The sequence below is a fragment of the Scardinius erythrophthalmus genome, assembly GCF_964197995.2.
Source record: "Scardinius erythrophthalmus genome assembly, chromosome: 14".
Lineage (NCBI taxonomy): Eukaryota > Metazoa > Chordata > Actinopteri > Cypriniformes > Leuciscidae > Scardinius > Scardinius erythrophthalmus.
Window position 1 is genome coordinate 6,372,711 of NC_138234.1, and position 72,089 is coordinate 6,444,799.

Below are 72,089 nucleotides of genomic sequence, written 5' to 3' on the forward strand. Positions count from 1 at the left end.
ATGAAACCCACGAAATCAAAATCCTAGAAAATTAGAATATTACATTAAATCACACAGTAATTACACAGTGATACCATGGTCACTGAACCAGGTTTTGGTTATTCTGGCAGTGTGGGCAGGTGCAAATCCTGCTGGAAAATGAAGTCAGCATGAAGTGCTCTGGAAATGTCCTGGTAGATGCTGCGTTGACTCTGGATTTAATAAAGCACAGTGGACCAAAGTCCTCTATTCTGATGAGAGCAAATTTTGCATCTCATTTGGAAACCAAGGTCCCAGAGTCTGGAGGAAGAATGGAGAGGCACACAATCCAAGATGCTTGAAGTCCAGTGTGAAGTTTCCACAGTCTGTGTTGGTTTGGGGAGCCATGTCATCGGCTGGTGTTGGTCCACTGTGCTGTCCACTCAACGCAGCCGTCTACCAGGACATTTCCAGAGCACTTCATGCTTCCTTCATTTTCCAGCAGGATTTGCACCTGCCCACACTGCCAAAATAACCAAAACCTGGTTCAATGACCATGGTATCACTGTGTAATTACTGTGTGATTTCATGTAATATTCAAATTTTCTGGGATTTTGATTTTGTGGTTTTCACAAGCTGTAAGCCATAATCATCAAAATTATAACAATTAAAGGCTGGAAATATCTCACTTTGCATTTAATGAGTCTATATAATATATTAGTTTCAGCTGTTAAGTTGAATTCTTGAAATAAATAAACTTTTTGATGATATTCTAATTTTATGATCAGCACCTGTAGCCAACTAACTTTACATTACAATGCACTCGTTGTGCATTTTACCTAACAGTTAAATTTTTAATGTAAGTACAGTAAAGACGCCTAAAATAAAGTGAGACCGAATAAAATATTGAATACAAAAATAAATAAAACAAAATACCAGAACGATCTATTTTCCTTGTCTAACAAAAGGAGTAAGGATGATTTTCCTCATACCTAAACTGGCATTAGCAGATGGTTCGTTATAAAACGCATTTACATCGAGGTAAAATAATTTTCTAATGTTTATTTAAATAATAATAATAATAATAATAATCGAGTCGAGGAAATGGAACCAAAAGATTCTCAGTCGTTTCCGGTGACGTCAGAACGCTCGCGACGTTGTCATGTGAACAAGCTCGAGCGTCGCGTTCTCATCGAGGAAAGATTCCGTTGTAAACATGTTAGTACACTACCTTTCCGCGTACTGCACACTTTAGAGCGATTTATAATGCCTTCACGAGAGCACTGTTTGCTTGGTTTTGAGGCAGACGAGGCGTTCTGGTTGCATTTTAGGTGAACCTACTAACTAGTCGAGATGGGGAGTCGTGGAGGACTGAGGAGTTCAGCTCTGGATCGGGCTAAAGCTCATCTCTCTGGGCAGAGAATCTCAAACACCGCGATATCAGCGGACAAACGAGATGTGGTTAGTGTTCATTATTATACACACAGCTGCTCTAGAGAAATGAAACTTTATTTTACTTCGTTTTGTGTTGTTGGAAAAAAAATATTGGTAAACTTTCTCAAAGAATAATAACTTACCAAGTTACCCCTCTGAAACAACGTTACTTTCTTTCCTTTTCAGCAGTATTAGCCTAACGTTAACCAATATGCGATTAGTCATTGTTTTACCATAAATGTTGTAGGTAATGATGTTGTTCTTAAGTTTTGCTTATAATGCAGTGATATATTGATGTTTAATATTGTCGTAATACAGGTTAGGGCAATAATGGTGCATAATAATGATAGATTTGAGAAAGAAACAAACACTATCATATCATTGGGATAAGTGAAGATCCTCTGAAGGGTGGAATTGAACCTCAGCATAAATTGCCTGTTTTTGACTACATTTTTGGCATTGCGTTAATGTTACAATACGTCTCAGCATGAAATGTTCTTGTTTATTCAGGAAAACTCTGCAAAATTGATGTCACTGACCAGACAGACCCATGACCTCAGTGACATCCCACCATCACCGAGGGAAAACCAGGATCTTGCGAAGAGTTTCGTTATAGGTGGCGGGAGTCGATTTCTGAAGAAGACCTCTAAAAATGCCACCGAAGACAGACAGTCGTCTGCTCCTAGTGGAACTCCTGCAGAAATGGATGAATTTAAGTTCATTCCTCAACGTAGTTCACAAAGCACAGCTTTGAGTAGACTAGCGCTGATCGAGAACCAGAAAAGCATCAGAAACCAGAAAAGCAAAGGTGACGGGCCCAGTGACCATACACACCTCTCAGAACCACAGGAGACACGTTTATCTGTCCAGTCCAGCAGCGATCTGAGCATGACAGGGACTCGCTTTCTGAAGAAACCGCTGTCCGCACCTCAAGAGGAAAGGGTTCCTGAGAGAACCAATGGTCTAAATGAATATAAAGTACGGAGAGTCAGTTTAGACAGCGACGAACAGGACATGCGAAGACTTCTAGGAGATTCTTTTAGCCTATCAGAGAGTTCCTTGCAAACTGCAGCGAGGAAGACGAGTCCTCAACCAGCTAAAAAGGTACTGACCCAGTTAAAGTGTTAGTTGACCAAACATTTTACTCACCCTCATGTCCTTCCAAACATCTTTCGGCTTTTCTCTTTCTCCAGTTATACAAGAAGAGCAGTGAATCTTCGCCAACCCCTGAAAGACACAAAGTTCTCCACCATAGCGGTCTTTCTCCTTCCCCCAGCAGGCCTGAGTCGCGCGTGATCCGGTTCACTGAGCGGTCTGTGTCCTCTGAATCTGATCACAGTGAGATCCGGTCTTTGGATGATCTCTTTCCTGTAGACTCGGATGACACTCTGAGCGAGAGGAGTGCAGTATTGGATGGTAAAACACCTGTCGATTTAACATCTAGCAATCATCTAAACTATTCTTTAATAGAATTGTATGCCCAAAAATTTTATTCTCAACAAATTTCTTTTTACCCAGATTTCAAAATCAATGTAATGACACTGGATGATCTTGCCCCTATACCTTTTGCCACAGCTGAAATATCACAAGAAAAGGTTTGTTGAATGTCTAACATGCATTTTTTTTAAATCCCCCTTGTAGTCAATCCCTTTAAACTCATCTTTGATCACCAAAATGATTTTTTTTTAATATTCCTCATGCCTTAAATAGCTTGAATGTAACTCAACACAATTGTCTCATTTAGTGTACGCGGTTCAATGAATATGCAAATGAGCCCCGCCTCCACGTCACTGTGTGACATCAGAAACGCCAGCGATTTCAAACCGCGTTTTTGATTCACTGCAGTTTTAAGGAGAAAATACTCAGCAATGGTGTCGACTTATAAATTTGCACATGGTTCGTCTTAAAGCGTATTAAAAACACCACATATACATACAGTGCTATGCATAAGTTTAGACACCCATACTAAAGTTGACTAAAAAGAGGAATAAAAAATCATCTTTTGGAAACTGAACTTAATGCCTTAATTTAAAAAATTAGGAAAAATCCAACCTTTAAGGACACCAATTTTCTTTGTGAATGAATAATGTATCGTAAATAAATAAATGTTCTTCCTTAAAATACAGGGTGCATAAGTGAGTACACCCCTATGTTAAATTCCCATAGAGGCAGGCAGATTTTTTTTTTAAAGGCCAGTTACTTCATGGATCCAGGATACTATGCATCCTGATAAAGTTCCCTTGGCCTTTGGAATTAAAATAGCCCCACATCATCACATAGCCTTCACCATACCTAGAGATTGGCATGGTTTTATTTCAGTTAGCCTAAAAGCTGGTTTGATTTGCATTGAGAGATGATCTTATGGAAAGTACCCCATGCCAATCTCTAGGTATAGTGAAGGCTATGTGATGATGTGGGGCTATTTTAATTCCAAAGGCCAAGGGAACTTTATCAGGATGCATAGTATCCTAAAAATAAAAAAAAAATAAAAAATACTTAAAAATAAAAATCACTCTATGGGAATTTAACATAGGGGTGTCCACACTTATGCACCCTGTATTTTAAGGAAGAACATTTATTTATTTACGATACATTATTCATTCACAAAGAAAATTGGTGTCCTTAAAGGTTGGATTTTTCCTAATTTTTTAAATTAAGGCATTAAGTTCAATTTCCAAAAGATGATTTTTTATTCCTCTTTTTAGTCAACTTTAGCATGGGTGTCTAAACTTATGCATAGCACTGTATAAACAACATTAAAAGCTTGATTTTCAATTGTTTTAATTTATGTTTTCAAATTTAAACAAAATATATATTTTTAAATCACAGAAAGAAACAGAAGCCAGAAAGGAAGACAGGAACAAGAAGTCATCCAACATCTCAAAGCTCGCTTCGCCACCCACACCGGAAGAAGCCTCGGCAGCCTACGAAAGTGATTTTGAGAGCGAGATCCCATCAGAGACGCCATCAAGTGCCAGTGAGATCTCAGAACGTCTCACAGATGAAGCTAAAGATGCCTCATTGGTCAGCAAGCTCCAGTACAGCTCGTATAAATCCCAGGTTGACGACAATGATGATGATCGTACCTTATCACAATCATCACTGTCATCCAGTCGCCACTCAGACTCTTCCTCGAGGTCTAGCTCGTCCAGTGCGACTGTAACCCACGGCCCCAGTCCTGACCGTCACGAGGTAAAGGAGGTTGCGGTACAGACGCAGATGGATGGATTTGCCTACACGTGGTCTTCTGGTAGGTTTCTGTAATCGGTTATTTGAGCAGTTTCTTTGGGGCGTCCCTCAGGGTTATAGCTGAGGGCCACTTTTGTTCTTGTTTTTAGGACACGTATGTGGGCGAATCTTAGAAAAATGAACTCAATAACACGTCCAAGTCATATTTCAAACTTAAGGCAAGACATCCCAAGTGAATAGGATAAATAAAATTAACTTATATCACCATTATCTCGTTAATTGATTACATTAATAATCGCAAAAAAAATTGTATTACTAGTTTTTTTAAATGTTATGTTTAAATATGCAAATGAGGTGTTATCGATTTAAATATGCACAAATTTGCATAAAAGTTTAGAACAAAAATCTGAACATTTGGTTAAAGTCAGGTTCAAAATTCTTGTTTCTTTTTTTATTTTTATGTATTAGTCAAAGATTTTTACAAGCCGCGTTTCCATTACCTTTCAAATTGCGCAAATTGGAATCGCGAATTGAAAATACGCCCAGTTGAAACACATCAATTTCGCAAAAACTCCCATTTATCGCAAAAAAGTTTTTACGCTCGCATGAGGTGGTTCTTCAGGCAATTCGAAAAATAAATATTTCGCAAAACTGCAATGGAAACAGTTTTTGCGCATTTACAGTCACCTGACGTAGATGACGCGGTGTGTTTGGACAGAATACGAGACAGACTTCTTTATTAAATTCATAAAAGACAAATGAATTACAGGAATAATGGATTCTAAACCTCAAATAAATGCCACAATCAAGACCTCGAAGCAGATATGAGGGAGAAACACCCAGAAACACCTCATATGTGCCGCTCACAAGTATAATAAGGGTCGTTCCTTACCATTAATGCTTGGAAAACACACATATGTCTCCTTCGATTAATAATAATGGCTAGTGCAGTGGCTGGCATTAGTACATAAACCTACCAACGGCCGTTGCCATGGTTTTTGGAGTGATTTTACTGATCGCGAGAGGAAAAATGAAGTTTTAGTCGCATAACATCAGTTAATGGAAACGCCGTCATCAAACGTAGTTTTTTGTCGACATTTATAATAAAAAAAAATAAGTTTTGCGCATCTGTAATGGAAACACGCCTACAGAGGGGATTCCTTTATCAGAAATCACTGTCTACAGTAAATTCACCTTTTTTTTTAGGAATAAATTGTTGTATAAAATCAGGAAAATTATATATGAACAAACCTTTTGTAAAATCCTCCAAAGTGGAGATTTCTGACTCAGAATCAGAGAAAAAACTAATTTTGAGAAAACGGCCTTGAAAGATATATACTGTAATTGAAACCTACACACATAGATTAAGTGCTCTAAAAGATACAGTTAAAAGTGCATTTTGGATGTTTTCTTTCCACTAGTCTGAAAAAACACTATGAAAAGCTAAAAGGGTTAGTTCACCCCAAAATGAAAATCTGAGAGCTCCATAGACAGCTTGCAACTGAAACTTTAGACACTTTAAAAAGTTCATGAAGATATCATAAAACTAATCCATATGAATGAAAAAGCCTTGGACCACTTTTGTTCTTGTTCTGAGAGAAATGTATGTGGGTGAATCCCACAAAACCTGTCAAGAACATGTTTAGGCCATATTTAATATCAAAATCAAAAGAAAATAAACTCGTAACATTAGTGCTCAGGCCCTAAAAAGAGTAGTTTTTGCATTGTGACTATTTTCATGACATTTTAATCCCAAATTTCCATTATAAAAGTGATTTTGTGAGATCCACCTGTTTATGTTGGCCATTTTCCAGGCATGGCTGCCGTTGGTCCGTCTCTGGGCATGACGTACGTGGACCCGACTCCAATAGCCAGTCACACAGTCAGCGCTGAAGCCATAGAGAGTGAGTGTACGATGTCAATATACCCTTATAAACATGAACATCTCAAGTGGTTATTGTTAAGAATGAGAACATTTCAGGTACTGAGTATACCTTTTTCTTGCACAGGAGTTGATATAGCTCATTTTCTCCCATGCTAACAGGTTTGACGGCGTATAATCCTGCCATTATTGCACTCAACGACATGTTGCGACAGCAGTTGGCCCTCACAAGATCGTTCATCGACTCCACCAGACGCCATTACAAATCAGTGCACGAGTCGCTGGGGACGGCTGACTACAAATACACCACACTACAAGATACTAAAGAGGTAAGAACGCATTTTACTGCAATGACTAATCCTCAATTTCATTTGACAAGGAATGAAAATAAGACGGTGATGGATAGAAGTATCATTTAGCCTATAAAACACAGATAATATACATCTTTATTAAAAGTTCATCAAATTAAATATGCCTGACATCTACCCTGGCAATCACTTTAGACGAGTGCACACTGTTAGAAGACATTTAGGAGTATAATATATACAGTATACACACACACACACATATTTCCTTTTTTGAAGTGATTCAAATTATATTTCAAGACATTTAAAACCATCATGTTGAACATCTGAAGTGTCTCAGCTGAAGGAAATAAAACATTATTTATCGGCTTTAATACATCAGCCAAATTTTCTTATCGGGCCGATAACATTAAAAATGAACACATATTGGCTGATACCGATATGGCGGCCGATATATTGTGCATTCCTAATATATATACAGTATATATATATATATTCCTAAAATGTTTCTATCGTAATATCTTTCATGTTTGCTAACAGGAATTTGTTTATTTTTCCTGTAGTTCATCCGCGCTCACAGGCCGCCCAAACTAAGTCTTGAAGACGCTCTAGAAGAAGTTCTACAGGAAATGCAGGACTATCATTACATGTAAATAAACAGATCAACGTTTTGGATGCATCGTCCATAAATCGTAAACAGCCACAACTTTTCAATCATTGTAAATGCTACAAGTGCCTAAATAAAACAGCTTTTTTTACTACCTGTTCATCGTGCTTCACATTTATCAAGACATAAGAATTCACACACAACTTAAATGAATTCATACATAAAATAAATGCTTACATAAAAACTGTGCCTTTTTTAAAATGTCTTTATTTTGCTTGTACAGAGTCTCAGATTAATCAAACGAAAGGGTTGCGATGATGCTGACATTACCATGAGTTACAATATGAAGATTTGATACATTTTACTACAAAATGAACTGAGGGTGAGAGAAAACATCCAAACAAATGTGGAAAACAGCTTTTGACATCTACAGTAAAAAAACAGACCACGTGTGACGGTGATCACTCTGTGCTGGAGGGCTCCTGTGGGTCTCTGCTTACTGAGGACGAAACACAAACACATTCATATTTGGTCAGAAATATAAAATATACAAGTGTGCAAAGTTTAATATTTAAGGTTAATGGTTTGCTCAAACCCCTAACCCCAAGTATTAGCATCAATAATAGTAATGCTTGACTTGGCTATTGTAATAGGGGGCCTATTATGACCTTTTTCCAAAGTCTTGATTTTGTATTTTTAACTAGAACAGGTTTTCCTGCTTGGATGTTGATTATTTTCCTCATATTCTCCATTGTAGCTCCTCTCTTCCCAGTCTGTCAGTAACGCTCTGGGGTGCGTTTCCCGAAAGCATCGTTGGCCAACTATGGTCGCAAGTTCATCGCAATGTCCATTGAACTCTATTGGTAACGACAGAACTTGCGACCATAGTTGGCCAACGATGCTTTCGGGAAACGCACCCCTGTTTAGTTCCTGTCTCTATGAAGCCCCTCCTTCTGAAAAGCACACTGTGCTCTGATTGGTCGGCTGGATCAGTGTTGTGATTGGTCGAGCACTCTGAGTGTGTTTAGGAAATGTCCCGCCCCTTACATAACCGCCAGTTTCAACACACTACTAACTAACTCAACCAGGCCCCGCCCCTTTATTCTGCATATTAATTATTTAAATGAGGAATATTGTGACGTGTTCGTTCCCGGAAAAAAACTCAAGACTACAATGGAGGCGTTTCAGGAGTTCAGAAACACTGACACTGATATAGAGAAGAACTCAAACAGCAACATTACACACTAAAGAAAGATGAAGATGGAAAACATCGTAATAGGACCGCTTTTAAACCCTCTATCTTAAAAACACAAATACCTTTTTCTCTTGCTTTCATCCTTGCAACAAAATTGTAGCTTTTGTTCCTCCTGTAGTTCACGTACGGGTCGTCCAGCGCGACTCCCACTCCTTTATACTGGTCCCACTTGTCCCGGATGTCTCCTCCTTTAATGGGATCTTGAATGCCCTGTTCTTTAACGCCAAGACCTCCTGATCCACTCCAGCCTGCAGGACGAACGGGAACACATTCAGCGCCGCATCAGTGGAGGCATCGGTTCACACGCAGTCTTCTGGATCACTTACCCATCTTCATGAGCATCTGATGGCCCTTGTTTTCTTCGCCCAGCCTGAGGTCGACGGGGATCGCGGCGGGAGCTGAACCCAACCCAGATGTGGAGCTGCGGAGAGACGGGGTTTCACATCAACGGCATGCTAAATCAATATTTAAACTGGATTCATTTCATTAATTTTTTATCAATTTATGCATTTATTTAAATTTAATACATTTTCTTTTTATAATAGATCGGATGATGGGGATAATCATCCAATCGCCACCAGTTATTTTTTCATGAGTAGCTATAGTTACGATATTTGACTTGTGATGTTCAAAATAAATGTGAAGCAGCATCATATCATATATTTTAAAATCTGGATGGGATTTAGAAAACACATAATCTGCTCTGTCATTTTTCTTAAAGTCCCCCGGTGGTGAAAATTAATTTTTTAATGTTGTTTATTTGTCTATGTGCTGTTTTTAATATGCTTTAAGACAAATCATGTGTAAATTCATAAGTCGACACAATTGCTGAGTATTTTCTCCTTAAAACTGCAGTGAACCAAAGACAGTCTCAAAAACACGCTTTGAAATCGCTGGTGTTTGACGTCACAAACTACCTTGTAACCAATCAGATCAACGTGTGATCGTCAACCAGTGGATCTCTGAGCTGAGTGAGTGGAGGCGGGGCTCATTTGAATATTCATAGAACCTTGTGTACTAAATGAGGCAAGGGTGTCGAGTTACATCCAAGTGTGACGTGCCTCTGGGCCCGTATGATTGTAATGAGTGTTGGGGGGGGGCTTTGAGTTAATCATGATGTGAAACACCTGTAGATAATGATAAAAGGTGAGGAATCACAGACTTCAGCCCTTTTTGGCTACCCCTTTGTCATCTGTTATTTTGAGTTGTTGCTGTATTTATTTATTAATCGTTTGTTTTATGTATTAGTTTAAGTTTGGGTAGTTTGCAGGCCTGTATTTTGGAGTGTATATCTTGTGTTAATTATGTAGCTTATTCTTTATTTATGTTGGTTCTTTGAACGGAATGTTTTCCGTAGTGGTGTTTGTTATGTTTGATTAAATAAATATTTTTTTAATCCGCCTTCGTTCTCGTTGCCTCCCTCATTTGTCGCGGCTCAGAGCCGGCCGTGACAAATATGGGGGCTCGTCCAGCCATTCGTTGTAATTAAGAACACCGGTTGGTTATTATTTCCGACTCCGTGAGCGAGCTAGTGTGCAGCGTGCGCTGTTTAGTTTGTTTGGGAGGCTTCGAGTAACAATTGATTGGAGAATAAGCGTATGGTTTTGGTTATAATTTGAATTTGGGAAATATATTGTGTAAGTTAATATAGTAATTGTTGCGTATTGATTGGAATGTAGAAGAGACGAATGTGGTAAGTTACAAATTAATTGAATAACTTGATGGTGTGTGTTTGTTTAGTAATTAGTTTTGTTTGCTTGGTAATTTGTTAAGGGTAGCAGAAAAGTTAAATATGACTTCCAATATTGAAGAGTTCATTCGTAATCCGTCGGAAGATCTTTTAAATGAGTTTTCAAAGGATCAGTTGTTAGCGCTTGCGAGTCATTATGATGTTGTGCTTTCTGTTGCTGATAAACGGTTAAAGGAAAATTTAAAATCATTCTTGACAGCTGCTTTGATTGAACAGAATGTTCTTGAGGGAAAACAGACAGTGTCTACTGTTCAGACTGGCAGAATGTATTTGACTTATGAGCAACAGAAGGATTTACTTTTGATAGAAATGAAGTCTAAGGAAAAAATTGAACAGCAAAAAATTGAAGCAAGACATGATATTGAAAACAAGAGATTGGAGCTTGAGCGTTATAAATTGGATTTGATAAATGCTGGGAAAATTTCTAGAGGAGCCAGAAGAGCTTCTGGTGAGGGCAGAGACCAGGATTTGCTTGATTTTGATGTTGTCACAAATTTAAAACTTGTGCCTAAGTTTGATGAAAGTGAAATTGATTCTTTTTTTTCACTTTTTGAGCGAGTAGCTGGTACTAGAGGTTGGTCTGATTCAGAGCGTGTTTTGCTACTGCAATGCGTTTTCACGGGAAGAGCTCAGGAGGTGTTTTCTTCATTAAGTACTCAGGATGCGGAAACATATGAATGTGTTAAATCAGGGGTTTTGAAAGCTTATGAATTGGTACCAGAAGCATATAGACAGCGATTCAGAGGTTGGCAAAAATCTGAAAGACAAACGCATGTGGAATTTGTGAGAGAAATTCAAACTCATTTTAATCGCTGGTGTTCTGCTTCTAATGTCGAAACTTTAAGTGATTTAAAAGAGTTAGTATTGTTAGAGCAGTTTAAAAATTCAGTGCCACCCCGTATTGCTACTTATGTAACTGAGGCTAAAGCTAGTACAGCGTATGATGCTGCAGTTCTTGCAGATGAATATGCTTTAATTCATAAAAATCAGTTTGGACAGAAGGCATTCAGAGAAATTAGACGAGAACCGGGTTGGGTTGTACATGATAAGAGTAGGGAAAGTCCTGATATGTTTAGAGGAAGATCGTTACGTTCACCTGGGGAGATTGAATTAGTTGATGCATGCAATTATTGCCAGGCCAAAGGGCATTGGAAAAATTAATGTCCAGTGCTAAAAGCCAAAGCTCAATATTCATCAGGAAATAGAAAGCCCCAAAATGTGGTTTTGGGAGCAAAACCAGTAGGACTAGTAACATCCATTCATCCGTCGTTCGAACCAGCCATTGAAAGGCATTGTGAAACCTTGAGTTCTAGTTTTTCTCCATTTATTACAAATGGTTGTGTCTCACTAATAGGTTCTAAAGAGAAAAAACAAGTGAAAATCCTGAGAGACACAGGTGCGACGGAATCGTTTATCTCTGAGACTGTCCTGTCTTTTTCCAGTGAATCTTATACGGGAAGCAATGTTTTGATTAGAGGAATAGGACTGAATGTAGTATCCGTTCCTTTACATAAAGTGATGATGGTTTCAGATTTGGTTCAGGGAGAGGTAACACTTGGGGTACGTCCCTGTTTACCAGTGGTAGGTGTAGACATTATTCTTGGAAACAATTTAGCTGGAGGTAGAGTGTGGTCCGCTGGTTCCCCAGCTTTGATAGTGTCTCCCTCTTTGATTTCAGAGGGGTCAGAAGATGAAAATGCCCAGAGTTTCCCAGAAGTATTTGTATCTTCTGTTGTGACTCGTGCTGGGAGTAAATCTTTATCTGGGACTCAGTCAGATGTTAAGGGAGATGGTAAGACACTGACTAAAATACCATCAGTTTTGACTATCTCACGTAGTGATTTGGTGAGAGAACAACAGGCAGATGTCTCGCTTGTTGATTTGTTTGACAGGCTTTTGTCTCCAGATGTCCTGCAAGATACAGCGTCAGGGTATTATCTGGATGGAGAAATATTAGTCAGAAAGTGGGTGCCCCATGGTAAAGATTTTGTAGGAGACCCCATTGTTCAGATTGTTGTTCCAAAAAATCTCTGTGATCTTGTTTTGACGACCGCTCATGATACTTCAGGGCATTTGGGTGTTAAAAAAACGTATCAATTAATTTTGAAAAGTTTTTTTTGGCCCAAGCTTAAACGAGACGTGTCTGCATACATTAAAACCTGCCCTACTTGTCAGTTGACTGGAAAACCCAATCAGATCTTGAGACCAGCACCACTTTTTCCTATTCCCGTGGTAAGCCAGCCATTTGAACATTTAATTGTGGATTGTGTGGGCCCATTGCCTAAGTCGAAGGCAGGTAGTAAATATTTGCTTACAATAATGTGCCAAACAACCAGGTTTCCAGCTGCCTATTCGTTACGCTCAATTACTACAAAGACCGTTTTAAAAGCTTTAACGCAATTTATTGCTCTGTTTGGAATTCCTAAGGTCATACAAACAGACCAAGGATCAAATTTTACTTCGAAAATATTTGCTCAAATATTAAAGCAGTTGCATGTTAAACATCAGAAAGCTAGCGCATACCATGCTCAAAGTCAGGGGGCGCTAGAACGCTTCCACCAGACACTGAAGTCGTTGCTAAGATCTTATTGTACGCACATGAAGGGTGATTGGGAAGATGGTTTGCCCTGGCTTCTTATGTCCGCTAGGGAAGCGTCACAGGAAAGCACAGGGTTTAGTCCAAATGAGCTTGTGTTTGGACATTCGGTACGTAGTCCAATGTCACTTTTGTCTGAGGATTTGAAGGATGTCAATCCACCGAAGAATTTGTTAAATTATGTAAGTGATTTTCGTAGGAGATTGTATGAATCCTGTGCACAGGCAAAAGCGAATTTGGCGCATTCACAAGATAGAATGAAGCGGTTATTTGACCGTCGGGCAGAAGTTCGAATATTTAAACCTGGTGACCAGGTACTCGCTTTAGTGCCAGTTGTGGGTTCTCCTTTTCAAGCGAAATTTTTAGGCCCTTATACTGTGTTGCGTCAGGTTTCAGGCTTGAATTATTTGATTGAAACTCCTGATAGGAGAAAGAAGGCTCGTGTTTGCCATGTGAATTTACTGAAACCCTATTATGTACGTGATGCTGTTAAAGATGCTACCCAAGGGGATGCTAAGTCTGCTTTAAGTTCGGAGATTCCAGAAGGATTCCAAGTGAAACCTGTGCTTGTGGTTGGCGCAAGGGTGGAAACATCTTTAAGAGCTGTTCAGGTGGTGCCTGTTTCCGACGATGAGGGTCTAGATCCGGGTGAATCCGTTACACAAGGCTGTTTGGAAAACACAGAAGCACTTAAAAATTTGGGCATGATGTTGAAGCATCTCCCTGATGTTCAATCCTCTGATGTGACTGTCTTAATAAATGAGTATGTCTCGCTTTTTCCAGATACTCCCACACAGACAAATTTAATCGAACATGATATTGATGTGGGCGACGCAAAACCCATTCTTCAACACTATTACCGTGTTCCGTTGGAGAAAAAGCGACATCTAGAGGCTGAGGTTGAGTATTTGTTGAAAAATGGGTTAGCGGAGCCTTCTTATTCCAGCTGGGCGTCTCCGTGTATTTTGGTTAGAAAAGCTAACGGCTCTTTTAGATTTTGTACAGACTACAGGAAAGTAAATGCACTAACTAAACCTGATTCCTTCCCTTTGCCACGAATTGAAGATTGCATTGACCAGGTTGGGTCTGCCATTTATGTTAGCAAATTTGATCTGCTAAAGGGTTATTGGCAGGTGCCTTTAACAGCTAGAGCCCAAGAGATCTCTGCATTTGTTACTCCGTCAGGCCTATTTTCCTATAAGGTTATGAGTTTTGGCCTGAGAAACACTCCAGCTACGTTTCAACGATTAATGAATCGAGTGATTTCTGGCCTGGAAGGTTGTGCAGTTTATCTAGACGATGTAGTCGTCTATAGTGACACTTGGTCAGAACATCTTGGTCGGATTAGAGCTTTGTTTGATCGTCTGGTTGCGGCTAACCTTACTGTTAATTTGAGCAAATGCGAATTTGCTAAGGCCACTGTAATCTATCTTGGCAAGGTCGTAGGTCAGGGTCAGGTATGTCCTGTTCGAGCTAAAGTGGCCGCAATTGATCAATTTTCTACTCCTACAACTAAAAAAGAGTTGATGAGGTTTCTTGGGATGGTTGGGTTTTATAGGGGGTTCTGTCAGAATTTTTCTACTGTGGCAGCTCCTCTTACCAACTTGCTTCGAGACAAGGTCAAATTTGAGTGGACTTCTGTGTGTCAGAGAGCATTTGAGGATGTTAAGTCTCTTCTCACTGTGTCTCCAATTTTGGTAGCACCTAGACTGGATAAACCCTTTAAATTGCAAGTTGACGCTAGTAATGTGGGAGCTGGAGCTGTGTTACTGCAGGCCTCAGAGGATGGTGTTGACCGTGTGGTGGGGTACTTTTCTAGAAAGTTTAATGCTTATCAACTTAACTATTCAGTTATTGAGAAAGAAGCATTAGCTTTGATTTGGGCATTAATCCATTTTGAAGTTTATGTGGGTTCAGGTGTAGGTCCATTGGTGATTTTTACAGATCACAACCCTCTAACATTCCTTCATTCCTTGCAGAATCCAAACCAGCGACTCATGAGATGGTGTATCTTCCTACAAGGGTATCATCTTGATATAAGACATATCAAGGGAACCGAAAATGTGATTGCGGATGCTCTATCTAGAGTATAATGTGTTGCTACAATGTGTCTTCTGTTTTTCTGTTTCTTTCTCCTACCTGTCTCTTCTCCTAGGTGCCGAGGTTGATGAGTATTAGGGGGAGATGAGTGGATTCTGGAAGATGTTCTGGCATCGGAGTTGTTTGGGAGTTATAGTTTAGTGAATATTTTTTTTGTGTGGTTTTTTTGTTGTTGTTTTTTTGGTATGTGTACATCCCAGTTTAGTTAGAGGGGGGTGGGGCTTGTTTTTTTGTTTTGGGTGGTAATCCTGAGTGGGGGTACACTTCAGTGTCCTTCGGCAGTCCTGATTATGGGATTGTTGAGGATGCTGAGTTTAGTGTTTAAAGCCGCCCCGAGCTCGGCAAGCCACTGAAGACTAGATAGGCTTTAGGTAGTTTGTGATGTTAGGTAGGAGGTTGGGATGTACCCTATTGGAATTAGGTTATGTTTGGGTATGTGTATATATATATAGTTTTTGTTTTCGTTTGTGTGTGGGTGGTATAGGGGTTTACCTTTTAAGGGGGGGTGTGTGACGTGCCTCTGGGCCCGTATGATTGTAATGAGTGTTGGGGGGGGGGCTTTGAGTTAATCATGATGTGAAACACCTGTAGATAATGATAAAAGGTGAGGAATCACAGACTTCAGCCCTTTTTGGCTACCCCTTTGTCATCTGTTATTTTGAGTTGTTGCTGTATTTATTTATTAATCGTTTGTTTTATGTATTAGTTTAAGTTTGGGTAGTTTGCAGGCCTGTATTTTGGAGTGTATATCTTGTGTTAATTATGTAGCTTATTCTTTATTTATGTTGGTTCTTTGAACGGAATGTTTTCCGTAGTGGTGTTTGTTATGTTTGATTAAATAAATATTTTTTTAATCCGCCTTCGTTCTCGTTGCCTCCCTCATTTGTCGCGGCTCAGAGCCGGCCGTGACACAAGCTATTTTAAGTTATGAAGAGGAAAAAACGTTTAAATATGTAATTTTGGTGATCAAGGGTGAGTTTTAAGGGATAAAATTGACTACAGTGGGATTTTAATATATTTTGACAAAGGTTTAAATTTGCAATTAGGCTTTCTGAATTAAAGGGACACTTCACCGATTAGCATTAAGCTTTGTATCAGTAGAAACCTGGTAGTATTTTCGAGTGACCGTGCTTCCCTCCCTCATGTCCCCCTGAGACGAGAGATTTCTGTATTGTGTGTCTGGGAAAAAACCTCAGATGACGCAAAAATCGTCATTTAGCTCATCAGAGGCTTTTCTGTCCAGAGGCGAGAGACTCCAGCCAGTAGGAGGAGCTCGTCCCGCATGTCTTCAACCCGCCCATAGGGGGATCTCACCATAAAACGCCGTCTTTTCAGTTTCGAGTCGACTAGTAGCCTAGTTGTATCATTTATGTCCTCTGTTACCGGTAGGCGTGGCTTGGGAGTGGCCTCGTAGGGCAAGTGCATTCTGGGAGTTGTTGTCTTTCATCTACATGAGCCAAAAATACATTTTCTGGCTTTCCTCAGTCTAGAAGGCACCAACTTCTAAAATAATTTCACATTTCTACTACATAAATGACCCAATTTAAATACACATTCATCTTTCCAGCGGAGAAATATCCCTTTAAGTAAAAACAAAAAACCTAATTATAGCCAATAATGAATGAAATTAAATTAAATCCTCGCAGTAATAAATGATACCAAATTATCTGCAAAAGAAGTTGATACAATTCAAATGCAAATTCAAATTCAATAACCAATTTTCAAGTGTGAACTGGATTTGGGTAACAGAAGTAGATCCACTTACGGTGGCGTCGGACTGCGGGATTTCTCGGGCTGGCGACGCTTTTCTGGAGATCGTGACCTGGAGCGAGATCTGGATCGGGAGCGACTTCGGGACCTGGATCTGGAGCGACTCCTGCTCCTACAGGAGAACGTTTTAAAAACGGTGTTGTTAACATTCTGTTACTGTAAAAAACAAAACAATTGTTTATGTAAAAGCAGATATTTTCACAATACCCAGAACGAGATCTGGAGTAGGAGCGAGAACGGGAGCGGGATCTGGATCGGGATCTGGAGCGAGAGGATTTGGAAGACCTGGAGCTGGAGCGCGAGGTGGATCGTCCTCGGCTGTGTGACCGACTGCGGGACGTGGGACTCCCTCGGGTGCTGCCACAAAAAAACAACAAATCATCACATGAAAGGAAACCAGCGAGGAAACAATGGGAATCACTTTTGTAAAGGTCACATCTGAATTACAGTGTAATTGTAGAATTATTTACATACTATTAAAGTATTTATTAATATTTTGATTTAGGTTTTTCATTTCAATTCAATATTAGTTTTACTAATATTGTTGTTTTGTGATTTTTATCAAGTTTGATTATATTTTTCCTCAAGTTACTTCAAGTTCCACAAGTTTTATGTCAGTTTTAGTAATTTTAGTGTACCATTATAGTATAAATAATTTGATTTAGGCTTTATTTATATATTTTCTGTTTTCATTTTAATTGAATATTAGTTTTATAATTTCTATAAGTTTTTTAATGTTTAGTTTTATTTGTTTTAGTAATTCTTGTATACCATCATAGCATTTATTAACATTTTGAATCAGATTTTTTATATGTTTTCAGCATTTTCATTTTACTAATTTTGTTGCACGCTTTTTCCATTTATATTTAGTTTTTATTCATGTTTATTTCAGGTTTCGTTTGAGTCATTTTATTTATTCACAATTTAAAATATTTAGTAATAATTATTAATAAATTAATAATTTTAGATTAGGTTTTACAATAATTTTTTAGTTTATATTTATTTAATTTTTTTAGTATACTATTACAGTGATTTAAATTCATTTTTATTTTTATATTTCCAGCTTTCATTTGAATTTTAGTAACGTTGTTGTGTGTTTATTCGTTTTTTTATATTTTTTTATATTTAGCTTTTATTTATCTCAGTTTTAGTCTTAGTAATTTTAGTACTTCAACTCAAACTTATTTTATTTCAGTTCTAATTTTAATAAAAATCTTTAAAGTTTTTCCATCAAATATTCTTATTTCAGTTTCATTTAAATGAACTAATTTTTTTTAACAGTTTTTGTCAGCGATAACACTGGTATATGCACATAATACACTGAACCAGTTCATTTATTCCCCACCTGTTGCGTTTGTCTTGATCCTTTTTCCGCCTCGCTCTCATTTTGGCCCGGAAGAACTCGTACAGACCATTCTGTTCCCAACCCTCACTGGAAAAATTATCGTTTTCATGTCAATTTAATTGAAATAATAAATGAAAACAACCAAACCACAGCGTTAGTGTTTGCGTCACCTGTTCCTGGGCCGGTCGTGGGACGGCGGGCTGTAAAACGCCTCCACTGCGGCCAGCAGACGGTCACTAGGGGGCATCGGAGGCGGCAGACGGATGTCTTTGGGGTCCAGAGGCTTATAATCGTGATCTTCAAGCTATTATTAAAGAGAAAGAATCATTCATTCACTGCTAAACTCAATGGGGCCAAAGACAGAACTATTCAAAGTTGGTCAATAACCGCAGAGATATTGTTAGAAAAGCTAAAACCTCAACTTCCTAATTATGTGTTCTTGTTTTATATATTTATTTTGGTCTGGTTAATTTCCTGGAACCTGTTCTGTAAATAGTTTACATGTTTCTGACACAGCTGAAACCTATAATAATGTGTTGAACTAACTGGAACTTTCCAATCTGGCGTTAAATGTGAAATAACCTTAACAAGCGGCGCCATGAGTCCCGCCGGCAGGTCGAAGTAGGGCACGTTGGGGACCAGGCTGGGGTCGTCCTGACTGACGTGAGCCGGGGTCTGCCGTCGCATGTGTGGCGCCTGGCCGTTAAAGCCGTGAGGCGGCGGTCCGAATTCAGGATGCTGGTTTCCGCCCCACGGAGGAGGATCCGACATTCCTGGAGGGGGAATCCTCTGGTTCGGGTGGTGATGGGGAGGCGGCCCGATCTCTGAAATGAGGAAAACATTACAAGGTGTAACAAAGCAAAGACTCGCATGAAAAGTTGAGGACCACCTAAAGTCCCCCTGTGGCGAAAATCCAGCTTTTAATGTTGTAAGTGTGTTATAAGACAAACCATGTGTAAATTCATAAGTCGACACCATTGCTGAGAATTTTCTCCTTAAAACTGCAGTGAACCAAAGACAAAAAGTCTCAAAAAACACTGTTTGAAATCGCTGGTGGATTTTATATTGGTGTGGAAATGATATTTTACTTAACAACTGTTTCAAAAGTTAATGCACTTTATAAAGTGAATGTCATTTAATTTCAATAAAAGATGAGATGCTTGATTTGGTTTATTGCGCTCGCTTGCGCCCTCTAGTGGGCATAGCAGACAATTCAGTATGTTTTTTTCTCTAAACATTAAAGGAGAACTTGGTAGCTTTTTTAACTTAATAAAACTGTCTAGAAATCATTTGGATGGTTAAACAACCTGTTCTGGTGATATTGGTGACTTTCCCCGCTCCCCCCAGCGTTCCCAGGCGGAAAACCAACCTTGCAACTTGTTCACTACCGTCCCGGCAAGATAGAAATTGGAAGTCTCGTGAGAAGCGAAAGCGAGAACGAGAACGAGCGCGAAACACAAATTGCTTTACGGCAATTCGACATAAACACACACGCATGTATGATGTATTACCAGATTACCCACCTCGGTAGACAAAGCTCCACACGATACAGTTGGCTTGCTCCGATCAAAACAAACGCACATGAGCAGCGGTAGAGAGGGGGAGGAGGACGCCGCAAGTGAGTTTTTTACGACTGTGTTGTGAAATATACGCCCCACCACAGCTGTAGGGGGAGCTCGTGGGGAAAACATGCGACAACAAAAGGGAAAATCAGTGAAGAAGTGACTAGAGTTCGCTAGAGTTGCCGAGTTCTCCTTTAAGTATTACTTTTAGAATTCGAAATATAATACATTTTTATAATATTTAAAGAAAAAATTAAAATTTAGCTTTTCAGCCATTTTGTCAGCCCTAGTACGTACTGAACCGTAACTACCGTTACACCCCTATAATCGAGTCTCACCTCCTGGGAAGTCCGCCTGTGGGTAGTCGAACCGGTGTGGCGGATACGGCGGCCGCTCGAAGTGATGTCGGGGGGGAAACTCCTCCTGCATGAAGCGCGGCGGGAAGCGACCGAAGTTGTGCGGTGGCGGCGGCGGCTGGTTGAACGGCGGCGGCTGCTGGTGGGGGGGGAACGGCCCGCGGAAATGTGGCGGACGCTGCATGCGGAAGGGAGGCTCTCTCTGACCCCACGGCGGCGGCTGGTCCGGCTGGTTGCTCCACGGCGGCTGCTCGAACTGGCCGCTCCAGGAGGGCGGGGGCTCGTTCTGGCCACTCCAGGGGCCTCCGGGGCCACCGTCCCGAGGGCCGCTCCAGTTGGGGTCCCGCTGCTCGTTCCACATGCCCTCGTGGCTGTTCCAGGGCGGGCAGGGGGGCGGGACTTGAGTGGGGTCGAATGGCGGCTGGAGGCGGAGATAGATAAGATCGTTTTATTTAATGCCGTGTCAGCTTCTAAGGCAATTATCATGGCAAACATTAAATTACAAAAATAATACATCATATTATACAATTTTTTTTTTAAATTAACATGATAGAAAATCCCAAACTTTTTCAGGTATAATCTTACTAAATAAGTCCTTAAGTGAGGTAACTTCATAAAAGAGCATTCTACTTGTATTAAGTCCAGGACAGTCCAATAAAATATGTTTAACAGAGAGGGGAATCTTACAAAACATACATAAAGTTGGGTCTTCACCTTCAAGCAAAAAAACCTACACGGCATCTGGTGTAGACCACATGATCAGATCTAGTTTCATAAGTCTGTTTGAAATGTACGGATGAATTTCATATCTGGAGGCGGAGACACTGCATATACAGTCAAACCAAAAATTATTCAGACACCAGCTGTGCCCGGTTGCATAAATGCTTAGACTAGTCTTAAAAGTTAGTCATCTAGTATTTTTCTTTTAAGACTGTTCATAATTTTTTTTAAGTCAGTTACATGAAAACGTAGATTAGTGTAATTTGATAATTAAATGTAAGGATGATAAGCCCTGACAAACTACTAGTTGGTCATACTAGTTCTTAAGACAGAGGCTTAGCTTAATGGCTATGTTTATGCAACTGGCCCCAGATATCATTTTGTATTTTTTACTAGCGGGTGCAGGACACTATAGTTCATTTATGTAAGTATGGAGAGCAAAATAAAGTAAACTGTGACATATTATACCCAAAAATTCTTCATACAGTGACTACCAGTAACATTTCTACAAATTTGGGACCAGAAATGATTCGGACACTTTGACCTGACCATGTTTTGCTGAAGTGTTTTTTTCTTTAATTGCTAATGCGACCTTTTTACACACAGACTGAACAAAATCAAGCATTGCTTGGTAATTGGTTGAGCTAAACTGGTACAAGGATGGACAAAACCAGAGAAATATCAACTGATTTGATTGAGTTATGGTCATATTTTATTTCTATTTTCTAAACTACAGCAAATAAACTGTTATAGTGTGAGAAATGTGAGTAAAATGTTGGTTTGACTTAATTCTTATATTATAAATAATATTATGATAATATAAAGCGTCCGTTGTTTGAGATTTTGCTCTATAGTTTATGTAATAATAGTTATTTTATAGAGTTTGTGTGACTCACAGGCTGCTGCGGGTTCCACGACGGCATGTTGTGCTGCGACTCGAACCAGCCGGATTTAGAGGAAGGCATGTCAGGTGACGCTGAGGGGTTCGAGTCCGAGGGCCGGTTCTGAGCGCCTTCGTAATCAGCGGGCGGAGGACCGGCCAACGCAGGCTTCAGTTCTCCTGATGATATTAGGAGAAAGAATGACATGAGAAAATAATCAAAATCACATGACAGCAAGTCAAGAATGATCATAAAAAAGCAACAAGCCCCTTGAAGCCGTGATTTACAGTGAATTTACAGCGGAGTGGTAGATCTAAATCCACTGTAAAACACAGCTTCAAGGAGCTTATCGCTTTAATAAAACTGTTACTCCATGAAAATATTCATTTTAATATTTATTTTATTCATAAAATAAACACCAGCAACAAAAAAATATAACGTCATAACACATTTATTCCTCCACCAAGCAATATAGTTCCAAAGAGGTTGCTAAGCAACACATGCAGCAACAAAGCATCACAAACGGCAGTTGTGCAGTAACACTAATGTAATGCGGTCACAGGTGTGTGTGTGTGTGTGTGTGTGTGTGTGTGTGTGTGTGTGTGTGTGTGTGTGTGTGTGTGTGTGTGTGTGTGTGTGTGTGTGTGTGTGTGTGTGTGTTGAGTAATTTACAACGGCTTCGAACACTGCTCAACCAATCAGAATCAAGGACTGGAACTATCCGTTTTATTATTCAAAATTCATCACAGTGATTTAGGAATGATATCAAGGGAAAAAGACAAGAATTATGTCCAGTATGATATCATAGCAAGTAAACGATAACATCATAAAAAGAATGACGCCATCACAAGAAAAGTCCGGAATGATGTCAGAGGCCAGGAATGGCACATCATATTCGGAATGGCAAAATGAACGCAAGTATGACATCACAAATGACTTAGACTATAACAAGTCAGGAATATCTGACCCAATACCACCTTGTCATATATATATATATATATATTTTTTTTTTTTTCTTATGTTCTTTTGCAATTTATGTACCTATTAATTCTCTATTTTTCTCTCTTTTATTTTTCATCTTCTCTCAACAACCTCACCATTTCTCTGATCATTTACTTTTCGTCCCTTTTTTTCCCCTTATAATCTTTGATCATAACTATTTTTGTTTTTTATAAATAAGGAATGTCATCAGAGCAAAAGCATTAGCATCATTACTCCAGTCTTCAGTGATCCTTCAGAAATCATTATAATATGCTGCTTTGCTGCTCAGCAAACATTTAAGATTATTATCAGTGTTGAAAACGGTTTTACTGCTTCATATTTTTGTGGAAACTGAGATACACATTTTTCTCAGTTCAAAATAACAGCATTTATTTGAAAGATAAAAATCTTTCGCAGCATTTTAAATGTCTTCACAGTCACTTTTGATTGATTTAATGCATCCTTGCAGAGTAAAGTATTAATTTCTTCAGAAAAAAACAGTGTTTCATAAGCGACCGCGTCTGTATGTGATGACGTGAAGTATGTGTTTACCAGGCTGAGAGCTCATGGGCGCTTGGCTCTTGACTTCAGGGTCCACAGGAGTCAGCTGACCCACGGCCGCCGCTGCTGCCGCCACCGCCACCGTCTGCTGCTGCTTGAGATTGCTCACGAACTCCTCGTGCTGGGTCTTCAGCGCCTGGATCTGCTGCTGGAAGGCCACCTGGATGGGCTGCACCACCTGAGCGTACTCCGTGATGAGCGACGCCTGAGGAGACAACAGAAAAACACATCCTCAACACGCCATCTGTGACTGACAGGGTTATTATACAGCGGACTGAAACTGATATGGAAATTATAACCTATTAGATTTCAGCTATTTTTTCCCCACTCATTTCTTATTTTCTTTTACTTTAACTTGATGTACTGAAATACCTAAAACTGAAATTAAATTGTATTAATTTAAATTAAAATAAATAAATAAAAATATATAAAAATAAAACTTGATTAAAAATTTCAATAAAAACTAGATTTTTTGTAAACTATATAAAAGGAAAGAAAAACAAAAAACACAAAATTACTAAAACTTGAACTTAAATTAAAATAAAAGCAAAAAATGTAAAAATAAAAGGTAAAAACATAAATAAAACTATATAGACATACTTAAACTATTAAAACTTGCTCAAATTAAAATTAATACAGAAAATATAAATAAAAATGAATTTAAAATATTAACAAAAAACTATATAAACATTTACAAAACAAAACAATTTAAAATGACAAAAACAACAAAAATACTGAAACTAACTAAAATTATAATGAATATAGAAAATATAAAAATAACAACTGATTCAAAATATCAATAAAAAACATATTTAAAAAAAACTAGTAAAAATGAAAACAATGGAAGAAAAAAAAAAACATACCAAAATTACTAAAGACGTACTAAAATGAAAATAGAAAAATAAAACCTGCTTGAAATTAGCAAAGCAACCTCTACAAATCTCTGAATAATGTCTCTGTGTGTGTGTGTGTGTGTGTGTGTGTGTGTGTGTGTGTGTGTGTGTGTGTGTGTGTGTGTGTGTGTGTGTACCTGATACTGTCCGAGGCCCAAAGCAGGACTCTGGAGCTGCTGAATAGTGACGTCGTCAAAGTAGCCGTTCTTCTCCCAGAGCTGCAGCAGCTAAAAGCAGAAGCTTTTCGTCAGAAGTCACACTCACACCATCTTACATCCAAGAAAATGCACCACAGACACTCACAGCCAATAAATAAATGCATCACATGACTTTCTGCTGATATCTGAGAACAAGCAGGAGGGTCTAAAGCTGAGGCGACCGTACCCGTGTGATCTTCTGCTGCTTGTCCTCCTCCACCGCCAGGAAACTGGTGCAGTAAATGGGAACCACGACCTTCTGTAGAGCCGCCAAAAGATCCTTCTGATTCTTCCTCTGACTGCGGAGAAATCAAAGAGTTTTCACCAACAAGAAACCATAAAACACTTGGCAAGTACAGCTACACTCCATTTTTATGCTTTCCTAATGCGAAAACTGAATATAACAACACTTTTTATTTGATAAGAAATGAGAACATGACAGCGTTTATTGCGTTTCAAGACGCAACTTGTTTATGATTGAGGATATTTTGCGCCAGTGATGATTCTGTTCTCCTGAACATATGGGATGGGATGTTTTATGATAAATAGGGAAGAACAGATATGAAAATTTTGTCCGATATCGATAATTCTTTGTTTGTAAGCCGATGACCGATATATTGGACGATAAATCTAAAGTTTTTATAATTTTTTTGAGAGCCTGATTACAAAAACAGAAGTCTCCTCATTAAAATCCATGTCCCAAGCACACAATAATAATGATGTTCTCATTATAATTTTATATAGCTTATATGAAAGCCTTGTGTTGCACTTAACTAGCCTACATTTTCCTTTTTTGAAGTGATTCCAATCATATTTCAAGCAATTCATAACCATCATGCTGAACAGTTGTGCATCTGAAGTGTCTCAGCTGAAGGAAATAATCCATTATTTATCGGATTTAAAGGGGTGGTATAATGCCCTTTTCACAAGATGTCAAATAAGTCTCTGATGTCCCCAGAGTGTGTGTGTGTGAGAAGTTTTAGCTCAAAATACCCCACATATATTTTTATATAGCATGTTAAAGTTGTCACTTTTTGAGGGTGAGCAAAAACACACCGTTTTGTGTCTGGCCCTTTAAATGCAAATGAGCTGTTGCTCCCGGCACAGGGGGCGGAGCTTCAAGAGCTCGTGTGTATTAGCAGCTCCGATTACCTCACGCAGACACACACTAAAATGATAGAAACTGTTCTGCCTTTTATGTTTGAACGGAGTCAGACAAAGATGGAGAGACTCCGGAAGTGACAACATGAAGACTGCAACAGGAAGTCTCTGAATGGTTAGTTGATGAATGTGTGTTGCTGATGTGGAGTTAACTATCTTCAATTAGCATATTCTGTCATGATAATCTATAAATGGCTCGTATAGGAACTGTTGTGAGATGCACACAGAGTGACTTTCTATTGCATGTGAAAAGACAGATGCTACAGTTTGAGCGGACTCACAAATGTACTCTTATACAACAACTCTTCCTCTTCTCTACATGGACTGCATGCTCCCGGGCGCGGGGTTTATGTAAATTTTAGGGTTGGTGATGTCACTAACCCGGGAGGAATGTTTTGTAGTCCATACCAGCCGTTTGTTGTAGTCCTTTTCTTTAAAAGCAAATATCTCCCTTTGCTTTGAACTTTGAGCGTTGTAACTTTGCAGATGTTGTTTATGCTCAAACAGCAACATTACACACTAACTAAAGTTAGAAAAGTCAAATCATAATCAACCACCCCTTTAATATATCGGCCAAAAAATGTTATCGGGCCGATAACGATAACATTAACATATATAGGCAGATAGCGATATAGTGGCCGATATATTGTGCATCCCTAATGATAACATTACGACATTTTGCCCACAAGTTAACTTTGCAACTTTGGAATAGAAACAGCATTATAATGTCACATAACACAAGTTGTGCATCTCACCAGTGATGCAGGACGTCGTTGGTGAGATAGATGAGGTGCAGGCGGAGCTCGAAGTGCGCGTCGTCCGCAGTAATGCGGTTTCGGAGATGTGACGACATCAGTTCGCAGTGCTGCGGGGTCTTGGCGTTACCAAACATCCAGTTCTTTCCAGCCTGAGAGAGAAATAACCCACAAGTAACTCATCAGACAGATCAGTGGCGAGCGAGGCCAAAGTCCCTTTAAAACAAGTCATTTCAATCGGCGGCCATCTTTGAAACGCAAGTGCAGCTTCTATCTCTTTGAATGGGGAAACATAAAATTCTCCAAAACTGTTCGCCACGCTTACGATTAATATTTCATATTTGAAATCACCAATGAAATCTGACAACAGCTGTCTCATAAATTTTGTTTCTAAACGCTCAAATCATGACAGAAAATGACATTTTTCAGGTTGGATCAAGCTAATGCGCTGCGAAAGCACATCTGACTGTTTCTATAGCAACCGATGACTTTAACAATCTGTGATTGGCTCTTATTTAGAAGGCGGGACTTATTCTGCTATATTGAGAATTGCGCTTATCCCCATTCAGAACAATACGAGTGACGCGTCTTGTGTAATTGGCGAGGCGTGAGGTTTTGGGCACGTACCGAGATGGCGTCTTTCGTGCAGGTGTCTATGATTGGCTGAAGGAGGTTGTCCAACTCGTTCATGTCCAGCTGCGTCTCCACCACCAGCTTCTGCGTCTGTTGCTCCATCGCCAGAGAGATGGCGGCCGTCACCTGCTCCTAAAAGCCCAAACACACACTCAGTGTCAACACTGGTTTTCCCATTATACACAGCGTTTTGCCGGTTCATTTACACGACAACCTGAAAACGTTAACTTTTGAAAATGCGAATTTGTGAAAACGATGCAATTTTTTCATTGTTTTTGAACACACCAGCTTATTCATAACCTTAACACCGTGTCCTAACCAGACGCGGTGCGATAAGATTCCAGCGACAAGTTATTTTTCTGTCCACACCAGACGCGACGCGACTATGGGATGCGATAAAAATTCCAGCCAATCAGAAGAGCGGGTGGCAAGCTCTCTCGGCAAGCACTCGCAACGAAATGGATAAGAACATAATCAACTTCATGAATATTACACCATTTTAACATTATTACAAATACATACCAAGAAACCAAACCAATCGTTGTGATAGAATACACCTATCTGTTAACAATGAGTTGACAGTTTGAACGTTTTTGTTCACTTTTATTTATTTTGAAGATCTGAGGCGAGTTGCTTTCAGTACGGCTATAAAACACACAAAAATGATATTTAAAGTCACACAGACGCTTTTAACATTAAATAAAGCACATAAACAGTACCTGAGATTATCATACTTTCTGTTGTTGTTCCAGCCACGACGTCGCGTCTGGTTAGGACACGGTGTTAAGGGCCTTTCACACCGGACGCGTAACGAAAAAGCAAAACGAATAAGCGAATATTTTGCGAGCGAATAGTTCGCATCAAAACCATTCACATCAACCGCGACGCGAATTTGCGACGTCTGTGACGTTCAGAGCTTCAACATTCCACAACTTTCGCGCCGACAGTTGAGAAAACATGGACACTTCATCATCATCATCCAGTTAAGACGAGTCTGAAGGGGAGTATGTCCACTTTTAGTTTCCTTTTCCTCTCTTCTTTTTCTCACACAGGTGTCCCAGTTTTTTTGCGTCTTCAACTAAACACAGTGTGTTTTGTAATGTCACTACACATTACATGTAACACACGAAGTAACAAGTTAAAATCACTCGACTAGAAACTGTAGACATCACACAAAGAATGTATAGTATACTAAAAACAGCCCTAAATAGTCTCACTACATTTTGTTTAGGGTTCGGTACCGAAACCCGGTTCCAATAGGGAACCGGTTCCGACGTAAACGGTAGTAACCAGACCGAATAAGAACGAAACTTTCTGTGCCTGATGTTTTTTACCGCCCCCTATAAAACATCTCGCGGCACGAATGATCCAATAAGAAAACATCTCCAGTTAACCAGCAGAGCATTCATTTAGTTCGTTTGTTAAATAAGAGACGATCTAGCGCTGAAATGTGTTTTTTAAATCAAGTGATCAAAGTGCTCGTTGCCGCTGCGATCAGTGACGCGGATACAGTGTTTTCTCTTGGCTCGCGCACACCGCACTGTCACTCGGACGCGCGCTTCAGTACGTTGCGGAGATCGATCTATTTATGAGGCGCCGTCTATATGATTATGTGCGCGGAGAGTTTGTGTGTGCGTGCTCTCGTCTCAGATGAGTATGTGCGCGGAGAGTTGTGTGTGTGTGTGTGTGTGTGTGTGTGTGTGTGTGTGTGTGTGTGTGTGTGTGTGTGCGCTCGCGTCTCAGATGAGTATGTGCGCGGAGAGTTCCTCGCGTCTCGTGTGTGTAGAGTTTGCGTGTGTGTGCTTGAGCATTGTGCATTTCATATGTATTAGTTTGAGCATTCAGCATTATACATGTATGTGTGACTACTTAGTATATGTGTATGCAAGGGTTTCATATGTGCGTGAATGAAGTTTGATTTAAGCCCTAGACGGCGCCTCATATCTATTCGTTCTGGTGAAATCTCAAAATATAATGGACACAAAGTGTCCCTGCTTGTAATACAACCACTGATGAGCATAATCGGTTTAAAAAAAATAAAAAAATAAAAAATAAACTACGAATGCGGATTAGAACCCAAAACCTCTGACACGCTTGACTAAAGTTCAAGTTCAGCTGCCAGTGTTCCTCTTCGGGTAAGTCTAGTATTTTAATGCCAACTGCAAATCTTGCATATCAAGTATGAAGTATATCAATATCAAGTATATTTATATGAGGCTATACTGTGTGTGTTAAATATTTCTGCTCAGTGTCAGATATTTCTCTGTTTTGTAAAATTCATAATATGAGAAGACAAAATTTTGATCTTAACTCAAGTGTTTTCGGCTACATCAGTAGCCTTTTTAAGGGCACAATTTTTCATTTAATCAGAAATCAAAAAATCTTGTTCAGAAAATCACACACACACACACACACACACACACACACACACACACACACACACACACACACAGGTAGGCCTATTATTTTTTTTTTTTTGATAAAGTGTGTGCGGTTTAGTTTTCTTAAGTACCGTTTCAAGAACCGTTTAAGCACCGGAACCATTTGAAAAATACCGAGTAGGTACTGGTATCGGATAAAACCCAACCAATACCCAACCCTAATTTTGTTACATGTTCAAAGTAAACACGGTCTCTGTCTCTATCTTTGACGATAATAGTGTTAGCTTTCTATCCCAAATGTAGTTTAGCCTGCTAGCCTACACAGCACAGGACTATACAACGACTAAAACTATTACACAACATACTCACAGTCGAGATAACCGATTTGGTTGACAATAATACGCCACACATTGTCTTTCAAATCGTTGTCCTTGTAGCATGTGATTGGCTGAAGCCTTCTCTGTCGGCGCAAAAGTAAAAAAAAAAAAAAAAAAAAAAAAAAAAAAAAAAATCGACATCGAAGCTAAAAAAATAAAAGTCGTTTTTTCGGCGCGGCACAGTCGCGTTCGGTGTGGAAGCGCTCATTACACAAACAGCTGATCGAAAAATAAAACCATCGCGCGTATTATGTCAAAATCACGTCCAGTGTGAAAGGACCTTTAGGCCGTGTGTCCACCAAAGCGTTTTTACTCGCGGCTGGCGTGTTTTTTCAATTGTTTTCAATGGGAGCTCCGCGTTTTTAAAACGCCATGAGTGTAACGAGGTGCTGAGCGTCTTTTTCACGCTGAAGCGCTGAGCATTCGGCATTTTTTACTGGTCGCCGAGAGTTGAAGAATGTTCAACTTTTGGTAAAACGCAGCGCTCATCACTGTCACTTTTTACCCAACCGTCCAATCACAGTGGAGGAGGGGCGGGACTAATACCACACCGACCAATCACGTCCACCACATGATTCTGCTTGTACAACGTCAACAGATGACAACAACAAGCATAATAACGGAACAAAATCAAGAGCCAGATAAAATACATTACATTGTATTGACATTTTAATATAGAATCAACACAGAAACAAAATATGTGTGAAATGAGATACTAGTAAGACTTTCGCGGATATTCCGTATCATAAGCAAAGTGTCTCGGTCTCAACCGTCTCAACTGAAAAAACGTTGCGCTGCCAAAACGCTCTCAAGCGCCCACAGCTGAGCGTTTTTAGCAGAGCGCCTAGCGTTTTCAGCTGACTAATAACGCTTTGGTGGACACACGCCTTAGGCTAACATATTCATGCTAAAAGCTTGATTTCAGGGGGCCTTAAAGAAAATCAAACTATCGTTATCGGCAGATATCATTCTGAATAATTAGTATCGGTGGAGAAATTGAGTATCGGTGCATCTCTAATATCTGTGTGTGTGTTTTCTCATGTATAGCGCGTACCTGTCTGAGGCTGAGCAGGTGTTGCTCCTGTTGCTGCAAGTTCCACTGGCTCTGCTGGACGAGCTCCTCCACAGACGGCGTCGTCGGCGGGATCGGCGGGGGCGCGAGCATCGTCATCGACGGAGGAACGTCAGACACTTCTTTACCCGGAGGATTACAGAGCACTGCGAATCACAAGAAAACACAGACACAAAAAACATGACTCCTATTGTACGCCGTGACAAACCTCTCGTCTGCCAGCACGTCCAAACACTGGGAAGCGCTGCTGAAAGGAGAGTGACTCTCTTTTGAATGGGCGTTTCCAGCGCAAAGCCATTCAGATTAGAGAAACATGCAGACAATCACTCATGCTGGCTCTGATTTTTCCATGTCTGGAGATAGTCGCATGAAAAACTCGAACAGACGGGAAGGCGAAAACGTTTTAAGCCAAGGAAAGCATGGGGGTATGAGGTACTAAATCGACTCCAAAGAAACCAAAGAAGAAACCAAGAACCCAAAGAGAAAAATTGCTTGCAGCTTCCTTAAAAGCTATGTTTGAATTAAGATTTTGACTGAATATTAAACAAAAATCATCATATCAAGATTCATGTATAAAGCAAAAAACTGTGCTGGAAAGTTACGTGCATAAGGGTAAAACTTTGATAAAACTATGAAATCCCTATATATGAGAAACAGTATCAGCAATGCTTGGCAAATGCCGCCGAAAGTGTTTCGCAGCTGTTTTAATTCATTATGACTGAGAAAACGTAAGCCATAACATAATTTAACAAATAAAATATATATACAACAAACATGTCAAGCACTGATGATGCAGAAGAACTCCATGAATACCAGGCAAAATGAAACATTTCTGATCATCGGTCTAATAAATACCTTCCATATTATATTCATCATCATGACTGGAAGAATCTATAAAGGAGAGAAGCACACCTTAAAGACGAATATATATTTATAAACACAATATAGCTGTTAAACAGGCAAATCTAGCTGTACATTTCCATCACAAATGCCCAGTGTTGGTAGCTGTCGTTAAAACGATTGTTAATCGAAATATAGACAATGACAAATGAAAACAAAAGCCATTTCAAAGTATGGGTGATGGAATATTAATACTGCTAAAATAACACTGGTTAGTTAACATAAATGCGATGCGTACGCTGCTGCTGTTCGATGGCCAGTTTGTATTTGTAGTAGCCAAAATATTCCCCTCCGAACAGAAATGAGAACTTGGGGTTGTCCTTCTGCTTCTCCATGGTCATCTTCTCAAACTCGGGTCCATTTCGGGCCACAAACTGGGCCAGTTTGTCAATGACATTTCGCAGCTCCTGATCTGATGGGGAAAAAAAGTCAGAGAAAAACGATAAGATACAATAGGCTATACAAAATAATGTAAAAATAATAATAATAATAATGTGTACATATATATATATATATATATATATATATATATATATATATATATATATATATAATTACTTTTTAAATATAATATTATTTTAATTTATAACATTATTTTAATTAACACGAGTTATTTCAATAATTATTTCAAAATTTAAAACATATGATCTCTTTCCAACAGTGTTAGACATTTTCACACTTTTTTTATAATATCTTTTTAAGACGACAGCAAATGCTAATACCGAGCGTCCACGGTTTTACTGTAGTAAATATGGTATTTTCACTGGAATCGTTGGTCATCTAAGTTACTGTAAAATCTTTATGTAACGTTACAAAACAACTCAATGAAAACACGCCAGACGATTTAGCTACTTCATTTGTCATCCTACCCCCACAAGTCAGTCAATATAAACTAACCAGGAGGTAAATGCTAATTTTATGTGTCAGGTGTTTGTTTATTAGTGTCGTTTTGATGATAATAATATCAGCTCATTCGCGCTCGCGATGTAACTTAGTTCTCTCACTCACGCGCGCGAGCGCACTGTTACCTTCTGGTGGCGTGGAAATATCCATCTTTCTCACGATTACACGCTAGTATAAGACCAGGAATTCATTTATACCTTATGACGCTGAGACGCGAAACAAAAATAAATCGTTTTTAAACCGGTGCGACCATTATATCGGCATGAGTTTGTTGTGTTTCAGCTCAAGATGAGGCCACGGGAAACCGAATCCTGAGCACTTCCTCCGGCGCATGCGCTGTGTGGTGGCGTTCAGAAGAGTCGTGACGTCACAGCGTCGCCTGCCGTCGGGAGGCCGTTACTTACAACGAGTTTTTAACGTTTTGATGCTGACTGGATTTTGTAGGTGTCAACTAATGAACTGGTTTGTAAGTAATCTTAATTTACTGTTCGGATACTACCCTTTTATTTTGGCCAGTTTGCTTTCTAAAGATGTTTAGCCTTCGAAAATCCATATATGCCACACATTATTCAAAAACACAGAGGATATCCGAATATATCTTAACAGAGGATGTATTACGCAGCAGTATGATTGTTGATGTTTGATAAAATATTACTTTAGATGTTCTAAAGTTAATCAAGGTGCTCATTGTGGTGAACCGCAGGTGGCTTTACACAACTAGGTCAATCTATCAACACAGTGGACTCTGACTTCACTTTTAGGATGATTTCACATATAATCTGGTTATGAATGAAGGCGTCATATATTGTGTTTTTAGTAGCGTGTGTTTCAGGGCGTATCTAGCCTTTCTCTCATGCAGATTACAGATTACTAGATTATAGACATGACGCCACTGCTGATTGATTCACCCAGATGTGTTTGTGTAAGTGAAAAAGATGTTAAAGTGAGACCTGTTACACTTTTTACACCAGAGAATATTTATCTGAAGTAAAACAATTATGAAACACAACATCATGAAAAAAGCATTAAGTTTTGCCCTACAGAAATTGGAATGCATAATTTTACTATAAATAAAAAACAAATTAATTTTATTCAAATTAATAAATTGTATTACCACATAACCTGACATTTACAAAACATACCGACTTCAACTTTTCTTCACAGTTCAAAGTTCTTATGAAGAAGTGCAATTTCTGATCTGAACACACGTTTACATCCTTGCCAATTTCAACATTTCAAGATCCAGTAGCTACACATATTTGTCACCTTTAGGGGTCAGAAAAAGTGCCCTAATTGAAGAATCACCCATATAGGTTATTATTATGTCTCTAAATGATTCATTTCCAACTGTCCTACTAATCATCAGCACTCCACATGTTTACAAAGGATGACAAAACACCCTTTTCACGTCCACTGATGAGAAGAACACTGGCGCCAGCTCTCAAATCCACCCCACCACCTCCCACCCATTCTCCGTGACCTCTAATTATGTCATGCGAAAAGAGCCGCGTCCCATTGAAAACCTCTCTTAATCAAACCCAATTAATTCCGCTCGCTTCCCGTATTATCCCCTTCGAGGAGCGCGTCATCCCCATCAGCCAGTTAACTTCAGCCTTCGCTGTGTCGAGGGAGCGAAATAATAGATTATGCAATTAATTTAGTCGTTAGAGACTTGATTGTTCTTAATGAATACAGTAACTCTGTGGGGGTGTCCTGTGATTCAGAATTTTCCCTCTTGTTCTCACTCGATAACCATATGATCACTCAGCATAGCTCTGAATTTGCAGTCATTTTTTATTTTATAGCTCACAGGGATTACAAATATTTATAATTACATTTGTCATTTCTGATAGCCAATATTATGGCCAGTATTATAAATCTTGTTTGCCTGAATAAGCATGAAAGCGAAATCGTAAAAACATGTCCAGGTCAAATTTCACACAAAAATAAATAAATGGAAAATCAACAGAATACCAAAAGAAATTATATTTTGCATAAAGAAAATTAAGATCTTATTCACATTAGATCAAATTAATATAGTAATTATAATGTTTTGTATTGTTATTATTTAAATAATAGCTTAAAAACAGCACAGTTAATGCATCCCTTTAATTAAATAATATAAATTTTAATTGTATAATTGTAATATTAACATTTAATAATTTACCACTTTTTTCATATTACAGTACTGAGATTTTTGGCATAATAATAATGTCAAATTGTAACAAATAGACTTGATTTTTAATGCAAATTTTCATTATAAAAGATGGTTTTGAACTCTAGTTTGGAATACTGTCCTATTATAACCCAACACTGATATTGTGACCGTTAAACTGTGCATCTGTAATCAGTCTTATAGTAGATTAGATGGTAAACATCACATGCATCAGTACGGTGACTTTGAAATTGAGAAGACTGTGCATCGCTCAGAGGAAATCGTCTTAGGAGCTGAGGTCATGGATTAACCTTTGGTCTATGTATCTTGCTACCAGATGTGTGACTAAAAAAAATTGTGCAACATTTTTACAGTCAGTTCATAATGAGGCATTTTTAGCAATTTTCAGTCCTGGAGTTGCAAGCTACTTGCATAAACAAGCATTTAAAGGTGCACTATGCAACTTTTTTAGTTCAAAATTAGCTAAATTTAAATAAGTTAATACACCATCAATACTCAATATTTTTTGTCTTACCCTGATTCACTGTTATAAGTGTTTATATTTTAGACCTTTTGGGATGGTTTTTGTGGGAAATTGGGTACATTCATCACACGTCCTTGTGCGTCTCATCATCATATATCCATAAATAGAGAAAAGTTGCTCCAGCTACTTTTTTATGCATGTATGGTGTGGGAGTTGTCACAATGAGTGAGAAAGGTTGACATGGAGCAGCTAAATCACCCTTTTTAAACAAATACCGAACAAAGGAGTGTTGGCCGGCAAAAAGGCGTAATAAAACAAGAATCAACATTAACTTGGCTTTTCGGAGATGGCGAGAACTGAGGGATTTGAAATGTTGTAAAGCGATGCGGAGATGGCATTTTTATTACCGTATTGTTCCGAATATAAGACGACCGTGATTATAAGACGACGACGCTCAAATTACTCTCTGACACACCGTACTTGGCACACTCGTTTTACTCGTATTTGGTGCTTCCTATTGTTGTACCCTACCAGAATAATATATGTCACTCAAACATGTGAACCAAACGGGAGATTATAAAATGGACCTTAAACACAACAGACTGACCCACATTCAATGCATGAGAGTGGAAAAACAGCAGATTTCCCTCAGCTTGGCGAACAAAGCTTTTCGCATTGGATGAACTGCTGCTTTCCCATGATTCCTTTGTGCCAGTCCAGCCGAACGCATGCCTACCCACAACCCAGCCACCCGTGTGCCAAGATGTGCAGCGGTCAGTGGCTGTTCGGTCTCAGCCTGGGCACTAATCCTTGCACTGAACTCATCCTGGCCTGCGGGAAAAAGCTCTAATTGGGGGATTTTCTCCATCATTAACCTTGATGAGCAGCCTTCCCACCCTCCGTTCCCATCCGCGCAATAGCTAATACTTCCTACCTTGATGACCATAAAGTTCAGCCACAGTACTTGTGTGTTTTTTTTTTTACTGTGGATAGCAGCAAAACAGATGGTAAGGAGTGTATATTCCCACGAAGATTAATGCCATCTGTTTAATGCATTTTCACTGAAACCAGATTTTAACATTAGTAGTACATTAAGTAGAGTTTACACATGTAAAACACTATACCATGGCATTGCTATGCAAGTTTTCAGAATGCTTTACATGTTGCTAGGGTACTAATACACTAGTTACTAATGTATAAATGCAAAATCTGGACAATGCAAGTGAAGTCCATACGTTCTGGACAGTGCTAAACATCATGTGATATCAGGAAAGAACACATATTCACACCCCTTTTGCTCTTTTCCCAGCACATGTTTTTTTGGGGGCCCCAGATGGCCCCTGTAGTGTCCCATCTGTCCAAGAGCATTGCTCACACATCATGAATACAGCCGAGCACCAGGCACTCTGAACATGTGCCTTTACAGCAGCGCCTGGGGCCAATACCCCCTCCCGGGCCAGGCTGATTGACTGGAACCTCATCTTCCTAACAGGCTGGCTTGGCGCCACCGGTCAGGAGAAACAGAGACAGGAGGGAGCGATGAAATAGACAGTCTTTCCTATAGTTCAACCACATGGACTTCCAGGAATGGATGAGTCAACAGCAAAGCTCTGAGAAACTAGATTTGTTTATTCTTAAGAACATTTGTGGACTTTCATTCATCTGTTCAAAGATAACTGTGAAAACATCTAGGACACATCGTAAACATCGGAAATAACATACACACACACGCACACACTCATATTAATGATTGTCATATTGCTGTCTAACTTTGGCTTTTCAATTGTTCGAACTGTGCAAGTTACCAAAACATCATAGATTGCGCCATAACAGAACTGTGATAAACAACGAAAAACATCTATAACTCTTCATCTTCAATATCCTTACACAACTAAACTTAAAACGTTATTAGTAAGCATAGTTTTGTCAGTTGAATCATCCCGAAAGTTTAATACTCTTCCTCGTGGGAGTCAATATCTTATTATCCAGAACTTTATTAGTCAAACACAACTACACAATTTATTGCTACAAAAACTCTGGCAACATGAACTGAGTGAGTTTCCTTTCAAGAATAAGCAGTGAATTCCACTTGCGTGTTTGTGGGACATGACATTATAATTGGGGTCTGTTTTGATGGTAAATTATTCTCTTAGTAATCATGAAATGACCCTTTAAGCACATTGATTGTGTTTTATCTAAAAATCATATTGATTGGTTTCTTAGAGAGACAGTCTCTGATTGTCTTTCCCTCTAAAAAAGTGAAAACAAAGATCAGACTTGGATCAGCTGGCACAAACAAAGGGGGAGTCATGGTCGGGTGATGGCAGATAGTTTCCCCTTCTGCTCTTCTGCACGTACAGAAGATGGGTCTGCCAATAAGCCTTTGCCTCTAATGAACACTGAGGCGTACAAATTTGTCTCCCAAACCAATCATTTCTGTCCCCTGTCCCTTCCTTTGTGATCAAAATGTGGGATTGCTCGAAATGAAATCAGCTCCCTGTGTGAGAGGTCTTTTCCGACAATTGACCACATTTATCTTCTATGTCAACCCAAAACATTTGGACCAGTCCTTAAGGAGGAAGTGTGAATTTGCAGACAGAGGTCATGTGATGCTAAACACACCCTCATATTCACATTTCAGTAACTCTGGTTCTAGAAACCATTTCAAAACCAATTAAACTTGTTAGGACAGTTAAACATGCCATTGTGCGCTTTATGTAATACATATATGGAACAGAATTGTGAAGCAAAATTTTTCTTCATTCAGATTGAACAGCTGCTGGTTTTCTTGGAAGCTTTTTTTTTTTTTTTTTTTTTTTTTTACATCCAGTTGCAAAAATAAAATAAATAAATGGCACACAATTCAATTAGCGCCATTTCGGTGCCCCAACATTTTCTGAACTGAAGAACAAGATAACCATCCAATACAAGAAACATGGTTCTTGTTTAACCTTCAGTACCAATTAGTAACCAAGAAACATGAAGGCCCACGGTCAAAGAGAGATGTACACTGTCTTAGCACATGGGTTGCCAGGTTTTGTCCATGGACTGGATGTGTTCCTTCGCTTTCATTCTCAGAGCAGCGATGCTTGAACTGCGCTGATCTACGTCCTCCAGAGGGTATTTGTCAGTGAAGGGAGGAGGGCATTGGTATGGAGGTGGTGCCATGGACTGCATGCTTTGGGCCATGGATTGGGTTGGGCTGAGGAAACCGTGACTTGGATAGCCCGCTTGCAATCCTTGTGTGGGACCCATGAACCCCGGGATGCTGTGCACTGGAGTGGCACTGGATAGAGGGGATGTCAGCCAAGGGTCAAGGGGAAGCGAGTTGTTCATGGGGCCCATGGTGGTGTGCATGGGCGGGCGGTTGAAGGAGAGCATGGGAGAGTCATGGAGCTTCATGGTGCTGGCGTCTATTTTCTCCTGTCGCCTCCATTTGGCTCTGCGATTCTGAAACCAAACCTGGACAAAAACAGATTTAAATAATCAGTTGTGGTAGTGCTATGCCAATAAAATGGTGTTCCACAGAAAGCATCCGTGCAAAACAATTTTTTTCCCAAACTTAGTGGGAAACAACCAAAGTTTGATTTATAAACTGATCATGTTTAGAAACGTTACTGAAAAGACCAGTTGAGATCAGCATGAATGTTGTTTAGTGTTGCTTTGCAGCTTGGTCTTTCCCAATGAAGCTGCTTGACCATGATGGCCTTGCAGGATAATCTGGCTCTTGTTGCGTAAAGTGACCAATTAATGTGACCTTTCTAGTTAAGAAGTTAAAGCAAGTTGGTCAGCAAGACTGTGGTTGTGCACCTAGGTGAGGATAAACCAGAACACCAGCATTTCATGCGGAAACGCATATGTTTCCGAAACACAACTAGAGACAAGGTATAACCTCCTCTGAAACGGATCTTTTTAATTTCACAAAATGATTCAAACACACCTGAACTCGAACTTCAGGTAGGTTGACTTTCATGGCTAGCTCCTCTCTGCTGTAAACATCAGGGTAGTGGGACTTCTCGAAGGCTCGCTCAAGCTCGTGGAGCTGGTAGGTCGTGAAAGTGGTGCGGTTGCGTCGGTGCTTTTTCTTGGGCTGCTCCCCGTCGGCCGAGTCCGGAGACTTGCTGTTACTCTCAATGGACTTCCGCAGGTCGCCCAACTCCCCGTCACACTTGTTGGAGAATATATCAGCATCTAAAGCCACAGGTGACACAAGGACAAAAGACATGACTTGACAGTCCACGTCAGACTTTCACATGATTTTCAGACAGATACGAACTTAGTGCATGAAACATTCCCACTTGAGCAATTTCACATTGCAATAAAATTGAGTAGTGACAAGATGACTAATATGATCTCAGTTATTTACGGATAGTGACTACATGTAAATTCATTACTGATATGGTATTTCCAAAACTGAGATCCTAATCCCATAATACTCCTGGCCAAAAGCTCTTGTAATACACAGACTTGGACTAGAGCAGTTTTATTGTCACCGGTGGTAGGCATAGCTTTCACTGAGGATCTCCCGTCCCGTAATCCAAGTAGAACAGATGTAGCCTGTTAATTCTCCTGATGGTTTCCCCACAGACCAGGTCCTAATCTACCTAAAGGCTTCATTTGATTCTACCCCCATGTCCTCAACATAAGGTCGCATTTCTAGGAAAAGCTTTATCTTGGTGAACTTTAGAGGCACACTTGCAGTTGGAAAGCTAATTCAATTAAAAGCTGGTCGTCAGGACATGTGAACTCGTCTACTGTGCTCACTCTGCCTTACAAGATGTTGTTGGCATACTCTCTAAGTACTACTGTCTGAACACGTGCTAAACAAGGGAACAAAACTGCAGTTTTGTGGTGTACATGCAAGCCAAGTAGTAGAAGCTCTGAACATTAAATTGGTGATGGAATCAAGTAGCTTAACTATTTGTGCATAATGCTAGCAATGCTGAAGTTACGGAAATGCCCCAAGGTGGAATCTGCAGACTTTTTTCACATGGTCAGTGCTGAAAATCTGCAGAAATCTGCGAAATGGATTTTTTTTTTTTTTAAAGAAAGTAAAATGTGCTAAACAATGATAAATAGCATTACACTCTTATTTGTTAGCTGCAAGCAGAATCAGATTTGCCTAAATATATTTTTAAAAGCATTGGAGTGAGGATTTTTTTTTTAAACGCATGACTGTATGTGGAAATCTGCAGAACATTTTGCAGAGTTCTGTGCAGATTCCCTGTGAGCCTGGTCATGGGTTCGTTTCCCAAGGAGCATATACTGCTTACACGTGCACTGCAAGTGAACAGAAAATGTAAATATCCTTGCTTGACTAGTAGCTCAAATGCTACAGGTTTAATCCCAGATAAGATCAACCAAGAACTGGACAGTGAAGAGACCCTCTATCATCATTGTGTCCTTGAGTAGGACACTTAACCGCAGGTTTAAGCTTCCCGGGGTGACAGTCCTTGCAATCAATGCACATTAAGTCCACACTTTAGGAAAAGTGTATGCTAATGAACATAGCCTTTCTGACTGCCTGAATGCACTTTCACTTTAGGTTATCTAGAGTGGTTAACACTCCTCAAAACATTGATTACAAGAAAACAAAGCATTAAAACACCACTCACTGTGGCAACATTAGAAGGACAGGGTTTAATTATCAGGCAAGAACAAATGTTCTGGGTTAGCCAAGCTAGCATCATTAACAGGCAATAGACTGAACTTGCACAATGGTAGTGGGTCAATCCTGGTTCAAGGATCACCACACTGCCTGTCAGACTCAAGACATCCCAATAAAAAAGCTCAGACTTGCTGGCAACTCCTGTCAAATGAGGACAATCGATCTCAAAGGCCCAAACCATTCAAAAGGAACTTGTCTCTTCTGAGTCACGATAACAGACAATTCAACTCTGGGTCATGCGAGAGATTCTCTCATCACAGGACTAAGAAGCATGATGGATTATGAGCCCAATGGAAAAAAAAAATTGGGACAGAATGGAAAAATGATTATGTCGGCATGCACAGTTGTGCAATCTTGTTTAAGATAGAAGAAGATTATGGGAATTCCACAAGGGGATGAGAACCAGTGATGAGCCCCCTTGCCAAATGATTTCCAGGTTTGAAAAGGCCTTGTAAAGTGAAAATGCGATTGCTCTGTCATATTTGGTCTCAGTTAGGTCTGGCATTTTACCACAGCCAGAAACGTCCCATAAAACACAAGATCTGTTTAATATCGCAAGTGCTTCTCCTAAAAACCAATGAGATTGAAATCAAGACAAATGGACGTCTCCTGCTTCCCGTTAGGCAATCGGTGATCAAAAGAAATCTCAACCTCATAAGATTCTTCCAAGACCAAATTATCAGAGCTATAATCTTGTTGCATGCCAAACAATCTTCTTCCTTTATACAAGTAATTTTTGGTGATCTGAGGTGAATCATCTCCTGCACAATAAAAGAAAAACTAAGTCAAAATATAGAATGCCTATCGATCTATATAGTGTCCATCTTTCTACAAACGAGTTAATGGACACTATGAATGGCATAGTAACAAAATCTATCTAGGGTTGGTTTTGTAAGTTACGTGAAAGACATGTCAGACTTTCGTTTAGGTCTGTTACACTTGATGCTAATGCCCTGGCCCATTGCCACTGTCGCCTTGAAATCAACAGGAAGTCTTAGCATAAGAACTTGGTTTGTGTCAGTCTCTGGGTTTAGTAATAGTGTGTCTTAGTGTTATAACCATCACAGGATGCTTGTTAGGGAGTAATTGCACTTGATATGTAAAGCAATAAACACCATTTATGGCTCAACAACACTCTAGTTTCATCCATGTAGGACTCACCATGAAACGCAGGTTGCTCTGAGTCGTCCCTGAGGCTTGGCAGGTGCCCATAGTGATGTGAATCTTGCTTCCCTGGATCTCCAAGACTATCCCCTCTAACTCTGTGTGCTACAGCATTGCCTCCAGGGTTGAGCAAAGGGTCCTGGTCCTTGTTGAAGCCCAGGATGACATCTATGCTGTGGACACGGGTGCCCATCGCCGCACCCCCTGCTTTGACCATCTCGTGGAAGTTACTGGGTGAAAGACAGCTGTCATCCACCATGTTCATGGTGTCCAGTGACAAATGCATTCGAATGCTGGAATGAGGACGTCCAACTGATAAAACTACTTGATCTGATGGAGGAATCCAAAACGCACTGGTTTTACCTTGTTTGACACATCAAAAAGAGACTAAAATCAACAAGTGCACTAAATAAGGCATTTCAGGTCAATTTCTTCATTAATATTACTTTTATTGATGTGGTCCCAATTAATATTTATATACTCTGCAAAAAAAGATACGTCCTTTCACTTTCAGCAGTTTTTTCCCCCAGCAAATTTCTTAATGTGTAAATATTTGAGTGAACAAAAAGATTCAACAACTTATTAATATAAATATATCACAGCATACAACAACAAACAATATACTGAAGTATCTACATTCAAATAATGTTTTTTTATTAACATTAACATAACATTTATGTTTGTTTATAATATATTGATAATCTGACAAATGCAAAATTAATAACTTTTCTCCAATAAACCTAAATACATATTTTAGATTCAAATAGCAAAGTGTAATTGAGTTTATATAGTAAAACGCCATTTTTAAAATTGTTAATAAATATTTTCCATCAAAATTAAATATTTATTAAATAAATGTATTATATAATAATATTCATTGTAATGTATGTACACGTGGGTATTATAACTTACATTTTTAAAAGTACATGTATATTACAGCATATATAAACGTTATATTCTATTATCAAAACACAAGAAGAAAGTTTCCTCAGGACAGAGTGACCGCGGTACGGGACATACCTCTGACACGAGATGCTCCCTGCGCTCTCCGTCTCCAGTCTGACCCACATCCACCTGTTTCTGCCTGCAGCGGGTCACATACGGGTGATGAACACGCCTCCGTCTGCTACTGTACGTCCCAACCCACCTCGATCGCTCTCACTTTAAGCATGAAAACATATACGAATGCACAGAAGTTCTCCAGTGGATTCCGCTGGACAGAGAACTGGTGTGTGTGTGCGTGTGTGTGTCTCTTCAGGAGGGAAATAATAGCAAGGGATTACAGGAGCTCATTAATTGGGACTCTTCCCCCTTAAGAATGATTGACAGACGGTTTCTGCTCAAGTAATTGCTCTAAATGGAGCTTGAATTCACCCCACAGGAGGAGGGCAACACTAATGAAGCCGTTTCTCCTTGCTTTACAAAATTCAATTGTTTTAAAGACAAAAGGATGAACTGAAAGTTTTCACTGATGCCTGTAGTAAAGTAAAAGATTGTTAATTGGAAAGCATTCATTGACAATTATATTTTTTATAGAATATAACTAATGTGTTAACTAATATAACTTAACTAATGTTTAAATTAGATTAAATATTGTCATTATTTTATCAAATATTAATACATTTTCAATTATTATAATATTACATTTAGATTATTACATCAGACATTGACCGCTGGCACATAGATTACGTGTTGGCTTGTTATGTAAACCACATGCTTCACAGCAGGTATTACAGTAAATACTCAATACTATCGCATGAGGAATAATCAGCTGAGTAATTAAAGCAAACGACATGAGAGCAGACTCGTTTAACAACTCATTAAAGAGTTAACGCAGGCAAACTAAAGGAGTGATCGGTGCTTATTAAGAGATATGACCTCGGAACAAGATTAACTCGCTCGCTTTCAAATGAATCCATGCAAATGATCTTATTGCAAATGATCTTATTGCAAATGGCCAGTGCAACTGCAGTAAATTATGACATACAATTTTGGAATATTTCCAAACTATAGTTTTGCATCAAATATAGCCATAACAATACAAAGTATACAGTAGAAACATTGATCTGACAATATGAAGCGTATAAGCTTCTAAGGCTTTTAGACACTAGTCTTTAAAATCTCACTTTGTATGTTGTACTCAATCATAGGGAGAGGGCCTAATGAAGACCTAATGAATGCTCTGATCTCAATGAAGTGTTAAAATACGTTGAAGATGCCCAATCACTGCATTTGTTTTGGGTCAGCGTTAGTGAATCTTATGCAGTACAGAATCAGGATGAGCCATTAAGGGTAAAGAAATGGTCTAAAATGTTGGTAAATGGACTGCGAATACCTCTCAGATCTCACTGAAATCTATCAAACCTCGGCTCAGCCAAATGTTAAAGCCAGTGCACGTGGCCAAAACCAGCCACGACGCATGAAAGACCTCAAGCTAAGACTGACTTTAACCATGTGTTTGTGTACACGTTGCCAGATAGATGTCTAAGTCTCATGGAGCAAGAGTCAATCCTCAAAAGACAATTTAGTGATCAGAACTAGCAAAAGGTCGGAATTAGAAAATACCTGGAAAGCTTGGAGTTTCACTGTAGAAGCTAGACAGCTCTTTCTCACGTGCACAAGATCCCTGAGTTCCTAGAAAGGAATGGGAATCTGTCCAGTCATTCATCCCTCCTACTTATCGCCAATTATCTTCCTACGTATTGTTTGACATCAGAGGCAATGAGCCTAATCAAACTCTAGAGTATTTTAGTGCAATTGGGTTTTACTTTGTAAAAGCTAGTCAAACATGGTCAGGTTGACCATTTTGACCAACTCCAATTGCGTTAAAATACTCTAGAGTTTGTTTGGGCACATGTAAAAAACCTTAACACTCAAGTGACTGCATAGCAACCATGGGCAGAGATAGAATAGGCCTATGTCAATTCAATTTTGTACGATAAACAATTGTGGTAGGGTGTTGGGATAACCAGCTGAGAACCATTGATCCAGGCTCATTAGAAAAACATTTTAATGAAAAATACGTTGCGTTAATGTGCTCACAAATGTGACATAAAAATGCAATCGTAACCGTGGCATTTTAGCTTGTTTTTGAACTCTTTGAGCTCTTTTATCGTCTTTCACAGGATTCGTACCTGAGCTGTAAAACTACATCTACATCTGTAAAACCGAACATATGGAGCTGATTAAGTGATGCAAACTCCAAAATATATGTGTTTACAAATCATGCACTATGGTAAAAAAAATATATATATATAAAAAAAAAAATGTTTTGAGGTCATAACATAATTGTGCAAGGAGCCGCGTGGAAACAAGTCTTTATTAATTCCTAATCTGCCCCTGTAATCATAACTGTGTGTGAAAACGATTTAAAGTGCTTGCTGTTTAACTGCCTCTAGTGTTCATTTCTGTTAGAAACTGCAATGATATGAACGTATTGGTACGTGTTTTGCAGAAATGTTGGCGCAGGTACGTTTTTCCAATGAGCCGGTGTCGGAGCCAGGCTTTCGGTCTGGTCATAGAGTAATCTCGGGAGAGGGGTGACTTCTTGTCAACGATTTGAGTTCTCGGTTTGATGTTTGATGGGATTGGGCGAGAGACACTGCAATTATTCGATCACGCTGATGCATTTCCTGAAGCTCCGCGCTTGTTTCCTCATTACGCTAATTGAGTACAAATTGGCTCAGAAGGTGCAGCGCAGCTATCAAGAGGATTAGGTTTATCAGATGACAACGTAAAGCCCTCTGATCCTATTAGACGCAAAGCAACTAACGCAGAGGAGCTGTGTCAGCTCACCGGGGGAAGCAAGGAGAAAGACGAGAAGCAGAAAGTTGGCTGTTGTACACAACATTTTGTGTAATGAAAGCAATTTCACACTGATCACCAGTACAACTAACTCCAGCCTTCATACGCATGATAATTACGAGTAAAATGGATTTGGTGAATCCTAATCCTGATATCTCCAAAATAAGACCCCATGCTTGACAAGTGCAGTTCTTCTGAAAAAGTTTTTTTGAAAGTGCTAAGCACAGTTAATGATATAAGAGTCACCTTGTTACTCGATTTACACATCCACCTTGCAGCCTGGAGTTTTTTTGGTTACTGAAGCCACTGCGAAACTGCACTATTAGGAATCAATAGCATGATTGGTGTACGTTGAATGGAAAGGATGTGTTACTTTATGTATTAAAGTACAATAACATAGTTGCAAGGTTGTGAATGCATTTGTCAAGTATTTTTTGATGCATTCACCCCCCAACCACGCCCCCACCCCTTAACCACGCCTCCCCAACCACGCCCCCACCCCTTAACCACGCCTCCCCAAACTACGCCCCCACCCCTTAACCACACCTCCCGGACCATGCCCCACCCTTAGCCACGCCTCCCCCAACCACACCTCCCCCAACCACACCCCCACCCCTTAACCACGCCTCCCCAAACTACACCCCCACCCCTTAACCACACCTCCTGGACCATGCCCCACTCTTAGCCACGCCTCCCCCAACCACGCCTCCCCAAACCACGCCCCCACCCCTTAACCACACCTCCCGGACCATGCCCCACCCTTAGCCACGCCTCCCCCAACCACACCCCCACCCCTTAACCACGCCCCACCCCTTAACCACACCTCCCCAAACCACTCCCCCATCCTCTTTTCTGAAAACTAAAATATGGTCACCCTAAACAGGATGAAGCGAGTGTTTTCATCTAGTCATGCGATTTCAAGATAAGACAAGAGGAAGAAGAAGTTGGCTGTCACACACGTTCTGAGGAACGAAAGCAAATTTTAATGTGCAGTTAGCGATGTGCTAATGGAAAATGCTAATCACAATTAACAATATATCAGTCGCCTTGAACTTACACTGACACTTAACGGCAAAAGCAAATGCTATATGCTAAAGGAAAATATAATGCTATATGCTAAAGCGATTTATCAGTCGCCATGGACTTACACTGACACCTAGAGGCCTGGAGTGTTTTGGTTACTGAAGCCACTGTGGAAACGCACTATTTATTAGCATTTATTAGCATGATTAGTGTATTTCTAATGACACGTGAGTCACCAGGATGAAGCGTGTGGTTTTTGGCTAGATGTCTGTTCCCCATTAGGCGACCCATTCAATGTAGAATAAAATGGCTTTTAACATCCACATTTTAATGTGCAAGACATTTCATGAACACATAGAGTGTAAAAAAATATGGACGTAGTGTCCATGACGTCACTCGTAGGTTTCTGAAGAACACTTCTGAAGCCCAAAGTGGACGGAGCCGGCCGTCGCCATCTCGGCAGCGCGTCAGAAAATATGCAAAGAGGCGGGATTAGCTGAGGTGGCATGACGGCTAACAGACAGCAGACAAACGGCTAGTAGTGACATCAGCGAAAATCCACCTGTCACTCAAGTGGCCACACCCTTAATTACGCAGAACTTTAAGGCTTAATATAATTTAAACGGATGGATTATATATATTTTTTTTTAAATCTCCCCCCTCCCAGTTGTCATGAAGGGCAAAATTAACTATATATATTTTTTTCTGCTGTAAAGTTGTGAATATTAACATGGGGTGTTTATGGGATTGACTCTCTTTTGCAGCCTGTCTCTAGTGGCCAGTCAATGAACTGCAGTTTAAGTCACTCTGCGTAAAACTTTTGCGTGGCATGTCAGAAGCCGTGCAGGGACCCGAAATGAACCCATACTGTTCAGAATGACTGACATGTGTTTATCCCTCCTTCAAGTCCCCGTTCTCCTGACTTCTTTCAGTAATCTGTAGATTAGCGCATAAGACCCCTCTGTCGACCATGACTGTGTGCAGTTCACCTGTACAGCGATTAACCCAACCACCATATGGAGGCTGGAATTCATCGTTGTTTAAAATGCATTTCAGTTTAATCAGTTCAATAACTCTTTAACCGATTGAAACCAACGCAATTACTAGCGTTCAATTGCAAATGTAGTTAGATGCGTCACACATCTGATCAAATCCTTCACACTAACACTAACTTTCGCTGTGTAACTCGTTTAGACATTTGTGCTCCAAACAGGAATGATTCCTCAAATCTGCATAGTAACATGCTAAAAACAACTTAGTGACTGTATAGCAACAGGCTGAAAATAAATACCTTAGCAAACTCACAGCAACCATATAGTGACATGCTAAAAATAAAAACAACGTTCGCATGGGTAAATGTCACACGCTGTTAAAAATCTTGTTTTACACTGTTGATTATTAATGTTTTTTAATAGATTTGAGAGGTTTTTGCTGTGTTAGTGACTGTTTCATGTCCTTAATTTGTGTTTTTGACCCCTGTAGGATCAAAAGACACTCCTGCTATCGAGAGCCTCTTCACAGCCCAGAAAGAACAAGGTTAAACTTTCCTCCTTAACACTTAATCTGATACTCTTAGCATTGATAAAGCGGATATTCCTTTGCAGACACTGACGTACTCACACCATTAATCGGCTGATTCGACGCCTCGCCTGTCAGTCAAACATCTTCTCCGTCCCCGTTCGGCTCTGAGGCTCCTCCCACTCTGACATCACTGGGCTAATCTTTCCATGACTGTGAGAGAAAGAGAGAGAGATTAAAGCAGCTGCACTTACAAACATGTTAAAGAGCAATTTAAAGGGATAGTTCACTGAAAAAATGAGAATCGTTTACTCACCCTGATGTGATTCCGAACTCGAAATAGGTTTTATTTATTTAATTGTAGCTCTTTCCCATACAACAATAGTTGAGTGATGATGACTATCAAGCTCCATAAAGGACAAAATCATTTTTAAAGTAAGAAAGAGAGCATTTATTCAATGAAAAAAAAAAATGTTTTTACGCTTAACTATTCCTTTTGATATTGAACTAGTGTGTTTTGAGGTTGTGTTCATCTTCAGTGTTTTCAAATACATATACACACATACACACACACATTATAGGGTCATTCCTGGTATTCGGTGTCTTTTAGTCATCATAAAATGCAGAAAATATATATTTTGTGTGTAGTCATGATAGGGTGTAAAACATTTGGGAAAAAAAAAAAATCTGGTTAAATTCTGGTAAATAAATTTAACCGTTTATTGAAGAAAATAAATGAAATGGAAGATGTCCAACCTATTCGGGACAGATGCAAACGACTAAAATACATTTTTACTTCATTATTTATAATCTACAAAATTTTCATTGTCACTGAATTATTAGCATGTTTTTTTTTTTTTTTTTTTTTTTTTTTTGCTGATTTTATGAAATTATTTATGCTTAACATTCTGATCTAAAATCAGCCAATGTCCCGCGCCTGAGCAAAAACAAGTTAACTGTAACTTTAAAAACATGATTTTGTTCATATTTCCTTACGGACTTACTAAGGTTGACCAAATTTGACCAAATTTGAAAGAAAAAATTGGCAAAATTAGACAGATAACATAATTGAGCATCTCACTCACTATGATGCTGTGATTTAATTTCCCCAACTTTAATTTAAAGGGAAAATAGTAAAAAAATAACAGGGTGGACAATAATTTGAAGGACAAGCTAAAAAAAAAAACTAAAAAAAAAAAACTCAGTTATAATTGTTAAAATGAATTGAATAGTTGAGAAAATATATACATTAGTGAGAATCATTACTGATATACTCAACAATAATAATAATGGGGGGGGGGGGGGGAATACATTGTATTTATCATGAAAATGGGATAGACAGGCCTGGGAACAGAGGAATAGTGGTTCAAAATGCTGTAAAATGTTTCAATTTTTGTAATCAACTATTATGTTATTTATGACTAAGAAAGGTTTAAAATTGATATTGTTCAACATTTTAAACCAGTAAGATCATGATGTTTACTGGGAACACACAAGGCACAGATTCCCAGGAATGATCCCATAATGTTTTACAGTGTAATACTAGAGGAGACCAGTAGAGGGAAACACCAGCCAAGAGTCACTGATGTGGCTGCTTTAATACGATTACATTAGATCAATTTATTCTTGTTTGGCTTCTTAAAGCGTCTTAAAGCATCGCCTCACTATCACTCAGAAAACATCTAAATTAATCTTTGAGTATGAGGAACAGTAATAGTCATGCTTGCCTTATAATTTGGCATCCTTAAAATTAACATCATACTTGTTTTTGTATTTCCTTGAGCTGCTTTTCCATCATTTTTTTATGTAAACGTGCTAGATGGACGTGTTTGACCGTTTGCAATGTTCTGCGCACAACACAGCTTTCTAAAAACATGGAGCTAAAGTTAAGTTCTTTGCATTTTCGAAATTGAGATTAAAAAATTTAAATTGCCAAAAGTTATAATTACGAGATAAGACAATTATAATTATGAGATAAAGTTGAAACTATGAGATAAATTTAAATTATGATATAAAGTAGAAAATGACTAAAAATTATAATTTTGAGATAAAAAGTAAAAATGTATATAGCTACTATAAGAAGTCAATTATTGCATACAGTGTCATAATTATGAGATTATGAGAAGTTGAAATTGACAAAAAGTTGAAATTAAGAGATAAGTTGAAATTATGGTATAAAAACTGACAGTCAAAATGATGAGTTATAATTAAGAGTTAAAAAGTCATAATTATGACATACTAAATCATAATTATGAGATAAAGTTCACAATATGACAATTTGAAATTGAAAAGTTGAAACTGAGATAAGTTGAAATATAGTATAAAAATTGACAAAGTAGAAATGATGACAAAGTTATAAATATGAGATCAAAAATCTAAATTATGACATACTAGGTCACAATTATGACATAAGACAATTATGGCATGCAAAGTCATAATAATGAGAGTCAAAATTATGACAAGTTGAAATTGATAGAAATGATGATATAAAAAAACGACAAAGTCAAAATTAAAGGGGTTAATAATGAGATAAAACATCATAATTATGAGTCACAATTAATAAAAAGTCATAAATAATTATGAGATAAAGTAGAAATTATGACAATTATGACAAAAAAAGAAAAGTTGACTATATTATTAAGACTTTTTATATCATAGTTCTGATTTACCAAAGCAAAAAAGGGCTTTTTTGGCGGTTGATGTTCAGTTATATTCGGTCGAAACTGTGATTCACGCTACATGACACGGTTTCCACACGAGTAAAATCACGAGCCGAATCTGAAGTGTTGAGCGCAGATGTGAGCATCTGACATCCTCATCTCCTTTAAAATCATCTTTAAGAATTACACGTCATCCAGATTGAGGATTTTAAAAGGGAATAAAGATGGGAACTTAAATCTGCCGACGGTCTCACGGGTGACAGATAAACACAAATCCAATGACATCGTTCATCAACAACAGATGCGAAAATACATTCAAAATCATTTCCCATGAGCCTTTGAGGCATTAAAGGCATGACGTGCCATTTCACTCAAAATCAACTGGATTTGTACAGTTTCGTGAGGAAATTTGCTGCCATGATGCAAGATTTCCTGCATTAATCTGAATCCCTGGACAGATTGCTGGAGAATTACTGGAGATCCGGACACTAATCCCGGATTGTGACCACTTTATTCCTCTCCAAGAAATCAAGATTAGAATACAAGACTTCCTTAAGAAAATCCATTTCCATGTGTTTATTACTGTTGTCACAATAAATAAATACATTTCTGAATTGCATATACTTGAGCAGAAAGTCTCTTTTTCTACAGGACCTCATTGAGGCATTTGGGTGAAACCTGTCAAAGTCATATTTCACCCCAAAGTTTGCTGAAAACCAAAACATATTTTAAAGACTATGGTGATATTATTTTCATGACAATTAAGCGCACACGCACACGCACGCACACACACACACACACACACACACACACACACACGCGTAAAATTAACGGAGCAGTCCCAATAGGGTCCTCACATCGGTGCTCGGGCCCTAAACATCAGACAAAACTTATATGTAAAATAATGCTAAATTATTTACATAATGGTATTATTTGCTGTACTGTTTTACTTTTTTACTGATTTAAATAAAATAATAATATGTTTTACAGTCTATTAATACTTCAAATAATTTATAATACAAATAATTAATAAAATACTAAAAATATAATAACCTAAATCAATAATAGTATTATACAGTATAGTTATAATATACTATAGTTCCTGCTGTGATAGGAACCACTTTTGAGAATAACTAAATTTATATGTAAAACATACTTTAAGTATAACATTGTGGTATTACTTCATGTACTGTTTACGATTTAACATAAAAAAATAAAAATAATAACAAAATAAAATCTGTATTACAGTCTATTAATAAAAAAAATTAAAAAATTATATATATATTTATATATATATATATATATATATATATATATATATATATATATATATATATACACTAAATAAGTAATATTAGAGAATCAGATTAAAATCAGAGAATAATTAATATTACATAAAACAAACAACTTCCAAGTAAGGACAAGTAATGTTATTAATATTCATGCAAAAACAAACATCATCCCCGCCCCCTTTAGTTTATAAGGATCCTCCCAAATCTTTCCATGACTATGAGAGAGAGATTAAAGTAGGGTGCACGTACAAACATGTTAAAGAGCAATTTAAAGTATAATTCATCTTATGATTTTGAGGTGAAATCCCTCACCCAATCAAAGATAAACACATAAATATAAAGTGTGAACAGTAATAAATGTAATGTCCATTATGCACATGTGAATCCTGAAGCTCCTCGTCCTCACGCGTCGAGTTTGCCGAGCTCTTTCTCCAGTGTGTCTCTGAGTTTGTGGAAGGCTGGTCTCTTCTTCGGGTCGGTCTCCCAGCAGGAGGTCATGATGGAGTAAACGTGAGGCGGACACTCGTCCGGCGGATCCATGCGATATCCCTGATCCACACGCTCCCTCACATCCCACACCGACTGACACACACACCAGCATACATGAGAAAACCGTTATCAAGGAGACTGCACAATATCTGGTTTCACTTTACTTTGATGGTCCCTTTAAAGGTGCAGTCTGTAAGAATGATGACTAGTGGTCAAAATAGGTACTGCAGTCGAGTTCAAAATATCGGAGATCGTTGTTTCTCTCTTTTTATATTTGGACTAGAAACCAGACAAAAATACTAAGTAAGTTGTGTGAACTCAGCATGTTTCCTCAAAATACTCAAACATATTATGGTATTTTTATGCTTTAGTAGAGTGAAAAAGTTACATACAGCACCTTTAACACGTTCTGTTGACTAGAAATAACGCTGCACCTACATGTCTACTAACTCCCATTAGAGTATTAGTCGACTGGTAGGGTTTGGGTCAGAATAAATTGACATGTAGTTGCAAAGTTACTTATAGTCAGTTTATTACACGCCTCAGTGGAATACTTGATTCTGATTGGTCAATCGCACCATCCAGCAGTGTGTTATTCCCAGATAACAACCACTGAAAACAGAAACACAAGCTCATCCGGGTTACTGAAGTCAGCAGCGCTATATGTTTAGGGAACAGTTTTTCTTTTTGTTGAAGTTTTGCATTTGGTGAGCTAATAAATGAATATAACTCAATCGAATCAATATTTTGTGTGCAGTTGTTTAATTATGCCATCCAGTATCGTGGACTCGCTCTCTCTTGGTTCATACAAGCACAGCTGCTGCCATTTTGTGACTATTGTTTTGTAAACTGTTGGATTATAAAATACAAAGAGGAACCATTTTAAAACAGTTTAATCTGAAATCAACGTCTCTTATCTCCATAATTATTTATGTGGTGAAATGCTGTGTAATAAGTGTTATGATTGTATACCATATCACTTAAATGTCCGTCTAGTTTGAACTTGTCGCTTTCTAGCAACTCTACGCGGAAGCTTTGCGTTTAAAGAGCTAATAAAATATTTAGACTCAGTTTTTCTGTCTAATTGTTTACTTATGTGGCAAGTATCCATGTAATAAGCGGGATAATGTACATCCAGCCGGTTGTTATCTCGGAATAAACCCAGACAGGGTCATGAAAACCGTCCTGATCACCCTGTCTGGGTTTATTCTGAGATAACAACCGGCTGGATGTACATTATCCCGCTTATACACGGATACTTGCCACATAAGTAAACAATTAGACACAAAATGTTGATCTGAGTCTAAATATTTTATTAGGTATGTAACATTGCACCTACATGTCTGCTAACTCTCATTAGAGTATTAATAGGGTATTAGCAGACTGGTAGAGTTTGGGTTAGAATAAGTTGACATATAGTTGTAAAGTTTTATTTTACTGAGTAAAATGTCTGTTGTTGGAGGAGCATCACAATAAAGAGTTAGCAGATATTAAGCAAACTAATACTCTAATGAGAGTTAGTCTACTGAAAGTTACGCTAGTCAACAGAATGTTCAAAAGGGACCATCAACATAAAGTGTTACCAAATATCTTCAGAGTGAGACGGAGAGAAACTCACCATCTTGGGATACGGCTGTCGTCCGAAGGAGAAGATCTCCCACAGGAGCACTCCGTAACTCCACACATCCGACTGAGTGGAGAACTTCTACAGGAGCAGAGGAGCTCACTTATAAAGCTGTTGTGTCTTGGTTTTGTTTTCAGGCTCTACTAGAATAAGTTTTCCTGCTTGAATGTTGATTATTTTCCCATAATCTCCATTGTTGCGGCTCCTCTCTTCCCAGTCTGTCAGTAACGCTCTGGGATGCGTTTCCCGTACAACGACGTAACTCTCTGCTTTACTCCCATCGTTGAAGAAATCAACTCGCTAGTCACGACTGTTTCCCGAAACCGTACTGTCGCAAATTGGTCGCTCAACCACGCTGGTTAATGATGTCACACGTGTAATAAATACTTTTAATGAATCTGTTTGAGATCGAATTAACGCTAGATGTTTTGATATCAATTACAGACATGCATCTGAGGACTATTTCTCATTTTTCTCAGTTATTTTGCTTTATTTCCAGATTCAATCTTAGACTCGTTCTTACGCACTAGAGCACGTTTTCAAAAACATTTTAAATCTCTTGACAAACTAAAAGATGTAAATGACATTTGGATGTGTTCGACATAATAGATCTCGGTTGCACTGCATGTCAGCTTGATTATTTTGCTCAGGATAAGGATGTATTAAGTCCACATGACATTAAAACAAGAAACTCTGCCTCTAACCACAGGTAGAGAGCTGTCGTTCCAAACACACAACTTTGCGATGCTGTTTGCGAACATTCGTTGGAACGATGGTTTCGGGAAACACAGACGCGTTGAACTGCTGATAACGACGGAACTTGCGACCATAGTTGGCTAACGATGCTTTCGGGAAACACACCCCTGTTTAGTTCCTGTCTCTATGAAGCCCCTCCTTCTGAAAAGCACACTGTGCTCTGATTGGTCGGCTGGATCAGTGCTGTGATTGGTCGAGCGCTTCGAGTGTGTTTGGGAAATGTCCCGCCCCTTTACCATAAACACCAGTTTCAACACACTACTAACTCAACCAGGCCCCGCCCCTTTATGAATTATTTAAATGAGGAATATTGTGACGTGTTCGTTCCCGGAAGAAACTCGAGACTACAATGGAGGCGTTTCAGGAGTTCAGAAACAGTGACACTGATATCGAGAAGAACTCAAACAGCAACATTACACACTAAAGAAAGATGAAGATGGAAAACATCAGAATATTGATTCAGGTGATGCACATCTTCTCTCACCTGGCTCTTCAGGGCTTCGGGTGCCGTCCACTTGACGGGTAACTTTGAGTTGTCGGTTGCCTTTGAACTGACCTTGGCCAGACCGAAATCGCTGATTTTGGCGACGGTGTCCTCCGACACGAGGATGTTGCGTCCGGCGAGGTCTCGGTGCAGGAGCTTCTTACTCTCCAGGTGCTCCATACCTTCACAAACATCTCTGAGGAAACACACAAACAAAACAAAAGTCACATGATCACATTTTTCAAGATCATTTCTAATATTTTTACATGTTCCAAATTGATGAAATCACACATGTTCATTCATTTTTATAAATCAAAAGTTTTTTTAATCAAGCTTTTTTTTTTAAATAAGTAAAAATAAAAGTGATCACCACAACACCAAAATTTGCACAAAATAAGAAAATAAAGGTCTATTTTTTTTAAATAAAAATATAATCAATCATTCTCATTAGCTTAATACTAATGTAATACTAAGTAAATAAAATGAAGCCCATTTTATTAAAAATAAAATATTCGTAATACCAAAAACATCTAACAATAATAACAAAATAAATGAAAAATAAATAACTTTAAATTTAAATAAACAATAAAATATTCGTGCTACCATAATACCAAAAATAGTATCAGTAGTAGTCAGAAAGTAAAGGCTATGTTTTGTTTTAAAATAACAATGAAATTATCATTATGTATATAAAAATAATAATAATAATAAATGGAAAATAAATAAAATGTAACTTTTGAAAAAAATAAAAAAATAATTCTTACCAACATTATACTAAAATAAGAAAAAAGGCTATATATATATATATATATATATAAAAATATCACTACCATAATACCAAAATTAGCACAAAATAAGAAAATAAAGCCGTATTACGAAACAATATATCCAATAATAATCCCATGTTTCTGGACTTTTTTTTAAATGATCACTAATCTCAATTATTCTTATTAAATTCCAAGTAATGTACTATTAAATAATGTTTGCATTTTGGTGATGAGAACAGAGGAAAAAAATGGGCTTGCAATGTGATTTCTCATTTCTTCTGATTTCGAGTGAAATATGACATTTCTATTTCTATATTTAAATGTTGCATTGATTTACTGTATTAAGATGTTGATTTCATGTGTAGTTTTGTGAGCTCTTACAGTGCGAAGCGCAGCAGCTGAGTCACGCTGACCGCGAAACGCCCTCGTGAGCGGAGAAAATTCACCAGATTCCCCTGTGACGAGACGACACACACTCATCAGAACACACACACTCATCAGAACACACTCACACACTCATCAGAACGCACACTCATCAGAACACACACACTCATCAGAACACACACACACTCATCAGAAAACACTCACACACTCATCAGAACGCACACTCATCAGAACACACTCACACACTCATCAGAACACACACTCATCAGAACACACTCACACACTCATCAGAACGCACACTCATCAGAACACAAACACTCATCAGAACACACACACTCATCAGAACACACTCACACACTCATCAGAACGCACACTCATCAGAACACACACACTCATCACACACTCATCAGAACACACACTCATCAGAACACACTCACACACTCATCAGAACACACACTCATCAGAACACACTCACACACTCATCAGAACGCACACTCATCAGAACACACACACTCATCAGAACACACACACTCATCAGAACACACACACTCATCAGAACACACACACTCATCAGAACACACTCACACACTCATCAGAACGCACACTCATCAGAACACACACACTCATCACACACTCATCAGAACACACACTCATCAGAACACACTCACACACTCATCAGAACACACACTCATGGGAACACAGTCATCGGAACACACTCACACACTCATCAGAACACACACACACACTCATCAGAACACATTCGTCAGAACACAACACACTCATCAGAACACACACACACACTCATCAGAACACACTCACACACTCATCAGAACACACTCACACACTCATCAGAACACATTCGTCAGAACACACTCTCATCAGAACACACTCTCATCAGAACACACTCTCATCAGAACACACTCTCATCAGAACACACACACACACACACTCATCAGAACACACTCACACACTCATCAGAACACACACTCATGGGAACACAGTCATCGGAACACACTCACACACTCATCAGAACACACACACACACTCATCAGAACACATTCATCAGAACACACTCTCATCAGAACACACACACACACACTCATCAGAGCACACTCACACACTCATCAGAACACACACTCATCAAAACACACTCTCATCAGAACACACACTCATCAGAACACACACTCATCAGAACACACACTCATCAGAACACACACTCATCAGAACACACACTCATCAGAACACACACTCATCAGAACACACACTCATCAGAACACACACTCATCAGAACACACACTCATCAGAACACACACACTCATCAGAACACACACACTCATCAGAACACACACACTCATCAGAACACACACACTCATCAGAACACACACTTATCAGAACACACTCACACACTCATTAGAACACACACTCATCAGAACACACTCACACACTCATCAGAACACACAGTCATCAGAACACACTCACACACTCATCAGAACACACACACACACACACACACACACACACACACACACTCATCAGAAAACACACTCATCAGAACACACACACTCATCAGAACACACACACTCATCAGAACACACACTCATCAGAACACACACACACACACACTCATCAGAAAACACACTCATCAGAACACACACACTCATCAGAACACACACACTCATCAGAACACACACACTCATCAGAACACACACACTCATCAGAACACACACTCATCAGAACACACACACACACACACACTCATCAGAACACACACTCATCAGAACACACACACACACACACACACACTCATCAGAACACACACTCATCAGAACACACACTCATCAGAACACACACTCATCAGAACACACACTCATCAGAACACACACTCATCAGAACACACACTCATCAGAACACACACACACACACTCATCAGAACACTAACTCATCAGAACACACACACTCATCAGAACACACACACTCATCAGAACACACACACTCATCAGAACACACACTCATCAGAACACACACTCATCAGAACACACACACTCATCAGAACACACACACTCATCAGAACACACACACACACACACACACTCATCAGAACACACACTCATCAGAACACACACACTCATCAGAACACACACACTCATCAGAACACACACACTCATCAGAACACACACACTCATCAGAACACACACACTCATCAGAACACACACTCACACACTCATCAGAACACACACCCTCTTCTGACAGCGGTACCTTCGTCATTAACTCAGTGACGATGTGAAGTCCGTTGTGGAGAATCACCCCTAATAACTGCACCAGATTCTTATGATGGAGATTCCTGCAGAAGAGGATGTTATATTAGTGAATGTGAGCATGAGACACACACACACACACACACACACACACACACACACACACACACACACAGGAGGACACACATACAGACACACACACATATACAGGAAGAGACACACACACACACACACACAGGAGGACACACACACACACACACACACACACACACACACACACACACACACACACACACACACATATACAGGAAGACACACACACACACACACACACACACAGGAGGACACACACACACACACACACACACAGGAGGACACACACACACACACACACACACACACACACACACACACACAGGAGGAAACACACACACACACACACACACACACACACACACAGGAGGACACACACAGGAGGACACACATATACAGGAGGACACACACACACACACACACACACACACACACACACACACACACACAGGAGGACACACACACACACACACACACACACACACACACACACACACACACACACACACACACACACACACACACACACACACACACACACAGGAGGACACACACACACACACACACACACACACACAGGGACACACACACACACACACACACACACACACACACACACACACACAGGAGGACACACACACATACATATACAGGAGGACACACACACACACACACACAGGGACACACACACACACACACACACACAGGAGGACACACACACACACATACAGGAGGACACACACACACACACACACACACACACACACACACACACACACACACAGGAGGACACACACACACACACACACACACACACACACAGACACACACAGGGACACACACACACACACACACACACACACACACAGGAGGACACACACACATATACAGGAGGACACACACACACACACACACACACACACACAGGAGGACACACACACACACACACACACACACACACACAGGAGGACACACACACATATACAGGAGGACACACACACACACACACACACACACACACACACAGGAGGACACACACACACACACACACACACACACACACACACACACACAGGGACACACACACACACACACACACACACACACACACACACAGGAGGACACACACACACACACACACACACACACACACACACACACAGGAGGACACACACACACACACACACACACACACACACAGGAGGACACACACACACACACACACACACACACACACACACACACACACAGGAGGACACACACACACACACACACACACACACACAGGAGGACACACACACACACACACACACACACACACACACACACACACACACACACACTCTTACGTCATGACCGACGTCTCCTCCAGGAAAGCCTGGGCCGTTACGTCACACCTGATGTTCTTCACAGCGACTCTCTGGCCACAGTATTCCCCCTCGAACACGGCTGGAGAACAGTTGTACAGTTGAGAAAGTTGCACTATTAAATAATATTTGCATTTTGGTGATGAAACCGGCGGGGTAAAATGTGCTTGATTTTCTGTATGCAAAATGTAATTTCTTATTTCTTTCTTTATAGACTGAATTCAGTAACGAGGTCATGTGACACGTAGAATACTGTTGCATAATATCATGCTTTAAAACAGTGTGTGCAGTATTAGTGCTGTATTCCTGCTCTCTAGTGGCTCTCTGAGAGAACACAACTACAGTATCTACAGAAGAGCAGCTCACCACCGAACTCTCCCTGTCCGAGGGCCTCTCCTAACGTCAGCTTCGACAGATCCAGGAGCCAGCCGGCTGACGAACACACACACACACGTCACACGTTAGACTACTAGACAGCAATCTTCAGGGGTTTCTGGAGCTCTTCTGCATTAACACTTACATTTCAACAGCTTGGTCTCGGCAGATTTAGTGCCTTCCTTCTTCTTGTGCTTCAGCAGAACAGTAGCGAGAGCGCCTTGGTTTCTGCTGTAAAACTGCAACAACCAACAAAACCAGCTGTGACTTACAAGACGTCAAAGTGTTAAAGTTAAACAAACCCCCTTTAAATGAAGTCTTCAAAACATTGGCGGAATTTGGTGCAGTGTCTATTAGAGAAGACATGAATTTTCATAATGCTAAATCAGTGTATGATACTATACTTCATATTTTAAAAAAAAAATAATGTAACATCACATAGCCACAGTAAAAAATGTAAATAATAAAACAGTAAAAATGGGATTTATTATTATTATTATTATTTTTTTCATCAAAATCTTTCATCAAAGTTATTCATGAATTACAACAATACCCGTTCTTGTCTATGGACACCTTTGATGACATTTTTATCCACTTCAAATGTTGACTACTGTATTGTATAATAATAATTTGTTGCACCACAAAAGGTGATTAAAAATGGTTAATTTTAACCCCCCCCCCCACATCCCATTTTTTGATACATCACAGATATATATACAAAAACAAATATGCATGAAAAAATAAAATAAAAAATGCCTAAGGTGCCTAAAGATCATAAATGGCCACAATAAAAAAATTATATAAAATTATTATATAAAATGCTAATTTTGTTTAAACACTGCATGTTTATGTGACTGCAGAAAAACGAAAAGGTGGAAATAAATGGTGGAAATTACCAAAAAAAAAAAAAAACTCAATACGAAATGTGAAAAAAAGCCCAAACAAACAATTTCAAATGATGAATACACATGAATAAAATAATAATAGTAATAATAATAATGTCACCGCCTATAGCCACTTTAAAAACAGCTAAAAGGAGATCAGAATTAGCCCAAAAATAATAAAAACCCTAAATACATAAAATAAAATAATAAGTTGTCAGACTACATGACTTCTTGACAGCAAAAAACGGGAACAAAAATTGCGAAAACTGGCAAAACAAAACAACTCAAAAAATGGCCATAATAATTAACAACTAAAATGTATGTCACACCGCAAAGCAAAAGTCCCCAAAAAGTCTTCTGACTATAACCTTAAACTAGTGTCAGAGTTGCTGTTTCCCCTTCAAAACCACAGGACACCAGCAACACGGATGTGTCACTGCAAACCGAGATAAACTAAGAAACGCAGGCTAAAATGAGCCGCCTACGCACCTCGATCATGTCGATGAGGTTGTAGAAGAACTCCTTGTTGTCGATGGACAGTTTGTTGTTCTGGAAGATGACGTGGTAGTGGAAGACCTTCTGGTTGAAGCACACACACAGCACGAAGTCCCCGGGGTGCCGGACCGACTCGCGCACCAGGAAAAGCCCGTCTTCCGTGGGCTTGAGTTTGCTTACGGCTTGCGGTCCTGATATCTTGCCGTGAAACCATCTGAGGAGCATCAGAGAAGTTGGCCTCACATGAGGCTATTTTCAGACACCAACCACATCCTTTCTGTCCGTAGCGTAACAACAACTCATTCCTCGTAATTCAGATGTTAGTCACTTACGGCATGAGGCTCAGTTTTGGGTCGATCCGGAGGGCTTGTCGTTCTCTGAGGTTTGAACCCGAGACCAGCCCTTCCTCTCCTGTTGTGTTGTGTCTGGCTCTGTATTCTCCTTTTCTCTGAAAACATATTTTAATAAAAACGTCTGTTCACACAAAGAATGTTGACCATTACTGTCCACACCAATGGTTATTAACATTCTGATTATTAACGGAATAGATCACCCAAAAATTAAAAATTATCCCATATTTCCATCACCCTCAAGCCATTCAAAGCCGTATATGACTTTCTTCTTTCAGCCAAACACAGTCAGAGTTATATTAAAAATATCCTGGCTCTTCCTAACTTTATAATGGGAGTGAATAGAGCCTGAGTTAAAGCATATCCATCCATCATAAAAGTAATCCATAGGACTCGAGTGGGTTAATAAAGGCCTTCTGAAGCGAGGCGATGGGTTTTTGTAAGAAAAATATCCATATTTAAAACTTTATAAACTATAATATGGATATTTTTCTTTCATTTTTGGGTGACCTGTTGCTTAAAGCACGCGCCTGTAGCTTTAAATGCTCACGCTCTTTAAAGTCAGGTGGATTCTGATTGGCTGTAAATGTTTTTATCATTCATCAGCTGAAAAAAGAAAAAAAAAAAACTCTGAAAGTGATTCCTAATGGATCATCCCTCAGTGTCATCGTTATAGCTGTGGTGTGGACATATTCATATAGAATTAGAACAATTATTAAAACTGTATAATTATAGTTAAGGTCCGCCCACACTACAAGACGAAAACATATTTTAAAGGAGTGGTTGATTATAAATTCAGTTTTTTAACTTTAGTTAGTGTGCAATGTTGCTGTTTGCAGGACGTCTGGTTACCCTGGTATTCCAGAGTTCTCGCGAGAGCACAAGTTGAATTTGCTCAGCGAGTTACTCTGGTGTCGAGTAATGATGCTCATTAAATATGCCCCTCATCTGAGCTGCACCAATCACAGCGGGTTATCAGATATAGGCGGGCCAGAGGCGAGATGACGACAGTGCTGTGACGTCGAAGTCATTAGTAAACATTGCAAGATGGCTATGGATGAATACCAGTTGTTTTAAACGGCTTTGGCCGCTACAATGAACGAGTTAGACTTGGCTTTTATCTTTAAACAGGAACAGAAGACGCCGCCCGAATCGTTCCTTTGCAAGAAAGACGTTTTTGCTGTTTTGCCGACCGGATACGGCAAGAGTCTAATCTACCAGTTATCTCCGCTGGAAGCGAAGCGTATGGGGTTTATTGTTGTGATTGGTCGTAGTGTTATCCCATTGCGTGCAGTGAGATTTTCAAATGCATGCTTGGTGCCGCCCCTCGAGCTGGACGATTTTCATTAGTCGATGCCAGACCGTTAATCTTTTAGATTTAGGTCTGAATTTCCAGGCTAACCTCCGGTTGCATTCTATCATGTTGTCACTTCTTCTTGAGTCTGTCCATCTTTGACTGACTCTGGTTTGAACATAAAAAGCTACAAGTTTTTGAAATTTTCAGGACACAAGCTGTTGTAGCTCCGCCCTCTGTGCCGGGAGCAGCAGCTCATTTGCATTTAAAGGGACAGACACACAAACGGTGCGTTTTTGCTCACCCTCAAAAAGTGACAATTTTAACATGCTTTATAAAAATATCTGTGGGGTATTTTGAGCTAAAACTTCACACACACACTCTGGGGGGATCAGAGACTTATTTTACATCTTGTTAAAAGGGCATTATACCAACCCTTTAAGCATGGCTGGACTGGCCATTGGGCATACCGGGCATTTTCCCGGAGGGCCGACGTGCTTTTTGGGCCGATTCATCTCAGACTCATACATACTTTTTATTTTTTTTATTTATTTTTTTAACGGCCCATAAAATGTGTACATCGGCGGCCCATTCGTTTTGTTTTGCTTAATTGGCGGCGCTGGGTTTGTGCCGGTGTAATGCATTGGTCAAAAAAAGTCAGTGTTAGTTTTTTTTTTTTTCTGACAGACCAGCCCATGAAACACGTGGATCAGCGGCCCATTGGCTCTTTTCTTGATTGACACTGGGCTGGCCCAATCACAACTTTAAACGAGTGACAAGCGTGCAGCAGTGTCACTTGTGTATCTGTCAAAATAGTCAGCGAGATGGAGAAGAAACGCAAGGAATGTGCAGAGAAATAGTGTGAAAAAATAGAACCAGGCCCTTAAAGCAGACACTGTAAACTGTGTCAAAATATATGTTTTCTGACCTTCATCAGCTCCAGCGGCAGATGATGATAGTGAGGAGGACCAGGAGAGAGATGAGAAAGTGTAGAGTCCGCAGTAAGCAGAACTATTTTCAAAACACTTAAGCTATGTCATGAGTGTAGGAACCCATAACCCAGTAACAGATCATTTCCACATCTGCATAGTTGACGATTACCGCAATTCACTAGAAATTTAACGAGAGGCGTTTGTAAACCATGTTTTCCGCCAAAATAAAAGCTTGATGCAGTTTGCGTCAAAATAAAAGATCATGTGCTTATCTCTTTCAAGTATAGAAATTGGTACAACACTAATTCTGAAAGTTTCCTTTATTTTTTAGTGCATTTGTTTTACAAAATATGGCTATTACTGTCATAGGATTAATATTATAACTATTATTATGTAGTAGGTGTAATGTAAATAGACACTGTAACTAAAAGAGGTTTGAATTTTCCTTTGTTTAATTTGCACACTGAATATGGGTTGGAGCTTTTAATTTAATTTTGAACTCTTAAAGTGCACCAGATTGATGAATTTAACATTAAAATGCACAAAATTTTCTCACGGGGGTGGGGGTGTGGGGGGGTGGATGGGCATGCCCCCAAACCCCCCTAGAAGGACCGAGGTCCCACCACCGACCATAGTTTTAACAAAAATCCTGTAAGAAACACTTGTATTGCTAAGCCTATGCCAATGCAGCTTATAGCTTGTTTCAGGATTCATCACTGTGTAGGATTCCTCACTCGTTCCTATTAACTCATTACATGGCATTAGTGGTTTTAATGAATAGGAGTTGGTATGCAAATAATTAAGGGCGTGCAAAGATGGGTGGTGTTTATGATCATATAGTGGGCCGGTCTGGGCCAAAATGCCCGGGCCGATTTTTTTGTCCCAGTCTAGCCCTGCCTTTAAGTGTAAGTGCTTTTGTTATGTGCTGCTTTCGCGTTCTGTAATCGCTCGTCCGATTTTATCGTTCATGAAAAAACTCTTATAGGAGTTAAGACTTATAGGGTACTTATAGGGTAAACTCTTATAGGAGAATGTTTTTAGAAAAAAAAAGCTGCTTGTTTTACCGTTCCAGGTCCCACGAGAGTCAAGACGTCGCCTTTATGATACAGTATTTCCCCCTCTTTAGGTTTGCAGTGCTCCTTTTTGGCGACGCACTGCGTTCCTGTCGTCCAGTTCTTCTAGAGTAAGAAGTTTAAGATGTGAGGTGTGAGAAGAACATCGAGGTGTCGGCCAACATTTAACAAGAAGTCTCGCTTACCATGTCCATGTGTTTACAGAGTAGCGAACATCAGCAGCTCGTCAGAATTTCAATATGTTCGAGAAGACTGTGTATCAAGATGTTAAATTAACAAAGAAATGCAAAAAGTTCATTTACAAAACTCGATACACACTTAAATTTAATAAAAATTGCCACTGCTAAAAGTGATTACAAATGGTGGAAAAAAGCCCCCAAAAAAACTCAATATGAAACAGTAAGGTTTTTGTTAATAAATCAATACAATACAATCAATACAATAATAATAAATAAAAAAAGTCCCGACTTATCACACCACAAAAAAATAAAATAAATAAAAATAAATAAATAAAGCTAAAAGGTTATCAATATGGCCCAAAGAGTTTATTTTAAAAACAGAAAAAAATAAATAATATCATATATAGGCATATATATACACCACTGCAAGACCACTTAGCTGCAAAAAAGAAGTCTAAATGTTTTTAAAAATAATTTTTTTGATCAAATTTTTACATTTTTTGAAAAATGTCTAAATGTTTTTAAAAATCAATTTACACCACTGCAAGACCACTTAGCTGCAAAAAAGTCTAAATGATTTTAAAATTTATATGAATTTAATAATTTATAAATAAGGTCACACTACATAACCCCTTGACTGCAAAAAAGCTTTTTAAAATGTTAAAAATGTAATAAGTAAATAAAAATACCTAAACTGAATTGACAACTTAACTTTAAAATGCCAAAAGGTAGTTAAAATGAAGATGCACAATATATTTCATCAAAACATCATCAGAAATACTTATACACAATAATATCCAAGAAGTATGGTAGTCTATGTTTCTAAATCCAGTAACAGTGCAGCATGAAATTAAAACCAACTTAAATGATGTCCTAGATGTTTTAAAGTTTAATTTCACTCACCAGCAGGACTCGGTTTGAATGGCGGAAGATTGTGTTGCTTGTGTCGAAGTCCATGTGAGCGGTTACACACTCATCAGAGGTTTATTACACACAAGCTCACTTCCTCCAGATATCGCAGCTCTGACGTTTTTTTCCACCCCATTTATGACCATACATGATAGCATACATATAAAGCAAAGCAAAAAAACATACTCTAACACAGTTTAGTCCGATCATTTTCTGTTTATTTAGTTAAGCAGCACTACACAGATATTCCAAATAAAAGATCACAATATAATTTTTCACAGTCCTACAAAACGAGAACAAACACTCAGCAGGAACATTTAAAAATGCCGGGAATCGATTACATTATACATAAAAACATGTGGCAGAACATAACTCAGGCGATATGAATAATCAATTTAAATGTACTAATAGCAATCTTCCTAGTGCGCATCTCTCGTTAGACTTTACTCTTTTGTATAAAAAACTTAAGAATAGAGAGGTATTACATTAATATTATATTGCAATATGAAGAACCGTAAATTCACCTCCTCGTTCACATTTCAAGTACTTTAAATCTTTACCGCAGGCACGTGTGAAGAACCAGACTCGTGAAACTAATCGCGTCGTTCGCTAGAGAACAACAGTTTCGATACCCTGTCGAAACGCCAGCCTCTCACTGTGAAATGAGCGATTATTCAGTATGCAAATAAAAATAATGATAGCAGAGAAGTAATAAGAATATTTTTGTGCACCGCGTGATTTATGTTTGTCCTCAAGCGGTTACAGATCTGATACCTAAACGTGTATAAATCCAGTGTCGGGTTAATAAACAACCACACAAAGCTGATTCGTGTCGCTAATTAGTGAATACTACTAACTACCTATTTTAAAAACGTAACTTTTTAAAGATACAACTAATTTCTTTGCATTCACGTCATACATAATATTATTATATAATACATTATAATAATATTATATAGAATAAAACTGATTTATATTCATAAATATATCTAAATATTTTGTTTTATATGCAGTGGGATCCAAAAGTCTGAGACTTTTTACATTTTCTCCTCTAAATATGTTTTTTTTTTATTAAATTATAACAATTTGCATAATTGACCATTTGTTTACATATTCAATGTTATTAACTGGCCTTCATTTTATTAGTTACAGAGAAATAGTGCAGAATCTGAAATATTTCTTATATTGTTACAATGATTGTTTTACATTTTTCGAAATCATAAAACGTGTTTATTTACACGTTGAAATGTGTGAAAAATAAAAATCTCAATGTGTTCTCAGACTTTTAGGCCCCACTATATATTTGATGTAAACATAAAAAAGACTGGCCTGTGTCGAGATAATTAAAGCTTTTAATTAAGTGCCATTAATATGTGAAAGTGCCTAATAGAGCTAATGTGACGTTCAGTAACTCAGTTTATTTTATATGTCGATTTGAACCTCATGAGCATTTCGGCCTATTTTCAGCTCAGATGTAATAGAACGACGTATTACATCATAAAAGGGAACTACAGTTTTTTCCATTTCTTGTCCTTTTGAGAAAACGGAACCATCAAGTGCTATTTTTCCCCTTTGAGTGATATTTATACATTTTAAAGGACGTAGAAGATTACGCAGACATCTCAAGGATGGTTCGAATCATCTTTTTTATCCTTCTTTCCGTCGGTTTCTCCCTCCCCCGGGTCGCTGCCCTCTCGTCGCCTCTTGCGGTTTCGAGCTGCAGCTTTGGAGGCCGGCAAGGAGCCCATGCCCAGAACTTTATGGATCTGACGGAAAGCCAGCAGTCGCAGTGCGTGCTGAAAAACAGACATAGCTTTCAGAATAGCTCCAATGAAATGAATGGAAACTTTGGCAAGTCACACCCGTTTAGTACCTGTGCGCTAGCGGTCACGTCTTCCCTAGCTTGTTTCGACATGCTTCCCAGAGAGTCCGTTTGACCTTTCTCACAGGGGTCTTGAAGACCTGGGCCGTCTGAGGGTTGGAGAGACATTTAATAAAAGAAATATTAGATGAAAAAACGTTTAAAACTTAAACAAATATTAGAAATGCTGTCTTGGCAACTAAATTAAATAAATATTAGATTAAAAAATGTAAACACAAATGAGAAATGTTGCCTTGGCAACTAACAGAAATAAATGTTAGATGAAAAAAAAAAAAAAAGACAAATGTTGCCTTGGCAACTAACTGAAATAAATATCAGATGAAAAAATGTAACTTAGAAAACAAACAACAATTAGAAATGTTTCCCAGGCAACTAACTGAAATAAATATTAGATGAAAAACTTTAAAAAAAATCAAACGAAAATGAGAAATGTTGCCTTGGCAACTAACTGAAATAAATATTCGATGAAAAACTTAAATGAAAATTAGAAATGTTACCATATTAGATGAAAAACTTAAACAGAACTTAGAAACGTTGCCTTGGCAACTACCTGAAATAAATATTCGATGAAAAACTTAAACTTAGAAAATGTAAACAAAACTTAGAAATGTTGCCATGGCAACTACCTGAAATAAATATTAGATTAAAAACTTAAACTTAGAAAATGTAAACAAAACTTATAAATGTACCCATGGCAACTACCTGAAATAAATATTAGATTAAAAACTTAAACATAGAAAATGTAAACAAAACTTAGAAATGTTGCCATGGCAACTAACTGAAATAAATATCAGATGAAAAACTTAAATGAAAATTAGAAATGTTACAATATTAGATGAAAAACTTAAAACTTACAAAACGTATATGAGAAATGTTGCCTTGGCTTATAAATAAATAAATAAATAAATAAATAAATAAATATATGAAAAACGTAAACTTAGAACATTTAAGTGAAAATTAGAAATGTTGACAACAACTAACTGAAATAAAATAAGTTAAATTTAAAAGTACTAAAATTACTAAAATCATAATAAAATAGAAAGGTAAATAGAAATTTTATAAATAGTAAATAGAAATTTTTAGGAAAACAAGTATTAATAGAAATGCCAAAAGCCAGTCAGAATTACCAAAACGTAAACTAGAATTAAAATGAAAACGGAAATATAAACATAAAAGCTAATTCAAAATTCGAATAAATACTACAACAGTATATAAATGTAACTAATAACTACTAATAACTCCTACCAGGCAGGAGAATGCCGGTGGTGATGCACTCGAGGACCCTCCTCAGAGCTTCTCCGGGACCTAGGGGACCGGTTGCGCTGCTAATGGCTTTTTCCACCAGCAGCTCCATAGCCTTCGCGAAAGAAAATCAACACATTAGTTATTATGACCATTATTAGCTGAAGCTAAAATCACCGTTAGCAAACAAAGCTAACTGACCCAGTCGGGCATCTTGCCCCAGGAAGGTACACGCTGACACAGGTCCCGCAGAACCCGAATAATGATGACGCAAGATTGAAGACCGTTTGCCCGAGCCTGTGGACAAAAATCATTAATACGCAACATAATCATAGCTAAAAATGGCATTTCAGCTGTTAATACAAACATAAGTGCTAATACTAAAATGCTAATACAATTACACTGTTATGAACAACAGTTGAGCCAAAGGTCAGGAACATATTTGCAAACACTTGTAAGCTAACAGTTCAATTGAAAATACTTAACGGTTACTTATTATTCAGGTAACTAGTTAGCAAACATGTTGACAATCAACTTATTATACATTAACTTATAACTTACATTAACTAACTAGCCCTGCGAGATTTTATTCAAATTGTTGTTTTGCTATGACCACAGTTGACCTGAGAAAAAACTGGCTTTAGACGAAAAACTAGTTTAGCTAACGTACACTATAGCGCCCCTTGTGGAAATAACGAGAATTTGTAACGCATTACGATGTTAGTTTCTAATTGTTTTTCCACCATGACAGTCGTCGACTTCAGAGAGAAAACTGGCTTTAGAAGAAAACTAGTTTAGCTAACGTACACTATAGCGCCCCCTTGTGGAAATAACGAGAATTTGTAACGCATTACGATGTTAGTTTCTAATTGTTTTTCCACCATGACAGTCGTCGACTTCAGAGAGAAAACTGGCTTTAGAAGAAAACTAGTTTAGCTAACGTACACTATAGCGCCCCCTTGTGGAAATAACGAGAATTTGTAACGCATTACGATGTTTATTTCTAATTGTTTTTCCACCATGACAGTCGTCGACTTCAGAGAGAAAACTGGCTTTAGACGGAAAACTAGTTTAGCTAACGTACACTATAGCGCCCCTTGTGGAAATAACGAGAATTTGTAACGCATTACGATGTTAGTTTCTAATTGTTTTTCCACCATGACAGTCGTCGACTTCAGAGAGAAAACTGGCTTTAGAAGAAAACTAGTTTAGCTAACGTACACTATAGCGCCCCCTTGTGGAAATAACGAGAATTTGTAACGCATTACGATGTTTATTTCTAATTGTTTTTCCACCATGACAGTCGTCGACTTCAGAGAGAAAACTGGCTTTAGACGGAAAACTAGTTTAGCTAACGTACACTATAGCGCCCCTTGTGGAAATAACGAGAATTTGTAACGCATTACGATGTTAGTTTCTAATTGTTTTTCCACCATGACAGTCGTCGACTTCAGAGAGAAAACTGGCTTTAGAAGAAAACTAGTTTAGCTAACGTACACTATAGCACCCCTTGTGGAAATAAAGAGAATTTGTAACGCATTACGATGTTTATTTCTAATTGTTTTTCCACCATGACAGTCGTCGACTTCAGAGAGAAAACTGGCTTTAGACGGAAAACTAGTTTAGCTAACGTACACTATAGCGCCCCCTTGTGGAAATAACGAGAATTTGTAACGCATTACGATGTTAATTTCTAATTGTTTTTCCACCGTGACAGTCGTCGACTTCAGAAAGAAAACTGACTGTAGACGAAAGTTTGCGCTAATGTCCACTAAACAAATTTGTTGCAGTACTAAGAGTAAGATGCACTAGCGATACGTTACTAATTGCGTTCAGACACATTTAAGAGCGCAACTACGAATGAAATCAAACTTGCGTTGATGGAAGTGTAAAGTATGTTTCAGGTTTAGGCTAAACCCAGTAGCATTTAGCTAAGTGTAGTTTTCCCAATAGCCATATCTAA

The 72,089-nt window shown here is 38.8% G+C and overlaps 5 protein-coding genes across 12 annotated transcripts in view; 1 reads left to right on the forward strand and 4 right to left on the reverse strand.

Moving 5' to 3' along the window:
- Positions 1-1,091: 1,091 nt before the first annotated feature.
- cUnh19orf44 (chromosome Un C19orf44 homolog) lies at positions 1,092-7,622 on the forward strand. 2 transcript variants are annotated; one of them, XM_081383679.1, is made up of 8 exons: positions 1,092-1,419; positions 1,903-2,496; positions 2,586-2,808; positions 2,911-2,987; positions 4,222-4,642; positions 6,396-6,485; positions 6,626-6,792; positions 7,332-7,622. In XM_081383679.1, exons 1-8 carry the CDS (start codon positions 1,312-1,314, stop codon positions 7,419-7,421), a joined length of 1,770 nt encoding a protein of 589 aa, XP_081239805.1. In that variant the 5' UTR covers positions 1,092-1,311; the 3' UTR covers positions 7,422-7,622. The 2 variants fall into 2 exon arrangements, with proteins under 2 accessions (XP_081239805.1, XP_081239806.1); XM_081383680.1 differs by having other exon boundaries at positions 1,414-1,506; positions 7,332-7,614.
- Positions 7,623-7,632: 10 nt separating this feature from the next.
- On the reverse strand, positions 7,633-32,914 carry cherp (calcium homeostasis endoplasmic reticulum protein). Of its 4 annotated transcripts, none has more exons than XM_081383678.1 (19): positions 32,722-32,914; positions 31,860-32,033; positions 31,577-31,612; positions 30,704-30,867; positions 26,886-27,023; positions 26,259-26,410; positions 24,530-24,641; positions 24,283-24,363; positions 23,244-23,457; positions 21,726-21,889; positions 20,092-20,530; positions 18,774-19,015; positions 18,362-18,495; positions 18,192-18,278; positions 17,054-17,203; positions 16,842-16,958; positions 8,957-9,051; positions 8,693-8,878; positions 7,633-7,874 (listed from the first exon to the last, which is right to left on the reverse strand). In XM_081383678.1, the coding sequence occupies exons 2-19, from the start codon at positions 31,960-31,962 to the stop codon at positions 7,837-7,839; spliced, it is 2,652 nt and encodes an 883-aa protein (XP_081239804.1). In that variant the 5' UTR covers positions 31,963-32,033; positions 32,722-32,914; the 3' UTR covers positions 7,633-7,836. The 4 variants fall into 4 exon arrangements, with proteins under 4 accessions (XP_081239804.1, XP_081239803.1, XP_081239802.1 ...); XM_081383677.1 differs by having other exon boundaries at positions 24,283-24,372; positions 32,722-32,911; XM_081383676.1 differs by having other exon boundaries at positions 32,650-32,911.
- Positions 32,915-37,985: 5,071 nt separating this feature from the next.
- rx1 (retinal homeobox gene 1) lies at positions 37,986-43,156 on the reverse strand. Its single transcript, XM_081383976.1, has 4 exons — positions 43,016-43,156; positions 41,993-42,358; positions 39,104-39,354; positions 37,986-38,625 (listed from the first exon to the last, which is right to left on the reverse strand). Exons 2-4 carry the CDS (start codon positions 42,279-42,281, stop codon positions 38,179-38,181), a joined length of 987 nt encoding a protein of 328 aa, XP_081240102.1. The 5' UTR covers positions 42,282-42,358; positions 43,016-43,156; the 3' UTR covers positions 37,986-38,178.
- A 9,311-nt stretch (positions 43,157-52,467) lies between these two features.
- Positions 52,468-67,043, reverse strand: matk (megakaryocyte-associated tyrosine kinase). Of its 3 annotated transcripts, none has more exons than XM_081384389.1 (13): positions 66,997-67,043; positions 66,100-66,166; positions 65,906-66,019; positions 62,598-62,713; positions 62,260-62,479; positions 61,032-61,125; positions 60,878-60,943; positions 60,494-60,593; positions 59,053-59,137; positions 56,794-56,867; positions 55,646-55,841; positions 54,400-54,486; positions 52,468-52,874 (listed from the first exon to the last, which is right to left on the reverse strand). In XM_081384389.1, the coding sequence occupies exons 2-13, from the start codon at positions 66,106-66,108 to the stop codon at positions 52,695-52,697; spliced, it is 1,341 nt and encodes a 446-aa protein (XP_081240515.1). In that variant the 5' UTR covers positions 66,109-66,166; positions 66,997-67,043; the 3' UTR covers positions 52,468-52,694. The 3 variants fall into 3 exon arrangements, with proteins under 3 accessions (XP_081240515.1, XP_081240516.1, XP_081240514.1); XM_081384390.1 differs by having other exon boundaries at positions 65,906-66,016; positions 66,997-67,028; XM_081384388.1 differs by lacking the exon at positions 66,997-67,043 and having other exon boundaries at positions 66,100-66,223.
- A 1,032-nt stretch (positions 67,044-68,075) lies between these two features.
- Positions 68,076-72,089, reverse strand: part of zfr2 (zinc finger RNA binding protein 2) — a 25,677-nt gene continuing 21,663 nt past the window's right edge. For both annotated transcript variants that reach the window (XM_081385142.1, XM_081385141.1), the window contains exons 16-19: positions 70,328-70,423; positions 70,130-70,241; positions 68,876-68,973; positions 68,076-68,798 (exon numbers count right to left, since the gene is read on the reverse strand). In XM_081385142.1, coding sequence (XP_081241268.1) covers positions 68,625-68,798; positions 68,876-68,973; positions 70,130-70,241; positions 70,328-70,423 — 480 coding nt within the window. In that variant the 3' untranslated portion in view covers positions 68,076-68,624. The remainder of the gene's footprint in view (positions 68,799-68,875; positions 68,974-70,129; positions 70,242-70,327; positions 70,424-72,089) is intronic.

Coding starts and splice junctions, on each gene's coding strand:
- cUnh19orf44 (XM_081383679.1), top strand. CDS start 1,312: ATGGGGAGTCGTGGAGGACTGAGGAGTTCAGCTCTGGATCGGGCTAAA. Junction 2,497..2,585: donor GTCCTCAACCAGCTAAAAAG/GTACTGACCCAG, acceptor CTCTTTCTCCAG/TTATACAAGAAGAGCAGTGA. Junction 6,793..7,331: donor CACTACAAGATACTAAAGAG/GTAAGAACGCAT, acceptor TTTTTCCTGTAG/TTCATCCGCGCTCACAGGCC.
- cherp (XM_081383675.1), bottom strand. CDS start 32,674: ATGGATATTTCCACGCCACCAGAAG. Junction 24,373..24,529: donor AGCAGCAGAAGATCACACGG/GTACGGTCGCCT, acceptor TTCTGCTTTTAG/CTGCTGCAGCTCTGGGAGAA. Junction 16,959..17,053: donor TACTCCAGATCTCGTTCTGG/GTATTGTGAAAA, acceptor GTTCTCCTGTAG/GAGCAGGAGTCGCTCCAGAT.
- rx1 (XM_081383976.1), bottom strand. CDS start 42,281: ATGCATTTGTCACTGGACACCATGAACATGGTGGATGACAGCTGTCTT. Junction 39,355..41,992: donor AGAGCAACCTGCGTTTCATG/GTGAGTCCTACA, acceptor CTGTGGCTTTAG/ATGCTGATATATTCTCCAAC. Junction 38,626..39,103: donor TACCTGAAGTTCGAGTTCAG/GTGTGTTTGAAT, acceptor GTTTTTGTCCAG/GTTTGGTTTCAGAATCGCAG.
- matk (XM_081384389.1), bottom strand. Junction 62,714..65,905: donor CTCTCGTGGGACCTGGAACG/GTAAAACAAGCA, acceptor ATATGTTTTCAG/AGAAAAGGAGAATACAGAGC. Junction 59,138..60,493: donor GAGGAGACGTCGGTCATGAC/GTAAGAGTGTGT, acceptor CCTCTTCTGCAG/GAATCTCCATCATAAGAATC.